The 72,089-nt window shown below is 40.5% G+C and overlaps 2 protein-coding genes and 1 pseudogene across 3 annotated transcripts in view; 2 read left to right on the top strand and 1 right to left on the bottom strand.

Moving 5' to 3' along the window:
* FH (fumarate hydratase) overlaps positions 1–11,201 on the top strand; it is a 25,930-nt gene extending 14,729 nt beyond the window's left edge. The window contains exons 6-10 of the mRNA XM_035010935.1: positions 2,102–2,267; positions 3,360–3,563; positions 5,061–5,188; positions 7,281–7,434; positions 10,442–11,201. Coding sequence (XP_034866826.1) covers positions 2,102–2,267; positions 3,360–3,563; positions 5,061–5,188; positions 7,281–7,434; positions 10,442–10,584 — 795 coding nt within the window. The 3' untranslated portion in view covers positions 10,585–11,201. The remainder of the gene's footprint in view (positions 1–2,101; positions 2,268–3,359; positions 3,564–5,060; positions 5,189–7,280; positions 7,435–10,441) is intronic.
* A 31,730-nt stretch (positions 11,202–42,931) lies between these two features.
* LOC118013737 lies at positions 42,932–46,015 on the top strand (annotated as a pseudogene). The gene has a single exon (XR_004680109.1). The product of XR_004680109.1 is annotated as an SWI/SNF-related matrix-associated actin-dependent regulator of chromatin subfamily D member 1-like (transcript).
* Positions 46,016–60,831: 14,816 nt separating this feature from the next.
* LOC118013736 (ubiquitin-conjugating enzyme E2 D3-like) lies at positions 60,832–61,667 on the bottom strand. The gene has a single exon (XM_035009563.1). The coding sequence runs from the start codon at positions 61,431–61,433 to the stop codon at positions 60,990–60,992; it is 444 nt and encodes a 147-aa protein (XP_034865454.1). The 5' UTR covers positions 61,434–61,667; the 3' UTR covers positions 60,832–60,989.
* Positions 61,668–72,089: the final 10,422 nt, after the last annotated feature.

Raw genomic sequence — 72,089 nt, 5'->3', positions numbered from 1 at the left:
AAATGGCCAACATATTACCCTCTAAATCGCACTAGTTTAGAAGGCCAGGTTGTAACAGTTCGGTTCAGTGGCAGAGATTATTCTGCATTAACCCGTCAGGAGTTTTATTGACACCTTCTGAGGGGAAGAGCACAGCATGCGGACCGTGAGCCAGTCTCGGGGCAGTTGGCTCGGGTTGAGAGGTTAGCTTTGCTGCATACAAGCTTCGGGACCTTGGGAAAATTAGTGAGCTTTTCTGTGCCTCAGTTTTCTGAGCTTTCAAATGAGGAAAATAGCATCTGTATCCTAACCCAGTTGGGAGGTTAGAATTGGTTCATGTAAAGGGCTTAGAACTCTGTCAACACGTAGTAATGAACACATACTGGCGTTAGCTGTCGTCATTGTCTCGTCATCATCAAGATCATTATCCTGCCTCCCTTTTTCTCTTACTCTGGATTAGTAGGCTCTATAAAAATTACTTTTAAGTTGATTAAGCAAGGCATATCTGCCTCTAAGATTGTATTGGGCCACATGGGAGAGAGGTATTACTCTCTTCCCCAAAATACCAGAAAGTATTTATGTTTCTTGATCAGTGCCTCAAAGAATGTCTAATAGCATGCACCACGAAGGACATGAAAGGAGTCAACATCAGGCAATAGTTTTTGATAGTAAAACTCTCCTGTAGTTTGGGAGGTAGGACTTGCACAAATTAGGGGTATCAGGTGATGGCGAGGTGAGCGAGTGCTGCTTCCTTGAAAAGATTCTCATTTGTAGTTTTGTTCAGATGAACGCTGCAAGAAGCTTGATTGCTTAGCTTAATTTCATTATGGAAGAATGAGGAAAACAAAATGATTCATTGGAATACAGGTGCTGGGAGTGAAGTGAGCTCCCTAAATTCAGTTGTCTCTGAAGGCTCTTCTCTTTGCATCATGTTCTTAGCGCCTGGCATGGTTTCTACAGAGGAGCAGTGTGTGTCTGAAACCTTTGAGTGTCCCTCTGGTTTCTAATGTTTTTCTTGTTGTGTGTGTCACCTGTTGGAAAACCACCCACCGTGCTAACGACTCTTTGGGCCATGACAGCCTCCTGTGTAGTCATCATTCTACCAATTACATCAGAAACCGTTTTCTGTTCAACTTCACCTTACCAGAGCACCTACACTTGCCTTTATTGGAATTGTCTTTTGAGTTTATGCAGGTTTTCCCCAATAAAAGGAAACTTTTTAAATGAATCCAGCTGGTGTATGTAGTAGTGACATTAGATTAGATGAATCAGGTCTGCCTGAAAGGAGTTCTATCTTCTAAAATGTTTTCTTTAAAACAGTAAGATATCCTAATACTAATTAAAAGTATTCATGATTTTTCAGTGTTTTTAGGCAGGAAAAAGATAGCTGTAGTGTAACCATATATTCTGGCTTGTTCAGTTGAGTTCTGGCTTACACCTTCTGTCCCTGCATAATTCTTAAAAGGGGCCCTGCTGTGTTCACACAAAAAATTATGTTTCTCCCTTTTGTAAAATGTGTCAAATTCTGGGAACCAGTGGGACATTAACAGCAGAATTAACTTGCATCTTGAAGCTGTAGTCTTGCTCTGGCCGGTTACCTTCTTGTGCTCTTCAGTGAGCTGTTGAGCTTCTTGAATACTTTAAAGCATCCCTTCTGTTCTCTGTTAGGTTTTTAAACTGAAATTGTGTGGAGAAAATATCTGTGTTTGCATTTGTCTTGGGAGAGGATTCTGGGTTTTTCTTCTTTCTCAAAGTTGTCTGGGATACACACACACACACACACACAAAAACCACCTTCGAGCAAACCAATAATTTAATGTACTAAAGTCATTCTTTTTTAAAGCTTATTTCCTGTGTTGTTTTTCTTTGCTTTCTATTAAGAGAGTATAAACAGTCTGCATGTTATCCTCTGTGGCATCGTCCCACCTTATAGGTTTATTAAATCCTACTTCTTCCTTATACTTCGTTCATCGTATGAATTAAAATGGTTCACATTCCGCTTGGTAGCTCACAGTTTAGTACCTGAAACATATTTAAAAGAACTTCTGTTTAACACAGTCAGAGTCACTTGTAAGCTGTTAGGAACTCACATGTTCTCACCTTAATTCCCTTCTCTTTCCAGGAATTTAGTGGTTATGTTCAACAAGTGAAGTATGCGATGACGAGAATAAGAGCCACCATGCCAAGGATCTATGAGCTTGCAGCCGGAGGCACCGCTGTCGGCACGGGCTTGAATACTAGAATTGGCTTTGCAGAGAAGGTTGCCGCCAAAGTGGCTGCACTCACAGGTCAGCGCTGGTATGAATTCAGACTCATTTTTGTTACACTGGTCTATATTTTCTAGATGTTTCTGCTTTGAATTCTTGTGAATTTAATGTTAAAAATAATGTTTTCCCATCAAACGTGTTTTATGTCTGTTTCAGAAGTTGCCGTATTAATCCTTTTACCTTTTAAGTTTCCCATCTATGAGTCATACAGTATGCAATTAAAATCTGTCAGTGCTGGCTTATTTACTATCATGGTGATATTCAGTTGTTTTCCCTTTAAAGCTGTTTTGAATGCCCATTTTCAAAGCAGGCAAAATCAGTGAATGGTTGAGACATATTCCTTTCAATGGTAGATATGTTGAGATACTGACAGGCTTAATTTCTTTTTTCCCTATATCATACTTCTCTGAGTTAATGACCTTTTTGAATCTTTAGTAGAGTGCTGTGTTCTCGATAATAACTATTATTACAGCCGAATTGTCATCTCCAGAAAACTCTTCTTAAGATACAGATGTAACTAGCAGAAAGGGCAGACATAATTAGATAATGCTCATTACCGCTCTCTAGCAGAGATTTGTTTTTCAGTCAAGTATTAATTGAGAAGTACTGGATATAGGGATTAGCATATGTGATCTTTAAAATTTTGAACATGGGCGACATTGAGTGAAAATGTCTAACTTCTTTTGGCCCCCTGCTCTCTCAGGGGATCTGTGGGGTCCTGACTAAAGGAGGGACTAGAACAGCCTAAGATGGGGAAAAATTGTACTGGAAAAGGAGTGTGGAATAAAGTGAACTTTAGCTACTTTTCCTCCTTACTCAAAAGTAGTCAGGCATCATACTCATGTTCGCAGAAGAATAGTGTTTTTTCTTTCAGTGCATTTATTGTCCTTGTTTCTTTATCTTTAAACACACTAGTATCACCAGGTTCTTCCTACTGGTTCAGGACTTAAACGTAGACAAAGCTTGAATCGGAAGATAAGCATTTTTTCTTGAAGTAAAATTTTTCTTCTGTTTTTGCTTTTCATATCCTGGAACGTTCTGTTTAACTTGCTGATATTAGAAAAAAACATTTAATTCTACCTGTTAGCTCATAGAGTTATTTTTTTTCTTCAGGCTTGCCTTTTGTCACAGCTCCAAATAAATTTGAAGCTCTGGCTGCGCACGATGCTCTGGTTGAACTCAGCGGCGCCATGAACACCACCGCCTGCAGTCTGATGAAGATCGCAAACGACATTCGCTTTCTGGGGTCTGGTCCCCGCTCAGGTCTGGGAGAGCTGATCTTGCCTGAAAATGAACCAGGAAGCAGTATCATGCCAGGTAAGGACAGAGCTGGGAAATATTAGCTCTGGAATTTGACAAGAACCCGGGCACTCTCATGAACAGAGCGTGTCTCCTTGTGTTCAGCATGATCCCAAACGTGGCCAGGGACGTGTGTGGTGTGCTCATTTCAGGAGGTCTGCGGGCCACCTGTGATCAGAATTGGGAACGTCACCCAACAGTATAGGAAAAGAGAATTAGTTGGCACGTGTGTTTTGATTCCTACATGAGAGAATGTGTGAGTTCCATCTTTCATTATCCCAAGCCAGAAGAATTCTGAAATGAGCTGTTAAAGTGATCAGCCTGGGTTGAATAGAAACGAATTCTTCCAGCTGCCTGTTATTTCATTTTTTGCTTTGGGTTTTGTGTTGTCAGATAAGGGAAGTGACACAGATAGTGGCTGGATTCTAGCGAGTCATTTGACAGACTCCTGTGACATTCACTGAATCCCGCGGGGACGGGTGGGTAGCCCTGTTAGACGAATGTAGTGGGTGAACAGTGACACTTAAGTGACACTAAAGAGTTGACTTCAGACTGGAGGCATGTCTCGGTAGCAGGCTGAAGGGCTCTGCCCCTTCACCACTTCACTGGTGACTGAGGGTGAAGGCAGGGAGTACTTGCGGATCACATCAGTGGATAAGGACACAGCAGTACGCCAGGTGACAGGATCAAGACTCATAAAGAAAGGCCTCTCTAGGTTCGACTGAAACTGACAAGGGGACTTTTAATAGTGAAAAAGAAAGAGCTGACTATAGATTCTTTTAAATCTGAGCATGTGTATAGAATGAGAAGGGACCTGATTTTAAAATAGTTCACGTTGAAAAATGATGTGAGTTCAGTTGACTGCAAATTCAAGGGGATTGCCGAGGAAAGAGGAACCTAGATTCACAGGTACGGAAATAACCTTTCCAGTGTGTTGCCTTGTACTGGTCAGAGGAATCTGGGGTGTCTGGTTCAAACTTGAGCTCGTCAGAGGGGTGCTCCCAGGGTTGGTGGACTTAGGACGAGGAGAATTCCAGCTTAATGTGCGCTTCCTCTGAGAACTCTCCTAAGTGTCAGCGAGGCGCCCTTTTTACGAGTGTTCCCGTGGCAGCTGGCTTCTCTGGATTTACACCCCCCACCCCCACCCCGTGTGCTGTAATTACCAGCTCTCTCCCCAGAGCCTGGAGGCCAGGGGCTGCATCACCCACCATGGCGTGCTTAGTGCCTGGCTTCACACCTACGTCCACGATGAACGGAAGCCGTGGCGATGGGGAGGGCCGTATTTCATGTGGCGGGAGCCGCTGAATGAGTGGTTCGCAGTTTGTGGTCACCCGGCCCTCGCTCTTTGTTTGGTTTGCTTCATTGTATCAGCCCTGACAGTTGGGGACTTGCTTTACTGAAGGAAGTCGGACTCCTTTCTTTTCTTCGTTAATTAACGTACTACCTAATCTTGACTGACACCTGAGGCCACCAGCATGTTTGACGTGGACTCTTTCCTCGGCGGCTCTCTTGAAGGCAAGGTGAACCCGACCCAGTGTGAGGCGCTGAGCATGGTCGCCGCCCAGGTCATGGGCAACCACGTCGCCGTCACCGTTGGGGGCAGCAACGGCCATTTCGAGCTGAATGTGTTCAAGCCAATGATGGTAAGCTGGAGGCCCAGTCTTCCACGTTGTTTGACTTGAAGCTAATTGTCTCGTGTTTTCCTTCAGGAAGGTTCTTAGAGATTTTATGTTAGGTACTGGGATGATGTGAGTAGCAATTGGAAGTCAAGCATATGTTAATGTTAGAAGATTAAGCCTGAATATTTAATTAGGTGACTTTTAGCTCAAGTAAGTTGATGGTTTGCTTTATTTAATAGGAAGAAAAAGTCTGGAAACAGGGTGTGGGTTACCTCCTTGTCCCTCACCCAGTGAGGGGGACGCCGGTGCCTCGAAATAAGTCCAGTCTCCGCGAGCCTTCCCTCAACCCTGTCTCCTGCTCACATTGCTTCTCTCTTCTTCCTTCAAATTCTGCCGTCTTAGAAGGATAACCTGCGTTCACTTTCAGGCAAATTCACCACTGCCGGCTTCCGCCCCCGACTTGTCCTTGGATTATTCTCCTGGTCATTTGGAACCCCTGCAGGCCCGTACACTTGCTAACATCTGACCTTGGCCTTGAAACACTTCTCCTTGGCTTCTTCAGCACCCTCCTCCCATGCTCTTCCCTGTCCCTCTCTGGCTCTCCTTCATCTGGTTTCCCTTTTCCACATACCTGGAAAACATTCGTGTCTAAAATCTGTTCTTTACCCTCATCTTCATGAAGATGGATCAAGGTGGCATCATCTTGATCTTTCGTCCAGTTTTCTCAGCTTCAGAAAATAGAGCTGTCATCCTTTGGAGTCCTTTATTTGTGTAAATTGTTACATCTAAAATATATTAGAGGTTTATTACCTCTAAGAAGCCTCTGTGTAAAGTCTGGTTTTAATTTGATAAGGACATGCACATGACAAATATTAAGAATATTTATTCAGTGTATTTGTCAAACCTATATCAGGCACTGTACTGGGTACTAGTGATAGAACAATAAGCAAGACATAATTTTTTGCCCTCACGGAATGTACAGTCTCATGAAAAATAAAAGACGGGCCAAAGCAGAACTCAGACATCTAAGCTTTTGCTTGCATGTCAGATTCCAAACAGTTAATACCAGCTGCCTGGCAAATGTAGGTGTGCAACACATGTCTTGCTAATCTTTTTATTTTAAAAACAAAAATCTATTTTTTGTCTTTTATAGAAAATACATCATGGTAATCAACATTTGCCTTATATTTTTTTTAAGATTTTATTTATTTGAGATAGCGAGATCGAGAGCGAGAGCACAAGCAGGGGGTAGGGCAGAGGGAGAGGGAGAAGCAGGCTCCCTGCTGAGCAGGGAGCCCGATTCGGGACTTGATCCCAGGACCCTGGGATCATGACCTGAGCCGAAGGCAGACGCTTAACCAACTGAGCCACCCAGGTGCCCCAACATTTCCTTATATTAAAGTAATTAGTACAAATCAAACCTTGAAGTTCTGAGCCTTCTACTGGAGTCCATTGTTGGGACTGTAGTTTTCAGACCCTGAGGTTTTAGACCAAAAGAGAGTAGGATGCGGATATATCTTTACACATATTGGAAATGTTACCAAAAAGGAAAAAAAATGCTAAAGCAAACTGATTTTATGTTCGTTTTAAATACTGTGTGAAAGATTATTTTAAAGGGTCTGAGGAATATTTGTTTTAAGCATTAAAAACGTGGTGACCATTAAGACCTGGAAAGCCCTCACTGCACTGACTGCCTCAGACAAGCTGAACTTTCTAACTGCCACATCTTTACTTCTCTTCCAGAAGATTCTTTTTCCAACTCTGGTTATCTAAGTCCCCTCCATCAAATAGGACTTCACCGATAGTCCTGCAACTGAATTAATTTCTCTCTGTGCTAACATTTCATACCTGTGTTCTTCACAGTACAGGGTCTCTTGGGTTCCAGTTGTTTGTATTTATGGCTTTTATGTCTTTTAGATTTCAGTGTCCTCAGATGTTCATAATTTCTTTCTGTGGGTATAGTGCTTTACAAGTCGTAGGAGAGCTACATGTTTATCAAATTACGTATTCATTTATAAACCAGCACATAATATCTATTATTGGGCAGAAAAGTTAGGCTCAATAAGCCCTTCTCTTTCTCTCTCTCCCCCTTTCCCCTTCACCCCTCCTGTCACAGATCAAAAATGTGTTACACTCAGCCCGGCTGCTGGGGGACGCGGCCGTTTCCTTCACAGAAAACTGCGTCGTGGGAATCCAGGCCAACACAGAGAGGATCAACAAGCTGATGAATGAATCCCTAATGTTGGTGACAGCTCTTAATCCTCATATAGGTAAGGTTTAAGGAGTAATAATGTCATTTTGACTACAGAATTAAAAAGCAAAAATATTTTTAAGAGATTGTTGGATCGAGGTGGACAGCAAATTCCTTTTGGGCATTGTTTGGTAAAATCTCATAAAATACTCGAAATTGTGTTGAAAGACACTGTTTCTATATTAATATGCTGTCAGTGATGCTTCATTTTATTTGAAATGTGGTAAATTTAAAAGTTCAAACTTAAATAAATCATAATGGTATTGAGATGCTCAACATTCTGTGCAGACTACTTGGGAAGGGTCCCCTCAGTTGGCAGCGTCACTAGGTGGCACTGCCCGATTAGCAGTGTGGGATGAATTCATTTTTCTGCCTTCTCTAGATGCTCTAATACACTTTGATTTTGTTGTTTTATTCAATTCAGAAATGGGAAGTTACCAATAAGAACAAAAGAGGAAGGGTAGTATTCATTGCTTATAGGGAAAGTGGGGGAAATGTAAATATTTTATCTAAAACCATGACTCTTATATTGCAAGCCTTTTTCAGAATTATAAATATTGTGTAAATTCAAACATCTGGACTTGGATTGTGGACTGATCATAGTGATCCTCACTAAAGATACAGTTTCAGCTTGCAGGTTTTGAGGCCTTCACTGCATTATGTTATGGTGCCTTGAAAGCCGTTTCCCACCTTCTTACTGCCGAGCTGAGGTTGTTAACATATTCTTTGATTTTCTATTTTATAACAAGTTATGATACAGTCATTAGCATGATATGGTTGCTGTTTAAAATATTCTTCTATAATCCTGGATTTTCAAAGCAGATCTTCTGTTGGCTTCACATCAAGCGGTAATTTCAGTTTTATAAAGTTAGAGCTCATTTGACTGCTTCAGGTAGCTCTGAGAGAGAGGTAGCTATGGTTATAGCCTATTCTGTGCTGTAGTATGGAGATTGGTAATAATATTTTGATCCTTTAAAAACTATTGTACTTTAGCATTCAGCGAGGGAGTTACTCAGGGGAACCCAAAGGCTTATGTGAGAAATGTTCCCTCACATCTGTATGTCAGAACACTTAAGTTAGAAGTGCTCCTAACGCTGAATGATTGGCTAGTCTTTCTTGGAATCCGTTTTCTGTGAGGTGAAGGCCATGCAAGGATAAGTGGGCAAACCAGACCTTGCTTCTGTAGTGTGAGCTTGTAGCCGCTTGTCATGGGTTCTCTGCCAGCTTGTTGTGGAGCAGGCTGGCTGGTGACAGGTATCTGTGGGACCCAGAGAGTAGAGCTGAATGGTTAGCGTAAGGGTTAGACTCTAACGTCCTCAGTGTAAGAGTACACAGTACCTAATACTGACCCTGATCATTTGACGAAAATTCTTTCTCAAAGTTACTCTGATCAGTAAATGCCCTTTTCAACATGCTTCGCATTCACGAGTTCGGGTGAGTACTAAAATTGCCCATAATGTGTTTCATAGATGGTTAATGGTTACATGCTGACACGTAACATCTTGCCTGGTTGACGGTCCTGTTGCCTCAAGGCTTTTGTCCCTTTGACCACAGTCCTCTGATCTGGGGGCATTTGGGGTTTTTTCCTCCTTTGTTGGTTTCATTTTTCTTTGTTCTTTTTTCTTTAAGATTTTATTTACTTGAGAGAGAGAGAGAGAGAGAGAACAAGCAGGGAGGAGGGGCAAAGGGAGATGGAGAAGCAGGGAATCATGACCTGAGCCAAAGGCAGACGCTTAACTGACTGAGCCACATAGATGTCCTTTTATGTACTTTATTGCTTTTGCCTTCTGACCTTTTTTTTGGTTATGTTAAGACAACTTGCAAAGCTGTCCCTGCCCTTACCTCTGTTAATTCCAGAGGCAAATAACTGAGGCAAACAGCATACCTGTGGCCTTTGGTACAAGAACAGATCTGTGCTAAAACTTCCCCTGTATCCTTGCGACCTCTGGGAAGAGGTCAGGGTACTGTGAAGTGACGCAGTTGGCAGGTGCGGCCCTCCCCGGGGCCCCCTCCCTCACCTTGCCTCAGAGCCAGGCCCCACAGCTCCTGCACAGGGGTGCTGTTTGCTGGGGCACTGCAGCACTTAGCTGCTTATGCTTTCGTAGAATGATTGCTTCCAGTTAAACATGTTTCGAGAAACAACACATGTGTCTGCTACTCAGAAGTATGTTTTCATGTCTTGGTGCTATATTGTTTTCTTGTTCTTCCCCCTGTGAAAATAGGAGTTATTCTGCGGTGTAGTATTGAGATGGGGTAATAATGCTTTTGATCTTTTAAAAACTATTGTACAGGGGCACCTGGGTGGCTCAGTCGTTAAGCATCTGCCTTCGGCTCAGGTCATGATCTCAGGATCCTGGGATCGAGCCCCACATCGGGCTCCCTGCTCAGCGGGAAGCCTGCTTCTCCCTCTCCCACTCCCCCTGCTTGTGTTCCCTCTCATGCTGTCTCTCTCTCTCTCTCTCTCTCTGTCAAATAAATAAATAAATTCTTAAAAAATAAATAAATAAATAAATAAATAAAAACTATTGTGCGTTAGCATTTAGCCAGAGAGCTACACAGGGGAACCCAAAGACAATTGAAGTGGCCAACTGCCCATAGGAACAAATCTGTTGTAGAAAGTGAGGTATGTTTAAGTCTGTATCATTTAAGAAAAGTAAAGGTCTTATTCTGTATCAGAAATGACAGCTCTCAAGATAATCACTGCTAATTTTTTTCTTTAAAGATTTTATTTATTTAGTGCAAATGGGGATGGGGCAGAGGGAGAGAGAGAATCTTAAGCAGACTCTGCACTGAATGTAGAGCCGACACGGGGCTCAGTCTCACAACCCTGAGATCATGATCTGAGCTGAAATCAAGATTTGAAGGCTTAACTGACTGAGCCACCCAGGTGCCCCTGTTAAATGTTTTTAAGATTAAAAATGTTACTTAAGAGATCAGTAGCCTCAGTTGAGTAAAAGATTACCTTTTGCTTTAGAAAACCAGATTTCACTACAAACTCCTGCACTGCGTTTTTATTTTTTCTTCAGGGTATGACAAGGCGGCAAAGATTGCTAAGACAGCACATAAAAATGGATCAACCTTAAAGGCGACTGCTATTGAACTTGGCTATCTCACCGCAGAGCAGTTTGATGAGTGGGTGAAACCTAAGGACATGCTGGGTCCAAAGTGATATAAATAAATTTGTAATAAAAATAATTATGTTCTATAAAAGAAATGAAAAAGACTCCTTATTGTTCTTAAACAGAAATGAATGAGTGTGCAAGGAATCTGCTCCTGAACTTGAATGTCTCTAGCAGAGCAACTTGGTCGATATATAAAACCCCAGGATGTGCTGGGTCCAAGGTGAATTTGGAAAGTGTGAAATGAAGTGATTAAATTGTATAAAGTCAAAGAAAACGGACTCATTTTTCTTTTATGTTAATTGACTTTATTATAGTCAAATCTCATTTCTGTGTATGTGTGTTTATTACTTCATCTGTTTTATAAAAGAGCCATATCAATTTTTAAAGAGTTTTAATTTTGTTGGCTGGTGCTGTTTTCAGTTCCCCTGTAATGAAAAAGTAGTTATCTTGTTCCTAAGTCATATACTTAGACATCTTTTCTTTTCCTGTGATTTGGGGGCATGAGCTAACTGAGCACTTGCCCTGCAGCTTGGGGGTGTGAGTATGTGTGCGCATGTGTGCGTGTGCATACATTGTCTGTTAGGAAGTAGGGCAGGTTTAAAAATTGGGCAGACATACTCCATGTGCCGATAACACACACACCTCCTGACCTTAGATCAGTTATCACTGAAGGGCTGCAGCCTGTGGGTTAGGAATTCTAGGATGTGGATTCGGAAGGATCGGGGCGCAGGCCCGAACTTGGGAAGAGAGGAGGGTGTCGTGAAAGTGAGTCCTGTTCATCACCTCTGCACCAGTGCCAGGAGTTTTCAGCAGGGATGCACTTGAAACAACCACAGGGGATTTTGAATAAGCAGTTCTAGGGAGACCCAGGCCAGATTGATCTAAACCTGAAGCTAAAGGCACGATTTAACACAACCAACCCCCATTATGGAGGAAGTAGGACTGTTTGGGGTGTTTTGCCATCTCTCACGTGGTAAATCACAGGATCGTGGAGAGACAGTCCCACTAGTTCAGCTCATCTGTAAGCAGTGCTCTATCAAGACTGTTCTTAAGAAATGGGAGACTTACCCCGATACTTATTCTTGGAAATTGTCCAGCAACACCCATCCCCTGTGGTATTTAGAAGGCAGCGTGTGTAGCACGTAAGATTGTAATGAAGAGTTCTAGAACCTTTGTGATGAAAGATGAAATTACGTTCTTCTCACTAATCTCTTAAGCCTGACTGAGCACTCTTTTTTCCCCCCCCTTAAAAAGGGTTTCCAAGCTTTTTTACCGAACTGTGGAACCTATAGGATCTACTTTCCAACCTTCCAGTAATTGTTTTGCCAGGTGTTCTTCACATGGCGATGATGTGATGCTGGCACAGTTTGCTTTAAAACAAAGCATGCATTCTCTTAGTCTGTTTTGTTTCTAAAAAGATTTTTACTGGAAGAAGTCCTAAAATCACTTAAATTGCTTAGCAGTGCTGGTAGTCGACATCCCAGCCGGCAACTGTTGTGTTGCTGGGGGACTTAGTGATGTGGACGTTGTGCCTCAGCAGGTGTCCTCCGTCTAAATAGGCCATCGTGTGAGGGCTCAGCCGGAGACGGAAGCGGTTATGTAACAAAGATAACAGCAGATTGAGTTCCTAGCCTCAGACAGTCTGCGCAGCCGCTAGGTCCTAGTGTGTTAGGAGCTGTCAGTGAGTCTTGAGAGCTGACAGTCGTCTCTGCTGTTCGTGAAGGACAACTCTGCTCTATGTGATGTAATCCTATAGAAGGGTCTTAGAATTCCCTGGTGAAGCGTTGTACTGAAAGTTAACCTCAGTGTTGTTTTTTGTTTTTTAAAGATTTTGTTTATTTATTAGAGAGGGAGAAGCAGACTCCCCCACTGAGCAGGGAGCCCAACGCAGGGCTCGATCCCAGGACCCTGGGATCATGACCCGAGCCATAGGCAGACGCTCAACCGACTGAGCCACCCAGGCACCCCAACCTCAGTGTTTTTACACAGGGGCGATTTTGTCTCCATGGGACACTTGGCAATATCTAGAGACATTTTTGGTTAAAATGTTGGGTGAATATGTTTAAAATGGACACAAAAACAATCCATTGATTGGGAACGTGTCATGAGTATGAACAAACATGTAGAATGACAAGGGGTTTTCTTGATCAAACTAATTTCAGAGGAGGAAAGTCATGGGGTTTATGAACTGATCAGTCTCGAACTACCACCAGCTTGACACGCAGAAGCATCAGGGAAATTCATAGTCATGGGCGAAATATGCTCCTTTACCTGTTCAATTTGGTTGACAGGAAAAAAAATGTATTCACAAAAACTTATGAGACTATTTCATACCCAAACATTTTAAAGGACCATGTTCTTGAATATAGCTACGTTAATGCCTCTTTCATTTCCTCTTCAGTTGTCCTTTTGATTTATAACTGTGGCAGTGAGAAATCTGGGAGAGACAAATCTAATATATTTTTTAAAAGAAAGATAAGCTTAAAACTGGTAACCTAGAATGAATTTGTTGGTGGGGATTAACAGGTACAAACTCCCAGTTATAAATAAGTCATGGGAATACAGCATAGGGAATATTTTATTTTTTACTATCATGTTATGTTAATCACCATACATTACATCATTAGTTTTTGATGTAGTGTTCCATGATTCACTGTTTACATATAACACCCAGTGCTCCATGCAGTACGTGCCCTCTTTAATACCCATCACCAGGCTAACCCATCCTCCCACCCCCTTCCCCTCTAGAACCCTCAGTTCGTTTCTCAGAGTCCATCGTCTCTCATGGTTCATCTCCCCCTCCGATTTCCCCCCCTTCATTCTTCCCCTCCTGCTATCTTTTTTTTTTTTAACATATAATGTATTATTTGTTTCAGAGGTACAGATCTGTGATTCAACAGTCTTACACAATTCACAGCACTCACCATAGCACATACCCTCCCCAATGTCTATCACCCACCCCCCCATCCCTCCCATCCCCCACTTCTCCAGCAACCCTCAGTTTATTTCCTGAGATTAAGAATTCCTCATATCAGTGAGATCATATGATACATGTCTTTCTCTGATTGACTTATTTCACTCAGCATAACACTCCAGTTCTATCCATGTCGTTGCAAATGGCTAGATTTCATTGCTTTTGATGGCTGTATAATATTCCATTGTGTGTGTGTGTGTGTGTATTTATATATATATATATATATCACATCTTCTTTATCCATTCATCTGTCGAAGGACATCTTGGCTCTTTCCATAGTTTGGCTATTGTGGACATTGCTGCTATAAACATTGGGGTGCACGTACAAGCATAGGGAACATTTTAATACAGCAATAAAATACAGCAATATTTTAATCACTTTGCATGGAGACAGCCAGCAACTAGGCTTGTGTGGAGCACTTGTAATGTATAAAAATATCTAATCATTCTGTACACCTGAAACTAACAGGATATTGCATGTCAATTATACTTCGATAGTTTTTTAAAAAGTTTGGAAGAAAAGCTCTTAACCACATGGTGCATCATAGAAAGGGGTTTCTTACAGCAAATTTATTAAATTTGCATTCAGTAACTGGCTTTTGAGCAACTGATCTAGAGCAGCTTCTACCTGAAATTTGTGTGAGGAGAAAGAAGCTGCTGATTATTGTCCACCATGTGTGACATCACCAGGTAGAACACTGAGATCATGCAACACTGTGTCACGCCAGACGGGTGAGGCTGCCGTGTGGGTATCTTTTGATCATCCTGGAGACCCCTACTGACATTGTACCCTTCAGTCCAGGGTTCTCCCGCAAGGACTGACTACGGGTACCCAGCTACAGACCAGGATGCTAAGATGAGCACCAAAAGAGCTCATTCCATCTGCTGGTTTACTATCAAGCGTATCCGCTCATAAGTCTCTGGAGAGAACGAAGGTTTCATCTACCAAACATTACACTCTAACAGATGAGCCTCCTCTTTAAGAATCTGTGGTCAAGACTGTTCATTTTGCCTCCGTCCGGTGAGGAAGGAATGTACAGTTCTTGATGAGCACGGCATGTTTTCATCAGTAACTCAGGGCTAGTCCTCACGTCAGATGTTTAAGCAGAGGTGAAAGGCGAGGCTGTACAGAGAATGGCCCAGCAAGACGCAGAAGGCAAATGAGAGGTAACCACCGAAAAAGAGAGATGTGGTCGTGGAGGTTAATTGGAGTGGCTCATACTCTAGATACTTGGAGGACGAGGAAGCACATTGATCCAGTGGAGTCCGGTTCCATCTCTGCTGCCTCCTGATTAGCTTTCTGGCCACTACTTGATGCCTATAAACCCATTTCCTTATCCTTAAAATGGAACTCTTGATACATATTTGTACTTAGATCCCTAAACTCATGTGTGTATATATGAAGTACCCAGCACAATGCCCGCCCCAGTTAGCATCTCCATTTCATTCCCTGAAGACAATGAGCAAAATTGCCAAACACTGAACAGATTTTTAAAAGGATGAGACTGAGGTGAAATCAGATTTGGCCACTCTTTCCTTTGAGACTGTTCAGCTGTGTAATTTATCATCTAAGCGGGAGCACTTTGTAGAACTGAAGGAGGCAATAAAATACTTAAAATTGTACAATTTTTGAAATGTTTATGCACCAAACAATTGTTTTTATCATATTGGTGGGCCTATTAGTAGTGCTACTCAAAAACTAATTTCAAAACTAGAATTCTCTCCAAAACAATAAAAAACACATACGTATGTGTGTGTACATCAAAAAGCAAAATTTTTAAAAATTCTGATTGAACATTAAACATGGCAGAAGCAATAATACTTGGTTGGTACCTATTCATATAATTTGGCCAGTTCCTTATTGTCCTTCTCTAATAAAGTGTCACTTATGATTTTTTAAAGAATGTATTTTTTTCCAATAGGGTTTTTATTTTCAATTTTTATATAAAATAGTCTGTAATCTTTACAAATTGCATTAACGGTTAATAAGTGTGAAATTTTGACATTTTCAATTTGCTCTTCTTTGTACACTATACTATTTTTTTTTTACACTATACTATTTTTAATTGAACAATTAGTCTCTCTGTAGCTGCTGTTAACCCTGATAAGCTCAAAGCAAATTCTATTAAATGGAGGATACTTATAATACTATTTTTTTGTCTTGACGTGTGTAAATATTAACTCAATATTCTCTTTTTGCTAACATTCAGACTAACTGCAATAAGATTTGTTGTTGTTTTTTTTTTAATTTTTAAATTTGAGTGTAGCTGACACACAATGTTACACTGGTTTCAGACGTCTAACAGTGATTCCACATCTCTGTCTGTTAGTTCCACTGTGCTCACTACAAGGGTGGCTGCCATCTGTCACCATCGGCTTTTTTCCCTGGGCTGTGCCTCTGTCCTCGTGACTTATTCCTTCTATAACTGGAAGCCTGTCCCTCCCTCTCCCCTTCACCCATTTTGCCCATCCCCCATCCCCCTCCCCACTGGCAACCGCCAGTTTGTTCTCTGTATTTATAAGTCTGATTTTGCTTTTTGTTTGTTTGTTCCTTTGTTTTGTTTTTTGGATTCCACATAAGAGTGAAATCATATGGTCTTTGTCTTTTTTCAGTCTGACTTTTACACTTAGCATCTAACCTATTATGCTGAGAAAGACAAGTTCTTATTGATGATTTTTTTTTTTGCCATACTTAGATGCTGTGAAATTGTAGGATGTCTCTATTAATCCTATTCCAAAACAAAATACTAATTTGCACAATTCTAAGTGGGAATTCCATACAAAGAGTTTTCTCAAAAGTTGAGACACTCCAAGTGAAATCATACATGGTTGGAGCTCTCATCATGGAACTTGTTTAGTTCTCTTGTTTTTGTTGGAACAAATTTCGATGTCTTACTGTTTGTGAGCTTTGTTTTCAATCATTGCAATTCAAATAAAAAGCTATAATAAAAAGCTGCTGGTGCTCCATTCATCAAATATCTTGATCAAAAATCTTCAACTTTATTAGTTTCCCGTGGCTACCGTGATGAATTACTGTGCATTTGGTGTCCTATGACATAGAAATTTAGTTCTGGTTGCCCAGAGTCTGAAATCTATCTCACTGGCCAAAATCAGTGTCTCCATGGCCTCACCCCTCCTGGGACTCCCAGGGAGAATCTTTCCTTGCCTCTCAGCCTCTGGTGGGTGCCAGCAATCCTTGGCCTGTGCCTGCATCACCCCATTCTCCGATCCCACACTTACATGGCTTCCTCTTCTGCCTGTGTCAAATTTCCCTGTTCCTCTAAGAATCAAGGTACATGCGGCTGCCTTTAGGGTCCACCTGGAAAATCCAGGACAAGCTGACCATCTGAAGATCCATTACTTAATAACATCTGCAAAGTCCTGTTTTACCATATGAAGTAATGTTCACAAGATCTAGAAATTTAGGACCTAGACCTCCTTGGCAGCCATTATTTATCACACTACACCAAATAACGAACAAAATGCAATTACAATTTAGAAGGTACATTTACAGAAAATTCAGTTCTACTGTAGGGCACTTAGGATGATTTATGAAGTCATTCCTTAAAAGCTTGAGGAAGTGTGTGCACACCACCAGTTTAAATTATTTTCAACATCAGCTTCATCGCAAAATTTTTTGATGAAGTAAATATGTAACGTTTATATATTTTGACATCTTCTGTTTCAGTTAGGAGAATATCACGGTTTGTTTGAATTGTGTTTAGACCACAAGTAGTTCTAAGTATACTTTTGCTCCACAGGTTTCTCAATTTAGTGAAATCATTGTTTTTAACCACCACACTGTGTTCTACCAAAATAAGTATCTATATTGCTACAAGATCAAAGAACTTTATTCTCAATGTTGAACTTTTTTATAAAAGACTTTATTTATTTATTTGAGAGAAAGAGAGTGGGGGCAGGGACAGGGGGAGAGGGAGAGAATTTCAAGCAGACTGTGTGCTGAGTGAGGAGCTTTGGAATCAAGACCCTGAGATCATGACCTGAGCCAAAACCAAGAGTCAGAAGCTCAACCCACTGAGCCACCCAGGCGCCCCTCAATGTTGAATTTTTTTAATAGAATTTACAATAATATTCATGATACTGTTTCACCTCTAACACCCCAACAAAAAATAGCTTTCAATCATTATTGGAGATAATGGATTTCCTGTTTGGAACACTTGGTGACTGATATAAAGATGGCACCATGTAACTCTGGTTAATGAACCCAATTTTGTGGCTTCACATTTTTTTAAAGACTTGATTGAGTAGTTTTAGGTTCACAGCAGCATGAGAAGAAAGTACAGAGATTTTCTATTTACCCCCGCTCCTACCCATGCACAGCTTTCCCCAGTATCGCTCTCCCACACCAGATGGTACATCTGTGCAAAGATGACCCTACACTGGCACATCATTGTCACCCAGAGTCCATGATTGACATTAGGGCTCCCTCCTGGTACTGCGCACACCGTGGGTTTGGACAAATGCACAGTGTTATGGCTTCACTTCTGCTGTGCACACAAGAAAACCTGCAAGCCAAAACAAATGAAATTCACTTCGTAGGATGGTCACTGAAGGTAAATGAAAAAGTCACGCTTCACAAAGGGAGCTATAAAGGCACTTTCTGCAGCTGCGTATTTTAAGTTGTCATCTTCGAGCACTGTCTCGAGTAATTATTAACTTCTGAAAGAGGTGCTCAAGCTTCTTCAGTAGATTTGTGCCTTCTGGTTTTCACATGGTCAGTGATATCCTGAAGGTGGATATAAATGTGGACAAATACTTTTATCAAGTGGCATGTTTTATCCATAACTTCCTTGATAAATGAAGGGCAGTACATAATTTTCTTTTATTAAAAATGAGCTTCTTGGGGCACCTGGGTGGCTCACTCGGTGAAGTGTCCAACTCTTGATTTCAGCTCAAGGCTTGATCTCAGGGTAGTGAGTTCAAACCCCATAACTGGGCTCCACGCTGGGCATGGAGCCTACTTAAAAAAAGCAAAAAAAGAAATGAAAAGAAAAAGAGCTTCTTTTGAGTTTATTACTTCTGATGAGGCTTATTAAAATCTTTTAAAAAACACTTACCTAATAATAAAATAAATAAATAATTGTAGACTTATGGTATACAATAAATATCAAAACTGCTGGGGCAAGAGTGCTCCAACCATTCCCCAAATATGCTCTATGGCAAGACTGCCTGGTCCTTATTACCTAACCCTATACGGGCTTCCTGTCGCTGCAGTAACAGCCACAAAATTAGTGATTTAAAACCACACAAAGTTATTCTCCTATAGTTTTGGAAGTCAGAAGTCCAAAAACAGTCTCGCTCATGGGCAGGACTGGTTCTTTCTGGAGGTTCCAGGGAAGACTCCATCTGTTACCTGCCTTTTCCAGCTTCTAGAGACCACTTGCGTTTGCTTTCGCCTCACATTCCCCACTGCTCATTCTGGAAGGGACCGCTGTGTCAAATACACCTTCCCACCACCACCGAGTCTTTTTAATTTTTATTATTTTGACACTGCCATGAACTCCTGGCCACTCTTCTAATTATTTTTCTAGATACAGCAGTGAGGGGAGGTTTGGGGGATCAAGAGCATGGACTTGTACAAGTACTCTTGATATATTCAGTCGTTTCTCATTTTTCCTGGTAGTTATACTTTATAAAGTCACGGCGAAGACTGAGTTAGCAAATACTGACCTGTTGCTCCTGCAGGAAATACAAGGTCAGGATCCTGCAGGACTCTGCTCGACACATTTCATTGACTGATCAATGCCTTGTTTTTTTGTTTTGTTTTGTTTTTTTAAAGATTTTTTATTTTATTTATTTGACAGAGAGAGAGACAGCTAGAGAGGGAACACAAGCAGGGGGATTGGGAGAGGGAGAAGCAGGCTCCCGGCCGAGCAGAGAGCCCGATGTGGGGCTCGATCCCAGGACCCTGGGATCATGACCTGAGCCGAAGGCAGACGCTTAACGACTGAGCCACCCAGGCGCCCCGATCAATGCCTTGTTTTATGTGTTTAGGCTTTAAAATCTTTTATTTAATATATGTTGCTGATTCATCAACATGGAACTCATGACCCACAGCATTTTATAACTCATGCCTGAACTAAGCCTACCTCACAGATGGACTTTCTCCGTGAAGCACATCACAGCCCCTTGTGCTGGGGGGGCACCAGACAACACCACATTTGGGGGCCATTTTAAACAGTGAAGTCACCAACAAAAAGCACAAAAGTGAGAAAAACATAGTGCTAAGTAGACCATGAAAAGAACACTCTCGGGGAGAGGGAATTTTCTCTCCACTCTCAAGGTCTTCCAGCTGGACTAAGAACTAAGTTGACATGGGGCAGATTAACAGGAGAAAAAAAAACACAAAGTTTTATTACGTGCACATAGAGGACCAATAATGAAATTAAGGAATTCGAAGAGGAAGTGGAAGCTGCTGAGGTAGTAGAATGTAAAAAATTGACAAGGTTTATTTCTGAAGCTTTTTTGATGTTGAAGTCACTATCTCTGGTGATGAAGTCTTTTTTACTTCTTAGTATAGGGAAAATATTTTTCATATGGGAGATTTGTTTCCCGCTTTCAGGGGGACAGAGTAGGGTCTGAGTGTCTTGCACCAGTTGTTTCTTTTTTTTTTTTAAGATTTTATTTATTTATTTGAGATACAGCATGTGCAGGGGGAGGGGCAGAGGGAGAAGGAGAGAAGCAGACTCTCTGCTGAGCAGGGAGCCCGACGTGGGGCTTGATCCCAGGACCCCAGGATCATGACCTGAGCCAAAGGCAGACGCTCAAATGACTGAGCCACCCAGGCGCCCTGCACCAACTGTTTCTTAACTTTTATTTAAGATAATCAATATGCTAAAGTGGCACATTTGGGGAGCCTGCCCTTGGCTCCTACCATGCTGTTTGCAGAATAAGAGCTGAAATGAGAAGGCAGAGATTGCCTTGTGCAAACGCACTGGGACTCAAAATTTGCATCATCCTGTTCATGTCCACAAATGACCTCAAACGGGCTGGCAGTACTGACTTGGGGGTTACAAATACATTTTAGCCACAAGGTGAATTAGCAAAGATGGAATCCATAAATAATACAGACTGGCTACATTCCCAAACTCTTTTCCAGAAAAGTTGTACAAATGCATGCTGCGGGTAGCTGTTGTGTGAGGAGACTAGTACAGCTGACAATAAGCATTACCATTTCGAAAATTAATGAATGGATTTTTTCTTTAAGGTACCTCATTGTTTTAGTTTGAATTTGTTCTATTACAACCGAGGTCAAGTTTTCCAACGCATTTGCTAGTCAATTATTTTTCTATAAATTTTTTGTTCTTTGACTTTGTTCATTTTCCTATTGGGGTTTTTGTGTCTTTGCATCAATTAGAGTGAGCTTTGTACATATCAAGTTGATTGACTCTTTGACATATTTCACATAGATATTTTCTTCCAGTTTTTTGTTTGCCTTGTAGCTGAGTTTCTGAATGATTGGCATACAGGAAATCGATCAACTTTACGCTTGAGCTCTTTTGAGATACTTGGAAACAACAAAAAAAAGACAAGCTGTAGTTTGAGAGACAAAGAGTTTGAGAGACAAAAGAGACAAAGTTAACAGTCTTTCCAGTCAGACACTCGCCTGCAGGATTTTAATTCCGTACTGCATGCTGAATTGCTGAGAAAACCATATCCAGAATTCTGTGGACCAAACCAGAATGATTTATCGCATAAGCCAGGTGCTATACACTGGACAGGGAAGATGGTAAAGGCTTCTTTAAATAAAACCTGTATGTTCTTCCAAGTGTCAGACCAACAGCAAGGATGATGGAAATAGTCACCCTCTCACAACAGTAGCTTAAAATGTGTTAATTTTAATTAAATCTATTCCAAATACATTTCATGGTTTTTACAAGGTGAGAAGTGCTTTGCTAGCAAATAACTCAGTAGAGGATTGTTTCCTTGTGTGTGTGTGTGTGTTTGTGTGTGTGTGTTTAATTATTGATGCATTAGTTAAGAAAATTACCATGATAAGTTCTGAATTCTTGATTTGGGATTATGTAACCACATATGATTCTATTTGATATATAGATAGACACACAAAAATACAGGTTTAGAGTCACACACTGTAGCCATTTTTGGGAGGGGAATGCTGCTCATTTAAACTGACCACATATTTTATACTAAAAAAATCTTAAATGAAATAGGGTGAATTTGCATTTTACTGGGATAAGGTGATGATAAACAATTCTGATTGCCATCATCTTCGGTCATGTTTATACTTATAATTATTTAGATTCAATTTATTTAGCATATTTTCTGGCTTGTATTTTTATTCAAGTCCAAAATACTGCTTCAAGGGTGGAATTATGATATATCTTGCCAAAATGTAAATTTTTTTGCCAAAAATGTAATTATAATATTTATCTTGTATATCTCAACACAGATATATTTGAACAAAATGCACCTGTAGCAGTCATTCTCACCCCAGCTGGTGGGGGAAGGGCAGCACATTAGAGTCTCTGGAAAATCCTTAAAAATATCAATGCCTTACTCCATCCCTCATGAATTAAATCAGAATTTCTGAGGCAGGACATCAGGCATTGGCATTTTTATGAAAAGCTTCCCAGGTAATTTTTATGGGTACCACCGATATGTATAATACAATGATAATTTTTCTATATGTAAATAAGTGATTCATTATATTCCAGATAAAATGATAATCATTTTGAGTGTGTATAAAAAATGTACATTGTGCCATTCTTGTTATGAAGCTGTTTAAGTCATCCAGCAAGATTTCACACTATCAATCACTGTTCTAGATTCTCTAGTTACTTCTCCTTTATTTCCTCAAATCTTAAAGTACTCTGTTTTTTAATTTTAATTAATTAATTAATTAATTAATTAATTAATTTAGAGAGCACAGCATGGGGAGGGGCAGAAGGAGAAGGAAAGAGGGACTCCCAAGCCTACTTCACGCTGAGCACAGAGCCTGGTGCAGGGCTCGCTTCCATGACCCTGAGATCATGATCTGAGCTGAAATCAAGAGTGGGACGTTCAACTGACTGAGCTACCCAGGTGCCCCAACTAAAGGACTCTGATTATTAAGGGAGAAATTTTCATGGCCATTTTCTTAATGATTAAACATTTTCAAAAGCAGTTTTTCTATATTATTAACAGTCTTGTGATGAGAATAGTGAGATCATAGTTTCTTGGAATTTTGTGATATTTTTTCAAAATAAAAAGCACCCCTCATGCCCCCAAATTTAGTACATACTGTATACGGTTATTCTGATTTTAACTTAAACAATATTTGATTTCACACTTTCATAATTGTTAGATGTAATTTTATTGACATTCCTCACCATCCCTTTCAACATTCCCCAATCATAAGGGAACATGTATTCCAGAAAATCATCCTAACTTTACAGGCACAAAAGCTAAAGCACAGTAAATATAGCACATAATATTTCCCCATTCTGTATAATTCTCCTTGTCACAAGGAAACTGAAGGACTCCATAAAAATCTGCTTTTTGCTCCCTTTTATGCTTCTATTCTTGCTAGGACCTGCACCCCCACCTTACACATGTCTGTAAGAGTCAAGGAGTTAATGATTTCATTAAGGGCTTCCAGCACAGTAGATAATATCTAAGGAAGGGCTGGGCGAGAATGACGGAATGGAGCCACCATGTGCGTATTCCAGACCATCGGCACTAGACATGGTGCTAGCTGGATGACTCTAGCCAGAATATTTTATGCAATAAGAATGACATGTTATTAGATGGGACCATTGAATAATAGTTTAAAACTGCCTTGCAGTCTTCTCTCTCCGGTGGGAGAGAATGGTATGCATACATTGGGAACCTGAAGATGGCATGTGATCCGGATTATGGGCTAAGTACCTATCCAAGGGCCCTTGGGAAGGATCTGAAGTGACACCTATGGTGGAATGGACAATGATGGACTTGGGTTCCAAAGTATTCTCAAGATCCTGACACTGCTACTTGCTTGTCCTGTGACCCTAAGTAGAAAGGATTTAACTCTGTGAAGCCAGTTTCCTTTTCAAAGTGGGAGTAGAAATTTCTAACTCACATAACTGTTGTTTGTGCTGGTATATGTCCCAGAATGTAAATGCTACCAAGAACGACCAAAAAATTGTCTGCAGTTCATGTGGTGACTATCTGGTTGGTCCTACAGGACCACCTAGACCTACCTGATGTGACTCAAATGGTATGAGAACAATCACTCTACAGTATTGACTTGAAGACCCACTACACTGTAAGACTCCATGAAGATAGGGACTAGGGGCCATGTGCATTTTGTCTGCCTCTGAATATCCAACATCATAGATAGTACCTGGAACCTAAGAAGTACTTCATAAATATTTGTTGATCAAATAAAGACTTTATTTGAATCACTTCTTTGAGAAAACCTTGATTCTAGGTGACAATCCCTGAAAAAGGCAGACATTATCTATTAAATTATTAATGGGTTGGCTTGTAGTAATCAACCAAGTTAGCTTCAGTCACATAGCAGTATCCTAGAGGAATGAGACATAATTTTGATGAAAGGAGGTCAAGAGTGTAGGATCTTGTTGAGTAAGGGAGGCATGGCTGTGGGGTTGGGGCAGGCCATTGCTGAGCGGCCAGTAGGCATCTAGAGGAAGATAAATGCTTTGGAAGAGGGACACTCAAAACAAGGTGTAGGTTCATGAAAACAGCCCCTTAAAGCAGGTATGGACAACTTTCCAGGGATGCACTCTGTGCCTATACAACTTTTAATGTGTTTGAGTAGCTTACTAAAAACTAGATACTGTGGAATTAATCATATCTTGAGCATGTTTAGAGTTTCCCAGAGGTGCAATCAGAAAGGCAAAGACACCCATTTTTGTAGGTCCCACACCCAGTTGTCTCCGAGGTGTAAACCTCAGAAGGTCAATATGCACAGAGAGAAGCACAGGGAAAGGAAACAGAGGAGGGAAAGAAGGGATGGACACGCGGATTGAGTGAAGGAAGGGAGAAGCCAGGGGAAACAAGGGAAAGAAAGACAACAGGATGCTAGCCATGCTGAGAACTGCATGCCATTAGCTAAGTGAGCTGCATTTCAGAGTTTCTGCTCTACTCAATGATTTCTTGGCATAAGCCAGAGTCCTCAAATAATGTTTTCTCCATCTTTCTCACCCACAACCTCAACTACAATTGCCTTTGAAAGGTATTCATCTGCTTCTCAAATGTTGTTCCTACAGAAAAAAGCCTTTAGAAGCTAAATATCACTGTGTGGCTCAGCCACCAGAAAGAACATTTGTGGAGAGTAATTGGGCAAATTGAGGGTCTGAGCCCCAGAAGAAACAATGTATTTTGACAAGAAAAGTTGGTTGGCAAATGTTAAGGTATTTATGAGTAATCATAATGATTCTTTAAGTAATTATAATTTGTTCTGTACTCTGTCACAGTTGTTTCGATTTGTGCTTTTATCACTGAATCAAGTTATTTAGTTGTCTTTATTTTTAGGAAGAGATTCACAGTATTGAAATATTTCAAATGCCAATGATGTTAAGTCTCGAATATTTTCCCTTTCTAGTGCCTGATGAGTCATTGGACTATCATTCTGTCCCAAGAACATTATGGTGACACCAGTCTTAGTCACAAAACCATTACTGGGGCAGGGCTTGGGGGTGTAGAGTATGGGAAGAAATCTACACAATGAGAAGACTCTAGTTTAATCTGAAAGTTGGAATTATTACCCACATTTTTAAAGCAAATTCATTTTTTTAAAAAGATTTTATTTATTGAGAGGGAGAGAATGAGAGAGAAAGAGAGCAAGCACATGGCGGGGGGAGGGTCAGAGGGAGAAGCAGACTCCCCACTGAGCAGGGAGCCCGATGTGGGACTTGATCCCGGGACTCCAGGATCATGACCTGAGCCGAAGGCAGTTGCTTAACCAACTGAGCCACCCAGGCGCCCAAAAGCAAATTCATTTTAAAATAGATTTCCAAATACACAATTGTTCAGCTGCCCTGTTACAATTCTATCCCCAGATGTAGGAAGTCTTGTTTCAGGGATATGCAGTTTGAACGCTGCAAGTTTCATAATTCAATTTTCTTTTCAACAGTGTGATAAATAGGGTTTGGAAGGATTATCTCACAGAGAGACCAAGTACAGTCATTGAACGTCAGCCCTGATATGCTCTGTTATACACTGCAGCACAAAGTTGGGACACATCTCAAGGTTATCTGGTTCAGTCTCTTGTTGAAATATGAAACTCATCGGAACAAGGCTCTCGGACGCTGTCATACAGAGAAAACAGACACCAAGTGCTGGTTGATTGATAAAGCATTTGCATTAGAAAAGCACTGCATCTTATTGAAAAATCTAAACAGAAGAGCTGTTTTCAAGCATGGTAAGTAGATCAAATAGTTCTGTGAGAATTAAAATCAACAGCCTCCCTAGTTACAACACATCAAAATAGAACCCAATATTGTGACTTTCATTCTTCAATGGGAAAATGAATTACAAATGGAACAGCTAGTCGTGCTGACTTTGTTTCTCACTATACCTCAGAGCTGGGGTGATCAACGATTTGATACTGGCTGAGGAAGATGACCTGAATGGCGAAGGCTGGAAACTTGTCTTCCTTATTAATACACAAATTCAAACTCAAAGAAACCGGTGAGGAATATATATGCTGTGTAACAGACATTCTTTCAACAATAAGTGTTTAACACTTACTGTGTCTTTGGCTCTTCATCAGCCCTAAAGTTTAAAAGATAAACAAGACAGTCTTTTTTTTTTTTAAAGATTTATTTATTTATTTATCAGAGAGAGAGATAGAGAGAGAACACAAGCAGGGGGAGTCGGAGAGAGAGAAGCGGGCTCCCCATGGAGCAGGGAGCCCGATGCAGGGCTCAATCCCAGGACCCCAAGATCATGACCTGAGCCGAAGGCAGACACTTAATGACTGAGCCACCCAGACACCCCTAAACAAGACCGTCTTAACCTAAAGGATAGAGGGCTGCTCCAGGAATCATGGAAGACACATGGTGATGGGAAAATATCTCTAGCAAATAGCTTGGCACATAGGGAGCTGAGGGCCAGTGACTGTCATCGTATTTTTGAACTTTATTTTTTAAAAAGCTCAGTGAACCCTAATGTAAGCTATGCACTTTCAAGGATTATGATGTGCTAATGTAGATTCCTCAGTTATAACAAATGTACCACTCTGGGAGTGGGTGTGTGTGTTAATAATGGGAAAGGCTGTGCATGTGGGGCAGGGGGAATGTGGGAAATCTCTGTAACCTCAAACATCTCAAGTTTGCTGTGAACCCAAAACTACTCTAAAAATTAGGTCTATTTAAAAAAAGAATATTAAGTAGTTAAATATCTACTATAATTTCTGTTCCTTTACTTCTCCTCATATATCTAATTCGCTTTTAATTAATTAAAAACTACTATGATTATCTCAAACAGACTTACTGACATAGACATATATTTGACACATAACATTTTGATTCATGGACACGAAGCAGCCCAAGAAATAAATCATAGGCCTTTAGTTTTATTTTATAACCAAGAAATATGTGTAAAACTAAATCGCACCTCATCCCTGACCTCGGTCTGCAACCACAGGTATAATCAATTAATATTAATCCAAGCTGAAAAGAGGAAAATTATTTACCTGACTGGTTAGTGATTTCACATTATAAGAAGTTTTCTGGTGCTTGAAAAAAAAAATCTTATCTAAGGCAGTTTACAGTGGAGAAAACTGAAATTCATTTTCCTACTTAAAGGTTACTTTTATTTTATTTTTATTTTATTGTTAATGCAAATTTCTGATTCTGATGAAAATTATTTATACTTTATTCGTCAATTATTTAAATTATTTTATTTGTGAATTATTTAAACTGTTTTATTTGGAGAAATTAAAAAAGCAAAAATATACAAAGAATTTTTTAAAATTTAACAATAAACCAAAAAAAAAAAAAAAAAACCGAGGAGTAGGTAAAAGATCTGAGCAGATACCTCAACAAAGAAGATGCAGAGATGACAGATAAGTATATGAAAAGATGCTCAACATTATACATCGTCATCATAAGGAAACTACACTAAAAATGACAATGACATACCATTATCCCCTAGTGGAATGGTGAACATCTAAAACCCTGACACCCTTAAGTGCTGGTGAGGATGTGGAAGAACAGAAACTCTCATTGCTGATGGGAATGCAAAATGGCACTGCCACCCGGGAAGACAATTGCGGCAGTTTCTTACAAAACTGAACATACTCTTACCACAAGATCCAGCAATTTCACTCTTTGGTACTTGCACAAATGCGTTGAAAACTTATATCCACACAAAAACCTACACATGAAGTTTATAACAGGTTTTTGAAGTTTTTATTTAAATTTCACTCAGTTAACATACAGTGTAGTAATCGTTTCAAGTGTATGATAGAGTGATTCAGTACTTCCCTACATCATCTGGTGCTCATCACAACAGGTGCATTCCTTAATCCCCATCACCTAGTTCCCCCATCCCCCACTTCCCCTCTGGTAACCAGCAGTGTGTTCTCTAGAGTTAAGCGTCCATTTCTTGTTTTGCCTCCCTCTCGTTTTTTTTTTTTTCCCCTTTGCTCATTTATTTTGTTTCTTAAATTACGCATGTAAGTGAAATCATACAGTGTCCATCTTTGACTTATTTTGCTTAGCATAATACTGTCTAGCTCCATCCATATCATTACAGATGGCAAGATTTCTCTCTTTTTATGCCTGAGTAATATTCCGGTGTGTGTGTGTGTATATATATGTGTGTATATATATATATATATATATATATATATATATATATATATATGCCACAGCTTCTTTATACATTCATCAGTCAGTGGACACTTGTGTTGTCTCCATAATTTGGCTTTTGTAGATAATGTTGCTATAAACATTGGGGGTGCAGGTAGCCTGTTGAATTAGTGTTTTTGTATTCTTTGGGTAGATATCTAGTAGTGCAATTGCTGGGTTCTATTTTTAATTTTTTGAGGAACCTCTATGCTGTTTTCCAGAGTGGCTGCACAGTTTGCATTCCCACCAACAGTGTAAGAGAATTCCCCTTTCTTCATCCACATCCTTGCCTACACCCATTGTTTCTTGTGTTGTTGATTTTAGCCATTCTGACTAGTGTGAGGTGATATCTCATTGTGGTTCTGATTTGAGTTTCCCTGATGATGTTGAGCATTTTTCATGTGTCTGTTGGCCATCTGTATATCTTCTTTGGAAAAATATCTGTTCATATCTCCTGCCCATTGTTTAACTAGATTATTCACTCTTTAGGTGTTGAGTTTTATAAGTTCTTTATATATTTTGGATACTAATCCTTTATCAGACATATCATTTGCAAATATCTTTTCCCATCCACAGGTTGCCTTGTTGTTCTGTTGACTGTTTTATTTGCTGTACAAAGTTTTTATTTTGATGTAGTCCCATTCATTTATTTTTTATTTTGTCTCTCTTGCCTTGGGAGACATATCTAGAAAGAAGTTGCTATGACTGATATCAAAGAAGTTACTATTTGTGTCCTCTTCTAGGATATTTATGGTTTCAGGTCTCACATTTAGTTCTTTAATCCATTTTGAGTTTATTTTTGTGTTTGGTATAAGAAAGCGGTTCAGTTTCCTTCTTTTGCATGTTGCTGTCCAGTTTTCCCAATACCATTTATTGAAGAGACTGTCTTTTTCCCATTGGATAGTCTTTCCTGCTTTGTTGAAGATTAACTGAGCATATACTTGTTTCTCGGTTTTCTATTCTCTTCCATTGATCTATGTGTCTATTTTTGTGCCAGTACCATACCGTTCTGATTACTACAGCTTTGTAATATAATTTGAAGTCCAGAATTGTGATACCTCCAGCTTTTTTTTTTTTTTTCAAGGTTGCTTTGGCTATTCAGGGTCTTTTATGGTTTCATAACAGTTTTACTCATAATTTCCAAAAATTAAAAACAATCAAGATGTCCTTCATTAAGTAAGTGGATAAACTGTGGTACATCCAGACAGTGGAATATTATTCAGTGATAAAAATAAATAAGCTACCAGGTCATACATACAAAGACATGGAAGAACTTTAAATGCACATTTAGTGAAAGATGCTAAGTGAAAATGAAAAAATCCAGCCAAAAATATGAATATGAATTCAACTATATGACATTGTGGAAAAGACAAAACTATGGGGGCATGGTAGTAATCCTATGGTTACCAGGGATTTGGGGAGAGGGAGGGATGAGTAGGTCAAGCATTTTTAGAGCAGTGCAACTATTCTATATGATTCTGTAATAGTGCATACATAACATCATGCATTTGCAAAACCCACAACTATATAATGCAAAGAATGAACCCTATTGCAAACTGTAGACTTCGGTTAATTAATAATGTATTAATATTGATTTATCAATTGTAAGAAATGTGCTACAACAATGCATAATGTTAATAATAGGGAAAACTGGGAGCGGGGAGAGAGGGTATATGGGAACTCTACTTTCTGCTCGATCTTTTCATAAATCTAAAATGTCTCTAAAAGTCTATTAACTAAAAATTTTTTTTAAATATGCAGAAGTGTACAGAAGATAAATAGATTATATTAATGGATTTTCACAGAGCAAATACTATAGAATCACCAACTGAAGAATAAGCTTACTATAGAAGATTTAGTATAGCATAAGCGACTAATTAAAGCCCATGGCTGAAACTATTGGGTGTGGCACTCTGTTTGGTTTGCACCTGAAATAATGGAGTATCCTGCCTAGATGAGCTTCCACTTTAGTTGGGAACACCGGGGATTTCTATAACCATATTTTTTCAGTTCTAAGATGCTTTTCTAAGATAGATATAGCATCTCTAATATATAAATAATGTATTATGTGTATATATATCATAGACTAACATCTCTAAAAATATAATGTATACTATATATCTCTAATATATATATAGTAGCATCTGTAAAATTAGGATACATATCACCATTAATGGAATTTTATAATTGACAATCTTTCTTTTTCTTAGTGGTCCATAAAATTTATGATATCTTGAAATTCAACAAAATGTGGTAGGTGCTTTCTTATAGTCTCTTTAGAGGGACTTTCTCTCCCAACTTAAAGAGAGCTGTTTAAAGGTCTAGGAGATGAGGGGCTTGGTTCTGTTATTAACTGGCTGTTGATTTTGGCCATGTCCATAATTTTTCTGATCCCTGGTTTCAACACCACTAGTTAAAAGAGTGCTAGCTCAACATTTGATTCTAGGCTACTTGGTAGAATAAGGCAGGGAAGGTGCCAGGGTAATACAAATGAAATTGAATTGCTCTCTCTTCTCTCACTGTGAAGCACCTGGGCTGTTTCCAACTAGATAATGCAGCTTAGTAATTGTACGCAAGAAAGGTCCTCGCCAAGCTTGGTGAGGAAATAGCAGAATCACAGGACTCAGGGGGATGCGATCACACATTTTATATATTTGGCACCACCTTGGACTTTCACATGAATAGAAATAAAAGACTTTTTGGTTTTCAAAAATAAAATGTTTCAGATTTGATCTGCCTCTGAATTATACTTAGAAATAAGGGGGAACCAGCTCAGTCTCCAAGGCACCCTCCAACTCCCCATCTGCCTTCTCACCCCCGTGCCTTCCCAGCACCCCCTGAGCTCCCGCGCTACCCCCAGTCCCACGGGGTATTGTTCCTATGTGCCCCCTTCTCCAGGCGTCTTCCCGGGGTTCCAGTCTCTACATACAAGTCTATACTCTGCAAACTGTGCCACCTAAAGCCACTTGGAGGGAGGACTCCATCCCTCCAAACGCTCCCCAGCAAGCCTGGGAATAATGCTCTAAATATCTTCGCTAATAGCACAAGCCAGTAAGCCTCCTCTAGGGCTGATTATGTAACTCCGGATTTTGTTTCCTATAGTTGTGATTTTTGAGCAAATTAACAAACCCAGAAAGGCTGCTAATCTTTGCTACTTGCCTGTATAATGCTGTTAACAAACGAAGGGCATTGTATGATTTGTTAATGATAATCATGTGTTTTGATGTGGTAATGATTCCTTCAAATTAACTCCTCAAGGCATTTGTCTAGCCTTTAGTCATGCCTAAATCATTCAATTAAATGGCCGGAGGTATCTGTGAAAGTCAACCAGTTCACCCACCACTGAAACCTACCAGCTGTCTCCATGACACAGAACTGTTGATTACTTCATTGAGAATCTGTCTCCTGACGGTTCCAGCCAGAAATGAAGATGAGTAAGATAATGAATAAGCATCAGAAGGGGAAATTTAGGGCAATTTTTAAATTAAATAATTTCTGGTTTGCTGAATTGCCCACATATCGTGTGATAGAGAAATTAATACATGATTTTAAATACTGGAGATGTGAAAGCCTACTGTTTGCTTTCTGATCAAGCCTGGAGACTAGATACACAGATCTGCCTTCTTCTTCAGTTTACTGTTATTTATTACTTTATAAATCCTATGCTATTGGGAAGATAATAGATACTGAGGAAAGTCAATTACTTCTGCTTTCAGATCTCCTGCCCTTTGGTCCTTGACAGTTTCAGCTGAATAAAAAAATGATTACTCATTTCTCCCTAATTCCCTTCATTTTTCTGCATTACCTATCCATAAATACTCCTTTAGATTTAGATGATTACACGGATTGAGATACGCATGTCATGGTATTTATGAGTTCACAACCAAAATTGATTTGATAACAGCATCGAATAACCAAGCAGAGCACTGACTCCCAGGACTGGTTCTCAGAATTTTTTCTAGCATGCTTGCTACCGAGTAGAAAACAAAGAAATTACCTTTGAGCAAGATGGTGGTGTGAGGAAAAGGCGTTTTTATTTTTCTTCTCAAATTTCAATTTAAATGACCAGTAAAATGTATTTAAAGATTTATTTATTTATTTAAAGATTTTATTTATTTATTTGAGAGAGAGAATGAGTTAGAGAGAGCATGAAAGGGAGGAGGGTCAGAGGGAGAAGCAGACTCCCTGCTGAGCAGGGAGCCCGACGCAGGACTCGATCCCGGGACTCCAGGATCATGACCTGAGCTGAAGGCAGTTGCTTAACCAACTGAGCCACCCAGGTGCCCCAAGATTTATTTATTTTAGAGAGAGACACAGAGAGAGCACAAGTGGGAGGGGCAGAGGGACAGAGAGAATCCCAAGCAGACTCTGAGTTGAGCATGGAGCCCCACTTGGGGCTCCATCCCACAACCCTTAGACCATGACCTGAGCGGAAACCAAAAGTCCGAAGCTTAACTAACTGTGCCACCCAGGCGGCCCAGAAATATATTTTTAAAATAGCTGAAAACTAGAGACGAAAATCACACTTCCCGGTTGCAGGAATGCTGTCATGATGGTTTCTTTTTGAGAAAACAGAGCTGGAAGTGGGTGCGGAACTCAGGAAGAGCCCCTTGGACAAGCGATTAGCTCAAGAACTGAAAGCAGCAACAGGCTCCCTCCTGCCTTTTCCCACAGGGAGGGTTTGGGTTCCACCAGTAAACCCTTCGTGTTCATTCTCGTTCCATGGGGACAGGAAAGCAACAATCTGAAGCTCAACTTGGCTCCCACCCTGTGAGTCTAGGAGGAAAACAGGGGCAAAGGACTTCTCTCCAGCGAGCTGATGTTGCTGGTGAAACCAGTGAAGGTTCATCAAGTGACAATCTACAATTTATGCTCCCTGTCCTCACCCCAGACCCTTAGACCATGAGAATGGTTTGTATCTGTGGACTTTTCCTTAAAGGGTGTGGACCTGGACCACAAATATCCGTCCTACTTCTTGCCCGAGTCAAAACTTCACCGTGAGATGAGTGAACTGAAATATTATAGGATCTATGACAACATATTGCAGTTCACATGAAATGGATGGCTCAAAAATAATTAGATCCTATTGGCTTCTTCTGAAATAGATTTTCTGCCTGATTGAGGAGGAAATTCTAACTCCTAATGAAACCGTGAGTCCATCACATGTGACTTTATGATAAGTCTTTCTGACATGAAGGTTTGGAACAGGAAGGGTTACATGGAGATGCTGAAATAAATATTGAAAACCCAAAGATGGTTAGGTGAGGACACAGGGAAGAAGTTACTAATCAGTAATTGTAAATAATGGGGGGGATCAAGTTAGTCTTTCATCCCTGATGTGAGAATCCGAGAAACTACAGAACGATGAGGGGAGAACAGTTTCCCAAACTCAGTCCAAATAGCAGAATATGAAAAAGCAAGAAGAGTACAGCTATCTTAAAAAAAAAAAAAAGAAAAAGAAAAAAAAAAGAAAAACATATGATAATGAATGCAAGTTAAACATATTGGTCTGACAAGGTAAATGGATTAAATTTAACGTGAAAAACTTTCAGGTTGGTTTAAAACAGAAACAAAACGCAAATATACCTGAATTGAGGAAAATGAGTTGTTAAAAATAAAGAAGTGCAAAGATTTATTGGATGGACACAAATTAAAGGGGAGCAGGGGCCCTGATATGAATAAGCGTGCATTCAGTCATTATATTTCTCTTCGTCCACTTTCACCTTGGCTGAGCCTGGTAGTTTTCCTAGGCCCTGATGCTGTAACTCCATAAGACAAAGTTCATGCCCTAATTGAACACGCTTTGTTCACTTGAACTAGATAAATAATTACCTAACCTAAAGTCACGTAATGGTCACGGCTACAGACGAAAGGAAAGCAAGGTAAAGGAGGCTGACGCAGACAGCTGCATGGGAGGGAATGTTCTTGGAGGAGGGGACACCTGTTCAGGGACCTGTGTGAGATGAAGAAGAGCCGTGTAGTTATCTGTGAACGAGCTGGTGGTCTCAAACAGTGTTCCGCAAAGGGTGGTCTGTGAAATGTTTGCTTCCAGGAAGGGTTAAGGCGAAGAGACCATTCCAGAAGGCAAACCAGCCGCCTCGCAAAGCTCAATTTTCAGGCCAGCTGGCATTTTCTTTCTTATTGCAAGATGGTCCCATGGAAGAAAGCAGTGTGTCAGTCTGCAGTCTGGCTCGTTGTCTCTGGCTTTTACTGTGGTGCACTTTGAGTGACACTGGGAGACAGAAGGGACAAAGGCCTGAGGCAAAAGCACAATTAGCATATCAGGCAAAGTAGACCTGTGGTAGTAGGCAAAGCTAAATATGCGTACTTGGCTTAAGTACACAAAGCAATTAAATAGTTATTTGACTTAAATAATTACATTTTAATTATTTAGATAATCAATAATATTCCCTTCATAGATATTAACATCCAAAATCTGTGAAGATCTCTGTCTCAAACTCACGACTTGTATGAATAGATACAATTTTCACCTAGCGTCTAATAAGCATATAAAGCATGACATCCTCCAAACTCCAGCTCCTCGGGTCCTGCCCTCTTGTTCTACAATCTGTCACCACATCAGGGCAAACCACCCTCTTTTTATTGCAGGGATTGTTGTGCTGGATCCCTAGATGTTCTCTCTGCTTCTCCCATTCTTCTCTCCCAGTCTGATCTCCACTTGGACTCCAGAGTATTATTCCGTTAAGACGTTCTATGAAGTGTTAGTCAGATCGCTGCAGTACTGCTCAAACTCCTTGTTGGTCTTCTTTCTCATTCAGAGTACAAACCAAAGTCCTTACTCTGGCTTATAAAGCCTGCATGGTCTAGAACACGCCACTCCTCTAACTTTATCTCTTGCCCCTTGCTTACTGGGTCCTAGCCACACCGGCCTTTTGGCTATTCTTTGAACATTCCAAACACACCCCAGAAACACATCTCAGGGACTTCACACTGTTAGCTCTCTCCATTATTTCTATCTGTGAAATCTTATCTGACTACCATGCATAAAATCTCAACTCATTCCCAAGCCAGGGTACCCTTTCTCACTTACCTTGCTGTATTTATCTCCGAAGCACTTGATATTGTTGTATGTTTATTTTTTTTCTTCTCTCTCTTTCAGCTTCTTCCCCAATAGCCTAACACCATGAGAGAGTTTGCTGCTTTTATTTTATCAGTAGCACCAACATTGAGCTCTCTCTATATATGTTGATATGTACAGATTTGTTTAATAGGCGAATACATGAAAAAAACACATTTGAGAGAAAATGCTAAGGGTAGAATATAAAGTGTAGCTTTCCTTTCAAAAAACAAATCTGGACCTGGGTAAGGAGAAACTCTATTCATAAGGACTATTGCAATAGGAAGAAGGCATCTGAAAGTCAGGCAGAAAGAGCTTTTCTTTACGGGGGGAGTAGTGACAGCTCGAGAGAAGTGGGCGTTCAGGGGTGGCAAGCAGGGGGTGTGAATAGACAGCTTGGGCAGGAGAGGGCCACTGAGGGGACAATGTTCTGCATTTCAGTACTCACGAAAGCTTGCTGAAGCTTAGGGTCAGCCGAAGTCCTGGGGCCTGGGGGAAGGTGGGAAGCCTGATAAAGTTTAATCAAGTTAAGTTAGTGCGCAGTTTTCCTGATTGGTCAGTGGGGACCACCAGTTCAGCTAATCATTTGTGGGAATTGGGAGGCTCTGTATCTGGTCTGGTCACAGGTCCTTAGAGAGGTCATCCTGAGCCCTGTCTAATCGTATCACATAGGGCTCGGTGGTTCTCTGCAGACGGCCATTTCCCGGAACACAAAGGGTGGGGGGATATTCTTGCCCTTCACTGTTTTCCAGAAGCCCAGAGTCAGGTGAAGTTCCGTTTTGTTAGCCCATGGGAGTTTGGTCCCAGGGAGGCTATACCCCAACTTCAGGACTGGAGAATGACAGCTATAGGACCATCCCTGAGTTAGCTGCATCCTCTACAACATGGAGCCCCAAAGGAACTGGAGGTGAGGGCATTCCCTAACATTCTGCTCCCAGATCTCAGTCAATGGTAAGTGGGTAAGTACCAGCCTGCCTTCTCTACCATCTTGACTCTCACTCTGCCACCTTTTCCCTGAGTCACCGAAAGAAACAGATTAAAGGTGATTCAACAGCGGGAGTCAGAATATGGACTATTGTATTCATTGCTCTGTCAGCTGGTGTCATACTGTATTACTAGAGCTAAAACAGTGATGATTTGAGTTATAAATCATTTACTATGCCAAAAGAAAGCTGCAATTAAGTTGGTTATGTTTTCTTCCATTTAAATAGCTCGCTCAGGGAGCCAGCCCTGTTTTTGAAATGTAGTTTGGCACCAACTCACAGGATTCTGTAGATCTTATTAAACACATAAATCTTGTGTTTTCGAAAGTGCTGCTTTATGTGAACAAACCACCTCACGTGCGGACCCTATATTTTAAAGGAGAAGAATTTTGGGAAATACTAGGAATATATTGGTCTTAGCTAGAAAACGTTTTTGAAGCGTGGAGGTAGCAGAGGAACCTTATCGAGGCCACACCCAGCCGTCCAGGTAATGTTCAAGTTGTGTTTGTAGAGAAACATCTCAGGGCACCAGTGCTAATGAGCATGCTCTCCCGGGCCCCCCCGTGATAACTCTGAAATGTGAGGGAAAGTCGGGTGGTCCCAGAGAGGAAGGGTTGAGCTGAACTGGTCTAACACTCTGGAACTTGGAAATGTTTTTCAACAAGCAGTAAAAATAGTGCCTTACACTTGTCTGGAATTTATACTTTACGAAGTGCTTTTAAATATAGCATGTCATTAAATTTCACAACAATTTGGTAAGAAAGAAATTATCGTCTCCATTTTGTTGATGAGTAATAAGAGCTATTACCTATTTCACACTTATTTCTTGCCAGGCACCATGCTAAGCGCTCCTTTAATCCTCACAACGATCATACGACGTGTGTGCTATTATTATCCTGCTAATACACAGATTGAAAGTTAGGCTCGGAAAAATTAAGGGATTTGCCTACAGTCAAGAGACTCATAAGTGGCAAAGTAGAGATGTGAACCCATGTTTTCCTAACTCGCAGTCTCTAAGCCGGTGGCCTTCACACCGTTTTGGCCACATAATTTTAAATTGTCTATGTACCACTGTACTACCATATGCATTCAAAACATACACAAAAATAGAAACTTAAAGACAGAAGACCGTAAAAGTAAAATGCAAATAGAAGTCCCGATAGTTTCTCCTCACACGCTAATGGAGTACCTTGTACTTCACCTTGATCAGTGCACTCTCCTAGGCTAAGTGCGGGGCCTGGACCTGAGGATGAGGAAACAAGGCTCACTGTGTACTATGGGTCTGGCCCACGATCACACAGTCTGTACAAGATTGGGCAGCCTCCCGAATTCTGCCTTGTAACTCAGGGCCTTTGTTGTCATCATATCCCTCTGCCTCTCAGTCTGCCTCTGGCTATGGGGCTCAGTCCCAGTCTCACGCTTGGCCAGACGCCTACGCCCCCAGCCCGGGCACAAAGACCTACCACTGTCAGAGTAGCTCCCTCCTCAGACCCTGGGAGGGCTAAGAGATGTTAGCACTCCAGCTGTGGTCATTATTTGCATGAATCAGGCCAAAGTTCTCCTCAAGGCCAATTTCTCTGGGCAGAGGACCTTTCCTGCTTTCACTGGATAGTTGCTCACCTCTCCCCAGATGGATGGCATGGAGGGCTGCCTGTTGATCATAGTTCAACGTAGATTTATGTATTTGTTTTGGGGGGTAAAGTTTGCATTTGACCGTACTCTTTTGGGGGGCTGAGCACCCCCCAAATTTCATGTCCATCACTTCATTCGAGTGCTTTGGCAAAGTTCCAGTGATTCTGTGAGTTTGTTTTCGTGTGAGCAATACAGACTGTGGCTCTATGCATTCATACATTCAAGAGAAAACGTGATTGTGCTTAAAGGGCAGGTGTCCTCAGCACATAGGGTCTTTTTGTGGAGTCGTCGGGGCAAGGCGGCGGAGTGGAGAAGCCCCTGGGCTGGGGACAAGGCGCCTGGCATCGTGTCTTTCCCAGAAGCATGTCTGAGCATGAACATGCCGTGTCGCGTCGCCAAGTGTCCTCGGCCAGGAGCCCACCAGAGACAACGCAGCCCGAGACGGTAGTCCTCAAGGTTAGGACCCTGGAAGGCCACCGAGGGGAGCTATTGCTTTATCCAGCTTCTCATTCCGCGGACTCCAAACCTTCCCCTTCAAGGGTCATTTAAAAACCTCCCAGCTCTAGCCCATTTATTTTCTCCAAGCAGTTCACTCTCCCCACACAGAATACAAAGCAGTTGATAACGGAAATAGTATCCTCAGTCCTTACATTTCATTTGCTTCAAAGAGTAGCTTACTGAGAAGAGGAGTGGGTACGCCCGCAAAGCCCTTGACTCGATCTGGTCTCACTTGTTCAACAGCTGCGTGAAGTTCCCTCCACAGGCCAAGCGCAACGGCGTGCTGGACAGTTGGCTGAGGAACAGACCAGGTCCCTGTCCCCGGGAGCTGCGGACGGTCTGGGAGAGAAGGCACGCACACTCAGCTGCACTGCAAGGCAGTCTGGGACGTAGTGTGAGATGTGCAGAGGCAGAGGGTCGGGTCATAACCCTGTGCAAGTTCATACCAAGCAGGGCGTTTGTTAACTCCCTTTATGTCGGCCACTACTATGACCCTGAGATGTCAGGTGGGCCAGACGCTTCCCGCTGCAGTAAAAGTAAATTCCTGGGGTGCTCTGGGATAACACGGGGTCTCGGGGTAACTAGGCCCGTGTCCTCCCTCTGCCCTCCCCAGGGCTTTATGCCTGCATAGCTGTTGGAAGATGTGTCAGGACTCCTTTGGCAATGGGCTCCTTAACTGAATAGCAATGACAATGATTAATCCCTCACTTGGCTTCTTCACGCGCTCTCTGAGGGAAGCTGAGTGGAGGCCCAGGAGCTGGCCCACCTCCATGGCGCAGAGAGGGAGTTTTTGTATTTATTCCTTTCGAGCATCCAGCTCCAGCCATCTGCTTTCTTTTTCACTGACCCTTGGGAAATGTGATTTGTCATGCTTTAGTTCATCCTGTGGGCCTAACCCACAGCAGAGTGATAATAAACACAAAATATATGTGGTCCCTCTGACCACCTATCTACACCAGCACCCACCATTCTGTGCTTTATTCCCCCCTCCCACTGTGCCCTGATGTATGATATCTTTATATGTTTCTGGGCTTCTGGTCTGCCTCCCCGGCCAAGGCGTACCTGCCCGACAGCAGGGGACTGGGTCTGGCCGGTCCATGGTTGGGCCCCCAGTTCACAGAACCTCACCTGGCCCCATAACTGTTGGTTGGTTGAATGAATGAGCAAAGAAACAAACAGATGACTATCTTGCTCTGTGATTATCTTGCACAGAGGCTAATTCTTACCATAGAGGAGCTGTGATATTTAAGGAAACCAAAGATCGCCTCCTGTCGTCATGATCCTTCATCCGCTTCATTAAGTTGCATGTCCACAACTTATTCGAGTTGTCTGAGGGACTCTGACTTCATAGAATGACCTACCGATGTTCCAGATGTCAAAGCTCCTCCAGAGGAGGCAATTTTATCTGGGTGACAGGGTGTTCACAATACAAGGGTCCCTAACAACCTCTCAGGGAGAGGTCTTTCCATCATGTTTTAAGCAATCGTTTTTTTAAAACAAGAAACAAAGACTCCTCGTGCCGCTTCAGAGGTGTGCGTGTGGAGGAGGGCGTGTGGTTGTAATCACACGTACATACAGAGGAATGTGGCGAAATCTGGACAGCCAGGGCTTAAATGAATGCGTCTGGATGGAAGGCAGTTGTAACAGGGGAAAATGGTGGATCTGCTCAGCTAGTTGCTACATGGACATGCCTGTTTCTCTATCATTTCTCCTAACTCTCAATTCTAGATTTCGGTATAAATATGAATATTGGGATAGATGTCTCTACCTTATAGCCTGTGCTGACTCTTTTGTCCTATTACCATGTCACTTCAGCTCACACAGTTCCATCATGAGTGCCACACCCTCTCAGCCTCTCTCTACCTCAGGATCGTTGTAAAGACACACAAATTAGAAGTCTTCATTGTCCCATTGAAATTAGGAAAGAGATTTCCCTCCCTTACTTTTCTTTGGGCACTTACTTCAGAAAACTTCTAATTATAAGTACTTAATCTTCTCTGAAATGTATGTAAATCCTTTTGAAGATGAGATAGGGCTTGTGTCAGTTTCAGGACTAGGAATATCTTTCTCAAGGACCAGGAAGCCATCTCTTTGGAATGTGAACATTGGAGGAGCGAGGGCCTCCATCTCCTAGTTTCTGTGGCAGGTTAGAAGCCTAACTTCCGTGGGTTCCTTGCTCCAGGTTTCCAATCTCCCTCCCGCCATGACGATGTGAGAAGCTTGTTTTTCCTTTGGAGAAAGACAATTACCCCAATACCAGTACGGTTCGGATAAACTCTGGATGACAAATGGTGCTGGCAAGTTGTCATACTTGAGGACTAGTTATTGTTTATCTTGAGAACATGTATGTAACAGGTTGTATCTGCTTAGCTGCAGACACGGGTACAATTTCTTTCTGTCTCTGCAATCTCTGAGCGGGTTGCCTGTGGTTCTCCTCACATTCTGGCTTAAGGCTTATTCAATAACAAAGGTGCTTTCTTTCTCTACTGTCTTTGTAAAGAGGTCTTCTGCATTGGGCAAAGGTTTTGTTTTTATTTATATTTTCCCAGCACCTTTCACTTTTATCTCTCTTGTGCCTGATTTTCCTTTTCCTCATTCAAATTCCTTTGAGAAAGACTATTATTGGTCAGCTCTCCTTTTGGAGCAAGGTGGCCGATGTACCAACTGGCTGCCAAAGAGTAAAGTGCCCTCCCTTACTCCAACTGGGGGGCCAGGGTGAAGCTGGGTGTTCTGTCCTACTCGTTGTACGAGATCTACGCCCTAGTGGGGATTGTGTTCTGGACAGATTCTGTTAGTGGTTGTGTGCCAGCCAGTATTTCTAACATGAACACATGCCGACTGGCCCATCACCTGAGACTCAAGTTGGCAATTAGAATTTAAACCTCAGACAAGCTTACCTAGTTTCTCACAAAGAAAGAAATCTAACTCAGCTCTGGAACCCAGGCTCTACTCACAGCCTTGGGGAGCCATCTTGTAACCTAAGACACTAGCGACAAAGAAGACCAGGAGGAACAGGGAGGTGAATATGACCCCATTTGGGAAAATCATTCAGGGAGCCCATTGTTCTGGTTGGTGACAACAGCACCATTTTCACAGGAAAGGGGACACTGAGTATGATATTCACAAGGAAAGAAAAGATATAGATTACAGCAGACAAAAGAATGGAAAGTGGGAGAAAACACCGAGTGCAATATGGAGACAAAAGAGGAGAACATGAGACCCAGAAGAGGAATGAGCAAAAGCAGCAGAAAATGAGGTCCTAAAGTTCAGATGATGGGATGGCAGGAGGGAGCCATTGCCTGGGTCAAATCACCTGCAGTGATTTTAAGTACTATGGATAAGAGTTTAAGTAAAATCATGTTTCTTTTGCAAAGAATTCTGTGATTCCCCCCTTTGATGGCGCAGGTTTGGGGTTCCGGCTGCACTGCCCAGCTATGACCACCGTGCTCTGCAAAACCTCCTTCTCTGGAGGAACCTCGTGCAGGTTCAGAAAATTACTTTTGTCTTTGGGGTGGAGGTTTATTGGTTCTGTGCACGGCCGGGAAATCATCCCGTTTGGACTATGAAGAGTCTTGATTATCCCTTCCAAATTAGTTTGTTCTTCCTCTATTGGAACTTTTAATCAGTACAGTTCGCCAGGCGTAAGTCTGTTTATCCAGAAAGTGGAACGCCTCCAGGCTCTGCAGACAGCCATCTCCCAAAGGGCATATCATCCTTACTTAGTCCTCACAAAGGAAATGGTGGAGAAAGGAAACAAACACATATTGAGACTTACTATGTTCAGGCCCTTATGTGATGTGCTTTGTGTGAAATGTTTCATTGTATATGATGTAGATACCATTTTATTTATTTATTGTCTATTTTTTTATTGAAGTATAGTTGCCATGCAATGTTATATTAGTTTCTGGTCTACAACATAGTGATTTGCCATTTCTTTCTTTCTTTCTTTCTTTCTTTCTTTCTTTCTTTCTTTCTTTCTTTCTTTCTTTCTTTCTTTCCTTTCTTTCTTTCTTTCCTTTCTTTTCTGTTTATTTGAGAGAGTGAGAGAGAGAGAGCATGAGCGGGGGAGGGGGGATGGGTAGGGCAGAGGGAGAAGCAGGCTCCCCGATGTGCAGGGAGCCAGATGACATGGGGCTGCAGGGAGCCAGATGACATGGGGCTGGATCCCAGGACCTGAGCTGAAGGCAGGACGCTTAACCGAATGAGCCACCCAGACGCCCCATAGTGATTTGCCAATTCTGTGCATTACTCAGTGCTCACCACCGTAAGTGTAGTCACGATCTACCACTGTACAACTTTGTTACAATATTTGTAGGTGCCGTTTTTAAAAGGGTACCTGACACCCAAAAAGACACCCAAAAATTTCCGGTTCCGGTTCTTTGTGCATCTGCGGCAGCGGCTCGATGCGAGATGGAGGCCCGGGTGGGCTTCCAGTCTGCGGCTGAGCGGCGGCACCGGAGCCTCAGGAGGGGCTGCCCTGGGTCCGGGCGGGACTCCGGGGCCTCCCATGCGAACGGGCCCGGCGCCGGTTCAAGGGCTGTACCGCTCCCGATGCCCGGAGCGGCCCATCCGAGACCAGGTATGCTGCCAGGCAGCCGAATGACACCCCCGGGACCCTCCATGGGACCCCCTGGCTATGGGGGGAGCCCTTCAGTCTGACCTGGCCTGGCCCATTCAGGGATGGCCCAGTCAGGGATGGACCAGTCCCGCAAGAGACCTGCACCTCAGCAGGTCCAGCAGGTCCAGCAGCAGGCGGTCCAAAATCAAAACCACAATGCAAAGAAAAAGAAGATGGCTGACCAAATTCTTCTCTCAAAGGATTCGTGACCTGGTACCAGAAGCCCAGGCCTATACGGATCTCTTGGCTTTTGAAAGGAAGCTGGACCAGACTCTCATGAGGAAACGGCTAGATATCCAGGAGGCCTTGAAACGTCCCATCAAGCAAAAACGGAAGCTGCGAATTTTTATTTCTAACACTTTCAATTAGGCTAAATCAGATGCCAAGGATGGGGAGGGGACCGTGGCTTCCAGGAGGTTCGGGTAGAAGGACGGAGCCTGGAGGACTGGCACAGGCCCGCCCCTGCCCAGGAAATGGAGGGCTTCCAGGTGAAGCGGCCAGGAGACGGGCATGTACGGTGTACTGTCCCCCTGCTGCTGGACCTCCAACCTCCCCAGTTTAAACTAGACCTTCGCCTGGCTCGGCTCCTGGGCATCCACACCCGGACCTGTCCAGTGATCATCCAAGCACTGCGGCAATATATTAAGACACATAAGCTCCAGGACCCTCACGAGCGGGAGTTTGTCATCTGTGACAAGTATCTCCAGCAGATTTTTGACTCTCAACATACGAAGTTTACAGAGATCCCTCAACGGCTCCATGCCTTGCTTATGCTACCAGAGCCCATCATCATTAATCCTGTCATCAGTGTTGACCCAAATGATCAGAAAAAGTCCGCTGGTTATGACATCGATGTGGAAGTGGATGATACTTTGAAGACCCAGATGAATTCTTTCCTGCTGTCTACTACCAGCCAGCAGGAGATGCTACTCTAGACAACAAGATCCATGAGACAATAGAAACTATCAGTTAGCTGAAGACCCAGCGGGAGTTCATGCTGAGCTTCGCCAGAGACCCTCAGGGTTTCATCAATGATTGGCTACAGTCCCAGTGCCGGGACCTCAAGACCATGACCGATGTGGTGGGTAACCCAGAGGAAGCGCGCCGAGCCGAGTTTTACTTCCAGCCTTGGGCTCAGGAGGCTGAGTGCCGGTACGTCTACTCCAAGGTGCAGCAGAGATGACAAGAATTAGGGCAAGGCTTGGGAATCCAAAATACATAGGGCCTCTCCCACAGCCCTGATTTGGCTGCACCGATTCATATTTGGGCCCTGTGCTGCCTGCCTCATAGCACCTGCCTTGGTCTTGCCTGGGGCCTTCCAGGGGATGCTGTTGGTTCAAGGACAACACCAGAATGAAGAGGGTCTCTCATTTCTGTCTCACAAGACACCTGTCACCCTCTTCTCCCACCCCATCCCTTCCTGTCCCCCAGTTTTGCCCCACAAAGTTCCCATGTGCCTCTACCCTCCCCTGGTCTACATAGGACCTCTAGATAGTATTGGAGAGAGAACCTGTAGTGGTAATCAGTGCATTGAATGGATTGGGCCTAAGGCCAGGTGGTCTTCAAGGGGACTGGCTACACTGATCCTGCCCTTCAGAGACCCAGGAGTTGGGAGCTGTAGCCCCTTCTCTGAGACTCAGGCCTGGGGGCACTCCATAAGCTAGTTGATCTTGGCTCTCCAGATAACGAATCCAATTTCCTTCCTTCCCTCCACAGGTTTGGCGCACACGCTCCCTTTACTTGCTGCCCTCTAGCACTAAAGGAACCCTGGTTCTTGGGCCCCACTGAGCCCCAGGTCAGTCCGCAGCCCTCTGGATTGGCCTGCTGTCTCAGGGCTTCTCTTACTCCCTTGTAGGGGGTCCACATCAGTATTGGAGTTTGTCAGCTAGTGCTCCCTCCCAGCACACTCCCTGCAGCTGCTCTCTTTAGGATCCCCTGCTCTCGAGCTGTCCTAACACAGGGCATTTGGGTGGGGGAATCTTGCCTTTCTCTGTCAGAGCCCCAGGGATCTAACCTGGGGTATCGTCATTGCCAGCAGAGGCGGTTCCTTCCTGCGGTTGCTTGGAGGTGTGACTCATTTATTCACTCCACCCTGCCTCCCCTATCCCTTTGTGGAGAAACAGGCCTAAAATCAAATGGGTAAAAGCCCTGGGCCATCCCTGTCTTCCTGTCCCTTGTCTGCCCAGTTGACACCCGCTGGTGACTTCTAGGGCACTGAGGAGTGAAAGCGCCTAGGGCTGGCGAATAGCTCTGAGTTGGGTCTGTGACTCTTCCCTCTCCCTGCCTCACAGGATTGTGACTCCCCAGCCCCTGCCCTCAAAGCTTCAGACCCCTCAGGTAGCCCCAGGACCTTGTGATCTTGGCCCCTTGGAACTGAGATGGTTTTGCATCTTTCCAGGAGAGCCTCAGATTCTTCTTCCAAGTTGTATCACCCCAAGTTAGCATGTCCCAGGCTCACAGATTCAACATAGCAGGGTGGGAGACAGCTGGGTACAGAGGGGGAATTCCTTTCAGCCTGGGCTCTAAACCCACAGAACTGACAAAGCCCCTGCTTCCCCACCCCCTCCTCAGGCTCCTGTGAGCACATCCTCCAGCCCCATATCCCTGCCTCTTCCACACCAGGGACAGAATTTTCTCCCTGTCTTCCCCTTCTTCCCATTATCCCATCCCTCCCTTAAAAGGTTCTCCCCACAGACACTGGACAGCCTCTCTCCTTGGGGCTGGAACCATGAGAAGGAAGTTCAACATTCCTACACAGTGTCCCTGTTGAAGATAACTTTTTATTAACTGAATTATTATGTTTTTTTCATGGACCAAAATTTTTTTTGTACTGTCCCTTTACTGATGTCACCCAGTTTTAATAAAAGAATCTTCTGGGGAAAAAAAAAAAAAAAGACTGAGTAATTTGCCCAAGGGCTACACTGTGTGAAGTGCTGGGACTTGGATTTGAATCCAGCTCTGACTACCAGTGTTTGCAGTTTGCATGACAGCTGATTAATACTCATTAGCTTCCAATTAGGCCTGTGCTAAAGACAACATACATCTCTTCTATCAGTTGCTGCCGTGCATACCACGGCCTGACCATGGGGACAAGGATTTTGTTTTGTTAACTGCTGTGTTCCCCACACCAGTAGCGGTCTCTAACACACACTAAGTGCACAAGAAATACTTGGACTTATTTGTGATGGAATGAATCTTTGTACTGTTAGCACAGGATCCAGCACACAGCACCGTTCGATAAGTGTTTGTAGAAATAAAATGTAGTTTCCCCTCCTACACCGTGAGCACTTCAACAGAGATTTTCTATTTTCCAACTAATGACCCCACCATCTCTACACTCTATTTTTCCAAATGAGTTCTACTTTTTATGATTTTATCTTATTAACCATGTGAGCCCAATTATTGGTGTCAATCATGAGAAATCATCTAAATGGAATTTATTTTCTTTGATGTTTATAAGGAAACAAAATAGTACTCTAGATGGAAAGAAATGTATCTAGTTCCCTGAAAACTGATGCCTAATAGCCAAAAATGGTCGGTTTGGAGATAATGGGTAAACTGCAATCATTCTGTCGAGAAAGCCAACCTGCCTTCTACAGACCATTAGGGCAAAAGCAGTAAGATCTATTCATTCCTTGAATCTGACTGCCAGTTACTCTTATTCTTCTTTGAATTTGTTTTTCAGTCCTAATCAAATCCAAAATTCAGTTGAGGGGTACTGAAAGGTCCTTCATGAACAGTGTAAAAAGTATATATTTCAGGGGTGCCTGGGTGACTCAATCAGCTAAGCATTTGCCTTAAGCTCAGGTCGTAATCCCAGGGTCCGCACTCACTGGGGAGTCTGCTTCTCCCTCTGCCCCTTCCTCTTGCTTGCACACGCATGCATGCTCTCTCTTTCTCTCAAATAAGTAAATAAAATCTTTTAAAAAATGTATATATTTCTTTAGGATTAGAAAGTAAAACCATGTTTTAGGAACCAGTGTGAATAATGACAAACATTTGAATCATACTGTGCATTTATTAGAATAACAACTTCAAAGTTATGTGATGATTCAGAGACCTGAATCTGGACTTCCATCCTGTCACTTTCTAGCTGTTTGACCTTGAGTATTTTGCTTAGCTGTACTGCGTTTAATTCAGTTGTCGTTCCTTAAAATGAAGAAATTAATGCTTTCTCTTCTGACTTAAAAGATTTTCTTTTCTTTTTTTTAAAGTAGGCTCCATGCCCAGTGTGGAGCCCAACACAGGGCTTGATCTCACTACCCCGAGATCAAGACCTGAGCTGAGATCAAGAGTCAAATGTCAAACCAACTGAGCCACCCAGGCGCCCCCAAAGATTTTCTTGACAGGAAATAAGAATGTAAGAACACCACTTAAGCTATAGAAAGTATACTCCAACAAACAGGCCTTGTGTATTATTGTTTACGTGTGTATCTGTGTGGTGATAAGTCCTATGTGCTCCAAATTAAAAAAAAAAATACTTATGATCAGATAAAATGAACCAAAATACCCTCTTGTTCCTACTATTTTTAGCTCCAGAGGTGTGTCAGGATGGAAGAAAGCCACCTGGAAGCTAATTAGGTTTCAACGCTTGCTGTGTTAAACAGGCTTGGGATAAAACTTGAGTTAATGATACCACTAGACACTGGGTTTTTTTTTAGATTCCACACACAAGTATTTGTGTTTCTTTGTCTGGTTTATTTTACTTGGCATAATGATTTCCAGATTCATACATGTTGATGCAAATGGCAAGATCTTCTTTTTTGTGGCTGGATAATATTCCATTCTATATATCCCATCATCTTTACCCACTCATCCATGGAAGGACATTTAGGTTCTTTCCGTATCTTGGTTATTATGAATGATGCTCCAATGAACATGGATGTGCAGATACTTCTTTGAGATATTGATTTCAGTTCCTTTGGATATATACCCAGAAGTGGGATTGCCAGGTTACATGGTAGTTCAATTTTTAATTTTTTGAGGAATCTCTATACTGTTTTTCATAATGGTACAAATTATGAATTTGAATTATTTCAAATTCTCAGTTATAAGAAGGATAAGTGCTGAGGATCTAATGTACAGCATGGTGACTATAGTTAATAATGTGGTATTGCATACTTAAGAGGTGTTGAGAGTAGATCTTAAGCATTCTTACCGCAAGAAAAAAGAGTTAACTATGTGAGGTAGTGGATGTGCCAATTATCTCGACCTTGCTAAACATTCTACAATGTGTGTGTATATCAAATCATCACATTGTACACTTTAAATATATACAATTATATTTGTCAATTATTCCTCAATAAAGCTATTTAAAATGCTACTAGACACATGGAGTGGAAATCCTCAGAGACTAGAGATTTAGAGAACATGTCCTGCCTCTTCATTAAGAACTTGACAAAATTTTCATAGACTTATAGGGTCAGGGAATACAGATCATTGGCTCTACATAGCTCTCAAGGTAAAGGAGAGCAAATGAGTGTCTTTCACTAAAAAAGGTCCTTAGTGTCCTCAGTAAATTAAGAGAGTATCTTAATTTCTAGATTCCCTACATGAGACCAACACAACTGACTTTTTAAAAAGCGAGGAGAGTAGACTTTGGTGTACAGTATTCTAAATGATGGATTTCACTAACTTTTAGTCACTGAGGTGAGTGGTTTTGGGGTATCAGATATCTGGCTTCAATCAGGATATGAATTTTGTCGATCAAAGATCAAGCTCTTGATAAAATAGGAGAAAAGATAGAAGCCCTTTAAAAGAAAATGTTTGATCCCAATGCAATTCTACAATTGCACATTTCCTCTGCTCTGAAAGTAAGAGGTGAGAGACTATAGAAACAAATGCTAAAATGGGAAGAATCTTTGGTATATTTTAAGTTTGGGTTAGTATTGAGTTATATTTTGACACTTTGGGGAGGAAGTGAGCATCTCCAGTGGCTTTTCTCGTTCTGGAGCCAAGCATCTCATCAGTAACCATTAATGTATACATGACAGTTGATGATTCATTTTCTATATAGTAGAAAGATCTTGACTGATACTGGAAGAAAATATTCTCTAAACATTTTGGGAACTAGTTGATGCATTGTATTTGGTTTTAACCTATGTGAAATCATCAATAAGCAATAGTGTAATGCCATGGAACAGACATTTACATGACAGCTTTTATTGTTAAGTAACAAAAACTTCTATTAGAACATTGAAATATTTCATTTAATCCTTGCAAAAATTCTATCAGATTGGTACTTTTATTAGTTCTCAATTCATTAAAATATGAGAAAATCGAGGCACAGAAATTACAAGAGAACAGTCAAAGCATTTATTGCATGTTTGTGACAGGAAGTTAACACAGATACCCAAATACATGCAGTGAGCTAGCCCTGTCTGGATGCTGACTTCAAAAGTCAGCTTGGGAACTGTAGTGGGTTGAATGATGTATCTTCAAAATTTATGACTACCCAGAGCCTCAAAATATGACCTTACATGGAAATAAAGTCTTTGAGATATAATTAGTTAAGGAGCTTGAGATGAAATCATCCTGGATTTAGGTTGTTCCCTAATCTAATGACTGCTGTCCTTAAAAGGAGAGGAAAAGGCACAGAGTGAGACATATAGATAAGAAGTCCATGTGAAGACAGAGGCAGAGATTAGAGTCATGATGCCAGAGCTAAGGAGCACTTGCAGCCACCAGAAGCTGGAGGAGGCCAGTAACAATTTTTCTCAAGCTTTTAGAGAGAGTAAACCCTGCTGCCACCTTGATTTAAAATTTCTAGCCTCCAGAAGTATGCAAGAATAAATTTCTGTGATTTTAAGCCACAAAGTTTATGTTAATTTGTTATGGCATACCTAGGAGACTAATCCAGGAACATAAAGGTGGGACTTACAGTATAGTAGAATGAGGAATTAGGCAAATCTTTTTCCAAAAAGCAATAACAGAAAAAAAAAACTCATTTTATAGCTCTAAAAATTGATAGAGTCATAAACTTTGAGAAGCAGTTACTCATGAAAAATGAGCAAACTTTAGGTAAGAATAATTTGAGACATGCCTCTCTCCAACTTGGGCTTAACAGTCAATTTGAGGTATTAGAAGAAAGAATCAATGAAATTGAAGATGAGTGAATAGAAATTGCCAATCTGAAAAATCACAGGAAAAAAAGAACGAAATACCTGAATAGATCTTCAGAGGCTTATGGGAGTTTCAGGAAACAGTGAAAGAGACTAAGGGGCATATAAAAAAACATTTGAAGGAATAACAGCTAAAAAAATTCCTGAATTTGATGAAAAAAAAAATGTACAGATACAAGAAGTTTGACAGACTCCAAGTAAAATAAACACAAAGAGAGCCACATCTAGAAAATCATAATCAAACTGTTGAAAACGAAAGACAAGGAGAAAATCTTGAATACAGCAAGACAAAATTGATTCATCATACACAGGGGAGTAACAATGTGACTAGTAGCTACTTGCCTTGTCATTTAAAAAGAGAAGCCCTGAAGGCAATAAAATAAAATATTCAATGTGCTGAAAGAGAAAAAAAATGTCAGTCAAGAATTCTCTAACCAACAAAACTATCCTTCAGAAAGAAAGGTGGAATAAAGAGATCTGAAGGTAGGGGCGCTTATGTGGCTCAGTAGGTTAAGCGTCTGCCTTCGGCTCAGGTCATGATCCCAGGGTCCTGGGATGGAGCACCGCATTGGGCTCCCTGTTTGGCGGGAAGCCTGCTACTCCCTCTCCTACTCCCCCTGCTTGTGTTTCCTCTCTTGCTGTCTCTCTCTCTGTCAAATAAATAAATAAAATCTTAAAAAAAAAGAGAGATCTGAAGGTAAAGACCGAGAAAATTTGTTGCTTGTAGACAATACTTACAAACAATACTAAAGGAAATCATCTTGGAAAAAGTAAAAATGTGGGTAAATATAAAACACTGTGTGAATATGTTTTCTTTTTTTCTCTTCATTTCTTTAAAAGACACAGGATTGCATAAAGCACTAATTATAATTGTATTGTTGGACTTGTAATATACATAGATATAATATGTATGACAATAATAGTACAAAGGAGAGAAGGAATAGAGCTATATTGGAGAAAATTTCTTATATTTTATCAGAATTGTTAGTATTAATCTGAAATAGCCTACTAATTTAAGATGCATATTGTAATAGTGAAATAACTAAAAGAGGATTTAAATGATATAATAAAAATATTTGTTTAGGGGCGCCTGGGTGGCTCAGTCGTTAAGCATCTGCCTTCAGCTCAGGTCATGATCTCAGGGTCCTGGGATCGAGCCCCGCATCGGGCTCCCTGCTCCACGGGAGGCCTGCTTCTCTCTCTCCTACTCCCCCTGCTTGTGTTCCCTCTCTCGCTGTGTCTCTCTGTCAAATAAGTAAATAAATAAAATCTTAAAAAAAATAAGAAAGAAATAAATAAATAAAAATAAAAATATTTGTTTAACCAAAAAAGAAGGCAGTAAAAAAGGAACAGAGGAACAACAGCAAAAACATGAGCCATACAGAAAGCAAGTAGTAAAATGGCAGTTACAAATCCTGCTTTATTATATTACATTAAATGTTATTATATTCAATGTATGATTACATGAAATGTGAATTGACTAAACACTCCAGATAAAAGGTATTAAATGCCTTACATTAAAATGCACTAAATGTGAATGAACCAAACACATCACTAAGAGACTGCATATAAAAAATAAAAACAAGATCCAACTGTATGTTGTCTACATAAATTCAAAGACATAAACAAGTTGAAAGGAAAAAATATAATATGGAAATAGTAATCATAGCAAAGGTGAAGTGTCTATATTAATATACTCTAGAATAACAGACACATCACTGACTTCAAGAGAAGAAATATTACTAGAGACGGGCTCCTGGGAAGCTCATTTGGATTAAGCATCCAACTCATGATTTCAGCTCAGGTCATGACCTCAGAGTTGTGAGATTGAGCCTCATGTTGGGTTCCACACTAGGTGTGGAGTCCGCTTAAGACTCTCTCCTTCTCCTCTGCCATTCCCACCCTCATTCTCCCTCTCTTACCAAAAAAAAAAAATATATATATGTATATATATACATATATATATATTTCTAGAGACAAAGAGGGACATTTCATAATGATAAATGATAATGATAAAAAGGGCCAATTCATCAAGAATACATAATAACTAAAAATATATATGCAACTAACAATGGAGTTCCAAAATCCATGAAGCAAAAATTTACAGGATTAAAAAGGGAAGTATACCATTCAATTATAATAATTGGAGACTTCAATAATCCACTCTTGGTAATTGATAGAACAATACAGAAAAATAGCAAAGATTTACAAGAGTTCAACAAAACTGTCGGCCAACTTGTACTAGTCAATATTTATAGAATGTTCCACCCAACAATAGCAGAAAACACAATCTTTTCAGGAGCACATGGAACATTTTTCAGAATAGATAATATGCCAGATCTTAAAACAAGTTTCCATAGACTTAAAAGGATTGGAATGATATAAAGTATGAGTAAATTAGAAATTAACAATAGAATGCAATTTGGGAAATCCTCAAATATTTGGTTATTTAAAAAACACACTGTTAAATAATCCATTGCTCAAAGGAAAATTCAGAAGACAAATTAGAAAATACTTAAACTGAATGTAAACAAAAACACTGTATATGAAATTTTATGAGTGGCTTTAAAATGGTACAGCTACTTTGGAAAATGGCCATTTCTTAAAAAGGTAAATGTAATCTCACCATCTGACCCAGTAATCTAGAAGAGAAATAATGACATATGCCCACAAAAAGGCTTGCATATGAATTTTTATAGCAGCCACTACTCATTATAGCCCCCAAACCAGGAAAAAAAAAATCAAATGTACGTTACAGTGTGAATGGATGAACAAAATGTAATACATCCCTTCAATGGAAGGCCATGTGATAATGAAAAGAATAAACCTGTGATACATGTTATAAAATAGATGAACCTCTAAAACATTATTCTACATATTATATGATTCTATTTATATAAAATGTCCAGAAAAGGTAAATCTATACGGACAGAAACCCGATCAGTGGTTACCTAGGTATGAGGATGGAAGTGGGATTGACTCCAAATGAACACATAGGAACTTTTGGGAGGTGATAGAAATATTCTAAAGCTAGATTTGTGTAATGGTGTGCAACCTTATAAATTTAGTAAAAATAATTATATTGTGCAATAGATGGCTACATTTTATGTTTTATAAATTATACCCCAATAAGGCTGTAAAAAATAATTAGCAGCAAGGGGTAGTGGGTGGGAAGTTAGACGAACAATGTATTTACAATTGTTGAAGCTGGTTGATTCATATGAGAATTTATTATACAAACTCTTCTGCTTTTATGTATGTTTTAATATTTTTATAATAAAAATATTTTAAAAGTCAATGTTAAAACAAAATTAATAAAATATAAGCTTGGTTTTCTACACTTCTGATGTCTAAAGTACATCTACCTCTTTAAAAAGACAGGGCATAGTCCTCAAGTGTCTCATCAGAAAATTCAACCACGAATTAAATCAATTCGATTTAACAAATTTTGAATCAACATCAACTATATGCAGGGTTTTGTCTTGATGCTTAAAACATTCTTTTTTTACTCCTCCAGTTCTTGATTGGTTTAAGCAGATAGTCATGTCTTTGTCTTAAAATTCGGTGTTTATTATTTTTCACTGAACTTCTATTATTGTCAATCATATAAAAGTCACATTCTATTCTATATCTCTCTCTAGATCATCTTCCTTTCCCATGTTTTATCTCTATATAGTAGAGGTTTCTTATAGATAATGGGAATTTTTACACCCACAATTCAAAATATCCAATTGCGAAAGTAAAATACTTTGCAATCTGGTAAGAGAATTGGGTTTTGGAAAAAGTAATTAGCCCCCTCAGGTGATGTCCAGCAGAGACAGTAATTCAATGCTATGCTCTGAGTGGCAACAAGGTCTTACTCTCTAAAACTGATTTACTTTATCTAGAGATGACATGGGTGAATTCCTTCCATCCAAGGGTAATGTACTCAAGTGAAGTAGCCAGTCATAATTCTCGAGTGACTTACTTGAACATCTAAAAAGGAATAGAGAAAAGGAAGAATAGTTTCAGAATGTTTTGCATTACCTGCTGCCCATAAAAATAGACTCACCCTTAATTGGATATTGGAAATACTGCATTCACAGACCTTATTAAAACATATATTGGGGGGCAATGGTTAGAGCCAAATGAAGGCTGATTTCTTTCTCTTGACTGTCCCTAGGTATCATCAGGCCAGAGTAGTATTTTTTTTAATATTTTTTAATAAAGATTTTATTTATTTATTTGACAGAGAGAGGCAGCTAGAGAGGGAACACAGCAGGGGGAGTAGGAGAGGGAGAAGCAGGCTGATGTCTAAAGTACATCTACCTCTTTAAAAAGATAGGGCATAGTCCTCAAGTGTCTCATCAGATAATTCAACCACGAATTAAATCAATTCAATTTGACAAATTTTGATTCAACATCAACTATATGCAGGGTTTTGTCTTGATGCTTAAAACATTCTTTTTTGGGCGCCTGGGTGGCTCAGTTGGTTAAACGACTGCCTTCGGCTCAGGTCATGATCTTGGGGTCCTGGGATCGAGTCCCGCATCGGGCTCCCTGCTCAGCGGGGAGTCTGCTTCTCCCTCTGACCCTCCCCCCCTCATGCTCTCTCTATCTCATTCTCTCTCTCAAATAAATAAATAAAATCTTAAAAAAAAAAAAAAATTCTTTTTTACTCCTCCAGTTCTTGATTGAGCAAGGAGCCCAATGTGGGGCTGGATCCCAGGATCCCGGGATCGTGACCTGAGCCAAAGGCAGACGCGTAATGACTGAGCCACCCAGGTGCCCCAGGCCACAGTAGTCTTAACTTCTAGAATTTAGGTACAATGTCAGAAAAGTCAACATAAATGAAACAAATTAAATCTCTGTAATAGTAACTAAACATAAGAGATAAGATTTTAAAACCTTTCAAAAGCTTAGCAGAGATATAGGAAAATCTCTGAAACTTTTATCAACAAAACAAAACAAATAAAAAAACACTTGGGTGTTTCTGAAATCTCCACCCTTCTTAGGACTCATAAAAGAGCTCCAAGACTCAAAGAGATCAGTAAAAATGCATTGAAATGAATGTTGAATTTACCAGCATTAACAGTGACTAATGTAAGATAAATTGCATACCTCTTAATGTTACACCTCAAGTAATAATACCTAAGTATTATGGTGTATAATCAAGAAAAAAGAAAATTAAAGAATATATATATTATATATGTATACAATTTTTTTTTAAGATTTATTTATTTATTTATTTATCTGATGCTGATGAGGATGCTGAGCAATAGCCCATTCATTGCTGGTGGGAATGCAAAATGGAGCAGCCACTTCGGAAAACAGTCTGACAGCTTCTTACAAAAATATGATCCAACAATTTCTCCCCTAGGTATTTATGCAAATGGATTAAAAACTTATGTCCACATAAAAACCTGCATATAATGTTTATAGCAGCCTTATTCAAAGTCGCCAAAACTTGGAAGCAACCAAGATGTCCTTCAGTAGAGGATGGATAAACAAACCGTGGTGCATCCCTACAATGGACTATTATTCAGTGATAAAAGGGAATGAGCTGTGAAACCATGAGAGACCTAAATGAAACTTAAACACATATTACTAAGTAAAAGAAGCCAATCTGGAAAAGAACATCCTGCATGATTCCAACTGTGTGATATTCTGGAAAAGACAAAACTATGGAGGTAAAGCTATGCAGTAAAAAGATCAGTAGTTGTTAGGGGCTTGGGGAGAGGGAGGGAGGGATGAATCGGTAGAGCACAGGAGATTTCTAAGGCAATGAAACTCTTCTATATGATACTGCAATGGTGGATACAGGTCATCGTACATTTGTCAAAACTCAGTATGTAAAACTCAAAGACTGAAACAGGCAAACTATAGACTTCAGCTAAAAATAATGTGTCAATATGGGTTCATCAATTTTAACAAATGTACAACACCAATGCATGGTGTTAATAATAGGAGAAACCAAGACAGGGGGAAGGTTAAGAGGGTATATGGGAACTTCATACTATTTGAGATTCTCTTTGTGATTCATATAGAATTTTAGATATGAAAGACTGGGAAGTCCTATGATAAAGAAACATCTTTAACATTATTTATCCTAGAATTTCCTAAACTTATTTGACCCTGAATTTTTCCCCCAAGGAAATTATTAACACCCTGAGGAACTAAAGTTTCACAGAACATTCTTTGGGGATTGTTTACTGCAATGATCATTAAGATTCTTCCTAAATCCAAAAGGAATATGTAAAGGTATTATAGATTGTTTGCTATTAAATTTATATGGTTAATGTAAAAAAAAAGATTCTTCATAAATCTGAAAATCTTAATTTGCCTGTTTGGTGAATTTCTTTAGTAGAAATCAATCATCACCAGATGACTCTGTAAAGTCAAGTTTCTGACCCTGCTGAGTCATAGCCAGACTCTAGACCCAGTAGCCTCAGGAGAGGATGTTGGTGCTTTGTGAGCTCACTTCAGCTCTCTGACTGGCACCTGGTTTTACTACCACTAGTTGTAGTGAGTTCCTTATTTTGTTAATGAAGTCTATAGAATTTAACAGGTTAGCTACTTATTAAGTACAAAAGATATCATATTCATATCTAAGGTTACAAAACCCAGTAACAATCCACACGTTGCACTGATTCTATTGAGAGGATTTCTCAATCAAAATCACTCCTAATGTGAGAGTTAACATGAGAGGTCAAAGCTGGAAGTGGTGTTTGCATGAGAGGTGTGGAGCATGACTGTACATCTTGGGGACATTTACTCAATAAATACTCATTCACTGATGTGCCATTGAGTGTTCATTATGTCCATGAGGATGATTATAATTTATTGTATTTTTTAAAACATATCTTCAGGGGCACCTGGGTGGGCTCAGTCGTTAAGCATCTGCCTTCAGCTCAGGTCCTGATCCCAGGATCCTGGGATCGAGCCCCGCATCGGGCTCCCTGCTCGTCCGGGAGCCTGCTTCTCCCTCTCCCACTCCCCCTGCTTGTGTTCCCTCTCTCACTGTCTCTCTCTCTGTCAAATAAGTAAAATCTTTTAAAAAAATAAAAAATAAAACATATTTTCACTTTAATTTTCTTTCTGACTTCAGAGTATTAAGTAATATTCTCTCTGATTTGAGGAAGAAAATTACTATTCCTCTATCCCGCCATTTTTCTAATTTCTCCAGGCTGAAAGCCTTCTTTAGAAATGTCGGAAGAGTCTCAGTAAAGAAAAAAAAATCCCCAGCCTGTCAGGGAAGGGCTTGGCATGGCCGTGGGAGATGCTGTGCTTTATGTACAGGACTTCCTAACAGACTTGGGCCACTCCCCTTCCAGAAGCACCTTATCCATTTGTCCCTCTCAATGCAGCTGCAGGATATGACCACTTTCAATGACTTTCACTGAGTCCATTTCCTTCCAGCCACTTTCAACCTTCTTATTCTTGACCCCTTTTCCTCTTTAATCCTTTGACCTAGCCTTTGGTCTCTGACTCTGGATTCAGGCTGTTTTTGCTTTGATGATGTTTGGTCAGGTTTTTATGGCTCTGAGTGGCCAGCATTTTCCACCACCATCTTGCTCATGCTTGGTCTGGAACTTCTTCCACCACAGTCATGGATAAGGTGTGCTCCTCTTTTCTGTCCTCATTCTCCATCCCACTGGCCAGTGAAGAAGGGCTAGGAGAGGTTTGATACCTGCCTCTTCACCTTATTCCCAATCTTCTGCACAACTTCCTGTGTAGAGAAGTTTGGGGACCCACTATGGATCTCTGCAAGTGCCTTTGACTTTCCTTTTTGCCTCCTACTATGTAGGAACTGCTGAGGGATTAGAGGAAGAGAAAATAAAGAGACTCATATTTATCATTTGCCAATTGCACCAGGAACTGTGCTCCTTGCTCATTGAATATCTACATCACTGCCATTTCACAAAAGGGATGACTGAAACATTTACTTAACTTTTCCCTATGGAGGAGCACCAGGGTGGCTCAGTCAGGTAAAGGTCCATTTCTTGATCTCAGCTCAGGTCTTGATCTCAGGGTCATGAGTTTGAGCCCCATGTTCGGGTACATGCCCAGCAAAACAAACAAACAAAAACAAAAACTTTTCCTTATGGAAAAAAGTAGAAAGGGGCAGAACTGTGATTTGAACATAGTTCTAGGTGATTCCCAAGCCTCTTTCCTCTCCATCTTAGTGGAACATCTATTTATGGACATATGACCCAAAGGCTAGAGAATCATATATAATTAAATTTGAGTTTCATATTATTATGACACTACTTAATAAATGTTAATGAATGCTAAACATATTCCTCCCTTTGTTTATCAATAAATATTTATTGAATAACTTCTAATTATAAGTCAGACGCTGTCCTAAGCATTTGGGATACATTATTTTTTAAAATGACAAAAATCCCTGCTCTTGTATCACTCACATTCTAATGGGTAAAGAATAGAAAATAAGCAATAAACACAATAACAAATAAATAAATTGTAAAGTATATTCAAAAGTGTAAATAAATGGGGAAAAGAAATAGAGCAAGATAAGGGGGATCCGCACAGGGTGTGGTTCAGGTGGTTACATTAGAATTCTAATAAGGATGACACATTGCATTTGGTATTTTGTCCTAAAATTATTTTATTCTTAAGAATCCCTTACTACAGTCCCCTTTTTATCATGCCCATGAATATTTGGGAGAGAAAATAGGTCTTTTGTCTTTTAAAACAATTCCATGGGGCGCCTGGGTGGCTCAGTCGTTATGCATCTGCTTTCGGCTCAGGTCATGATCCCGGGGTCCTGGGATCGAGCCCCGCATCGGGCTCCCTGCTCAGTGGGAAGCCTGCTTCTCCTTCTGCCACTCCCCCTGCTTGTGTTCCCTCTCTCCCTGTGTCTCTCTCTGTCAAATAAATAAATTAAATTTAAAAAAAAAATTCCATGTTGAGGGCACCTGGGTGGCTCAGTCCATTGGGAGGCTGCCTTCTGCTCGGGTCATGATCCGGGGTCCTGGGAGAGCCCCACATCAGGCTCCCTGCTCGGAGGGGAGCCTGCTCCTCCCTCTCCCTTTGCCTGCCACTCCCCCTGCTTGTGCTCTCCCTGTCTCTATCAAATAAATAAATAAAATCTTAAAAAAAAAATCCATGTTCTGCATTATGCTGATTATTTTGTTCTGTCTTTTATCTTACTACTCTGTATTTTATGTAAACTGGTAGTTAAGTCTAAAAAAATTTAAAAAAAAATCAAATGGGGTGGTCATTGAGAAGATGATATTTGAACAAAGATTCCAAGAGAGCAGCTGGCCGGTGGAAGACTGTCTAAGGATTCTCGCGGGACTAGAGCAGAGCAAACAGTGTGGAGAGGGAGGAAAGGGGTGGGAATAGAGAGACAGAGGCACATGAAGGCCACCAGAAAGGCTTTCCAATTTCCTTTTCTGCAGTAGGGAGCCATCGAGGGTGTTTGAACAAAAGAATCACTAAGTTTAACAGAGTGCCATGTTGAGAATAGATTAAGATTGTTTAATATCTAATTTTTTCATTGTGCATTCACAATATGCAGATAAGGTCACATCTGGCCTAACAAGATCAAAATCTTGGCAAAAGTTCATTATCCTCAGAATGGGCCACTGAGAAGAACTGGCTGTGTGCGAACTTGAGAGGCAGTATAGGGATGGGATGTAGGAGACGCAAGGCAGAGTAACAATTAAAGAAGGAGAGTGTGACTCTGATTTAGGCATCTGAGCCTGTAAGCTCGGCCTTATTCCCAAGTTTGTCTCCTTTGATGTGCAACATACTTTTCTCCATTTTGCAGAATGAGTTCAGTTTAAGAAATATTGAATTTGCCCTGAAAGATTCCATCTTCAGTTTCACATAAAAGTTTAAATTTTAGTGTGAATGACAAAAGAAAAACCACTTTGGGCCTAATTCAGATTTTTATTTTTTTTATTTGGTTTATGCAACTTTATTGAAGAAAAATAAATCAATTACTAGCAGAGCTATTAGTTGATCACTCATCCATTGACAACTTGCATCATTTATTCAGTGCTATATTAAACAGTGTATTGGAAGATAGATCAACTAATAGCTCCAAGCCTCCTAACAATTTAAATGAGAATTAGAAAATGTTTGAGACCCTATTTTGGAATACAAAGGGTGTTTGAGTTCCAATTTCCATTCTCTGTAGAACAAGAACATGTCATTCCTTTATTGACATGCATAAAATACATCACATTTTCTGTTCTGCTGATGCTATAAATTCAATACCAATTCTCCAGGCACATCAGTTATGAGCATAAAGCATATCATGTAACCTCAAATCTCTAACAGTGGAAGGTTTTAAAAAAGACTGGATGCTAGAATAATGCTGCTTCCTTTGATGTGACAACTGAGCATCCATCTCCCTCCCCCTCAGATGATTTCTTCAGCATGTTAGAGCAGTGAGGAATAGTTTTAGTCTCATAACCAAGTTAGAGTGAAGACATTGGCCACATAATACACATGCTCCATTTTTTAAAAAATACTGAATCTTGGGCAACTTTTCTCTTGTAACTACTTTACAGTTTCTAAAAGCAGTTATTGTCCAAAGCTGGAAGAATCTGAGTCTTCTCAGATGAGCATGTGAATGAATGGAGGGAGGTAAACAAAAAATAAAATAAAAAAAGATGAGGTCTGATAGGGGAGCAGCCGGATAAGAACATCAAAAAAGGAACAGTAATTTAAAGTTTATTCCAGCTATAATGCAGGTCATTCTGACTTTAAGGTAGCATCACATGGCATACTTCTGAGTCCATTCCGGAGATATTCTGTTGTACTTATCTCTGTCTGTTTTATAGATCCGTGCAATCTCTGGCACTAGAGGGTCATCTGGGTTTGGACCACATAGCAGTGAACAAATGGATAAAAGAACTTTAGAAATAGTTAAAGCAGGAGACCACTGTGATCTTGGAATATCGAGACAAATGCTGCCATTACTGTTAATATTTGGATGATGAATTCTTGTTGTAAATGCAACCTTAGGTGGTTTGAAGGGGTAGTCTGTAGGAAAACGAATTGTCAAAAAGAATACAGCGCCTTGATGTGGGCTGTCATTAGGTCCCATAATCGTGGCTTGCCAATGAAACATATCATCCCCAACTGGATCTGCAGAACATTGTGCTGGAGGGTCACGGGCCAAATCACTAAATTCCTTATTAATCCGTTTCAGCGCCATAGTCTGTGCTTTTCGTCTGGCTCCTCACTCTCTCGGTGTGTGCTCAAAGGTCCGGCCAAAACTCTTGATTATCCGGATGGGCGGCAGGGAAGGATTGTCTCTTCGTCTCCCACCGGCTCTGCCAGACACAGGCGCAGAGGGGCCGGGGCCTCCCTCAAGCTGCGGCCTCGGCTTCCTCCCTACGCGGCAGCTGCTGCCTCCCCGGCCCCACGGAGCTCACGCGCACGACACAGCCACGAGATGTCCGCTCTCCAGATTTTTAAAAATATTTTTTGAGCATATGCCAGCAGCTACATGAAATTCTCTTGCTGCCTTTTGGTTAATTCTCTTCTGTGTACTGTATCCCTTCCCTTTTGGCTTTCTAGCTTCACTTGAAGTCAAGACAAGGTATTCAAATTCCAAATATACAGACTATTTCAAGTAAAAGTAAAAATCTTCTCCTCTTTGGTTTGTACCAGCTCTTTCTCACCAAGTTTGAATTTAGGATGTGGAATGAGAGATGTTTCTACTCTCAAAGACCCACGTGCATTGCTCTGATAGACCTTTCCCACTTGTCTAAAACATGAATCATATTTATGTGTATTAAAATAAGTTACCCTTTAAATACCCAAGAACCCTTTAAATTCAAAGCACCAGGCTGAGAAATGAAGTATGAACATGGGCAGGCATACCCTCTGAGCTCAAGGAGTTCAAAAGCTAGCAGCTGTCATTCCAGTGGGAATTTTATTATAGGACCATTGTTAAATGGTCTAAAACTTTAATTCTGCATGGCCATTGATTCTGACTGGGGCATTGAACAACTCCCCTACCTGCCCTGGTATTAGGGAATACGTCAGACAAGATGTTAGAAATCCTTGCTAACCACATTATAGCCCAGAGTCACCTTACACTCTCTGTGACTTCCTCTGCTCATTCTGATCTTGAAAAATCACTACTGGGATTCAGACTTGCTGGAATACCTTTTACATTGGAAAGATTTATAAATTAAGCCAGTATATACATATATAGATTTAAACAATAGTAAGTCAACTATTGATTATACGTTTTACCAGAAGATTCATAATTGATTACCTTAAGAGGCAAGGTCCTCTTATACATTTAAAAATATGATCCAATTCATTAAATATTCACAATTGACATGCTACTCTTTAGGGATACAAATATTACATAGAAAGAGGTATATTGTATTGGGCTGTAGTAATAACTCCCATTAGCTCTGTGAATGAAAAGATAACATTATTGGAATGGAGGATTTCACAAAGATAAAAATCTGTGTCACAGAAACTGAAGGCAGTTCATTATACCACAGGGCGGCGGCAGGGGTAGGAATTCATTGCCATTCCCTCAAGGGCACACCAAGGAGAAGAAAAAAAGAGCTGTTCTTTTCCATTTCCCTTCTAGATGATATTATATTTTTTAAATACCTTTTCTATTTCCTGTGATTGTGTTCATGTTGTGCATGTATGTATGTACATAAAAAAACATACCTTTGGTAAATATTACTGTCTAATGTATAATACTATCTATATTCTATCATATCTGTCATTTTTCTCGTATGTATCTATTCATCTATCTATATGGCCACTTATCATCTAAAAAACATACCTTTGGTAAATATTACTGTCTAATGTATAATACTATCTATATTCTATCTCTCTATCATATCTGTCATTTTTCTTGTATTTATCTATTCATCTATCTATATGGCCACTTATCATCTATCTATCCATAAAAACTCTGTTTAAGAGAATGACATTTTTCATGAAAATCTCTCCATTACTAATTCTAGCCCACTCTGGAATCTAGAGTTATAATACATAAAAATTACTTCCAAAGGGAAAGATTATTATGAGTCTTTTCCTCTTTTCAATATATCAGATTTCAGGGTATCTAGTAAATCAAATAGCAAAGCAGCCATGGCTACCTTAGAGGCCATGGGGAAAAGCCACACACGTGCACTCACGCACCGTGACCTGTCTTAGGTTTATGGTCTACGGAAGAGACAGAAACACAAGAAGTGATCCAATCACTTAGCAGGGCTAGATTTGGGGAAATCAGTTTCTGCTGTAGGTATGAGAGGACCAAGAGCAGGCAAGTCAGTGTGTACCTGCTGACACCCCACCCTGCATCCTTCACTGCAGGCTGAGCAGAACATCCCAAACTAATTTGATCAGCAGTGTCCAGATGTGGATATTCCTCTCCTTTTTTCATGCTTGCACTTTGTTTGGAACAAAACAATCCTGCCTTGGTCTGCTCTGAAAGAGCTGTGGGTGAGCCCAGGGATTTGGGGGCCACTGCCCCTTGGGTCTAGCTCCTCAGGACACTGGGTTCTAGGCCACCAGTGACCAGCATGGCTCATGGCCAAGTGTCCTTCCCCATGTAACACTAATCCCACTGCCAGGATGCCAACGTTGTGGGAGGCTATGAAATGTCCACAGTACATTAATGTGATTTATCCCTTTTGATCAAAAGGAGTTGTAGGGGAGAAGCTGTGCCCATTCAAACCAAGAGAGTGCAGCCTATTTCCAAAGGGAGCTGGTGTCACAGTGTGAGAGCAACCGGACTTCCAGGCCCCACAGGGGCATAGTGGGGCAGCCCCAACGGTGAGAAGAGTGCGAAAACCCTCGGCTTATTCCTGTTGACTGCCTCAGATGGGCATCTCACTTGGGTGCCCAGGTACTGTGCCCCAAAGCCATGCTCTTACTGCGGCAATTTGCTTGGCTTAGGAATGAAGCATATGCTTGGGAGAGCCTGACTCATTATTTTCTGATGTTTACATCCTGAGCAGTCTATTCAGATAGAAAATACTGTGCATTTGGTGGTGGTGTTTGCATGAGGCTGTGGCTCAGTGCTTGAGTGCTGGCTCTGCTCTGTGCACATGAACAACTCACCTGGTCTCTATGATATAACCATTTCTCATGCCGTGATGTGGCATGCTGACTTGCAATGTAGTTCTTTTTGCCCTCAGTGACACTGTTTTACCCTAAACACAGATTAAATGATTTAAATGATTCAGTGATAAAAGGCACTGGCTTTTACAGCGCTCTGATCGGGATTCAAGTACCTGCTCCACTACACAGCAATTGGGTGTAACCGAGCCAGTCGCCTAGATGCTGAGCCTCAATTTACTCATCTGCAAAAGGAGGATACTAACATACCACTGTTGCAGAGGATTACTGTGAGAAATAGGTTAGATTATGTACCTCAGCTGCTCTTCAAGGAAATTGGCATGGCCAGAGTGTAAGAAATCCTAGTCATTACTATTGGCAAATCAGTCTCCAAAGCTCCTTTCTGTGAACTGGGTAGTAGGTGACTGTGTTCCTACAGTAATTTTTTCAGTAGCTGCAGCTGAATCCATTCTACCTGACAAAATTTTTTACCTGGAAGGGGGTGCTGCCAGTAAGTCTCTAAAATGTGGACTTGGCTGAGTGGGGCTTTGAACAGTAGGAACTCAGTTCAGGTGACAAATCTGGTCACCATTATTAGTTGGTGGCAACACATTTGGTCGATTGTCACCTGCTGTTCTTTGGGATACAGATCATGTACTATGACAGCTTTGCTGTTAAAATAAGTAGTAGGAAAATTCAGAACCTTGTCATGTGGTTATAGACTTTTTTCCCCCTCTGGAACTCAGACTAGAGTTAGCCAGTCTGTAAGTAGAGACAGGAGTGGTATTCTTTACAATTCAAAATTGACTGAGAGTCCTATTTTTTGGATCCACGCAGAATTTTAAAAATAAATGTATTTTTACCAAAGACAGACAGGCAAAAAGAGTGGCAGTGAGGCACAGACTTAGTATCTTAAAATTTTTGCATACACAATCTCTTCTTCACAAAGACATCTTCAGACAAAGGTCAATCAACCAAGATCATATTACACTTGATATCCCCCTACTAATGCCTATTATTTTAAATGACTTCAAGGTATTGGCCATTAAGCTATACAATAGAGGACTGGGAAAAGCCTAGAGATTTCTATGTAAGGGAAAGGAATCTTGCTAAATACCATGCCTAGATGAAATATTTGCCTGTGGTTATTCACACATGGAATTAACTGACCAAGAGCATTGGAAGTCTACATTTTTGAGGGAACTATATTGCCAAAGGCTAATAAGAGGCTGCAATTATTAAATCTTCTAAGTCCCCAGTTTCTGGAAAGATGGCAGAAGAATAGGAGACCCTCGTTTCATCTGGTCCCTTGAATTCAGCTAGATATCTATCAGATTATTCTGAACACCTGTGAATTCAACCTAAGATCTAAGAAAAGAATTGCTGCAATTCCACAAATAGAAAATCAACTACTTTTTGCAAGGGAGGAGGTGCAGAGAAGTGAATCTGAGGGGATATATTGGAAGAAAAACCATGGAGGGAGGGGGCCTCTGGAAGCTGATATAGCAGCAGAGCACAAAATCAGACCTTTTAGAAGTCTGCTCTGGTGAGGGACCTCCCTGTCTGAAAAGTGCTCAGGGAGCACTTTTGCTGGTGGTGAAGTGGGGCAGAATATTAGGTGGGAGAGCATGGTCTCAGGATCTCTGGGGTCACAGAAAGAACAGGGGTGTGTGAGTGTGGCTGAGTTCCCAACCACTGGAGCAGGGAAGCAGGCTACAATCAGTGAGCCCAGGAGTGGGCTCTCAGCTCAGTGTTGCCATAAACCATGAACTGAGTCACAATCAGGCAACCACTCTCCAAGCAGGGGCCCAGAGAACAGCAGAACTGCAGGGACCTTCTTCCTCCCCCTGGGAGTGGGAGTGTGCACCACAGGAGTCTGCAGAGTTTTGCACACACAAAAGTGATTGACTGCTTTTCCCTGAGGGTGCACTGAAGAGTCAGGGGGTCTCGATCGTTCAGCTCTGGGACTGGAGATTGGGGTGCTGCCATTCTTATTGTTTTCTTCATCCTCTAAAGCAGCTAGGAAATCCTTCAGGAAACAAAAGCCACATAGAGCAACCAGAAGCAGCTTACACTGAGCAACCTGGCAAGGGGCTGTGCAACTCTGCCCAGGCAAAGACATCTGAGAATCAGTGCAACAGTCCCCTCCCCCAGGAGACCAGCAAGAACATCAGGCTAATACCAAGTTTACAGATCACACAGAACTGAAAAGCTCCTGTGCCAGGGGAAAGTAGTATGTAGAATTTTTTTTTTCTCATGATTCTTTAATCTTTCAGTTTAAAATTTTCTTTTTCTTTTTTCCTTTTTTCCTTTTCAACTAGTTTCTTATTTTATCAACTTTTTTAAAGTCTTTTTAAGTGTTCATTTTTTTTACATTTACATTTTATAGATATATTCTTAATTTTTGGCTTCCTTTCACTGTATTCAATTTTATTTTTGTATATGTATGTAAGTTTTCTTTCTTTACAATTTTGGGATTTAGTGTCCAAAATACACCCAGGGCCAAGGGTATCACCCTGTTTTGTCCACCTGTGAGATTATATTCTCTTTTTTCCATTTTTTATTCTTTTCTTTTTTGGTTTCTGATCTCTGGATTTGTCTAGTGTGTATTTCGCTGTGGTTGTGATTGATATTTTTTATTTTGTTCTCTTGTTCATCTATTCTTCTCTGGACAAAATGACTAGAAGGAGAAATTCACAACAAAAGAAAGAACCAGAGGTAATACTCTGCCATAGATTTAATCAATATGGATATAAGTAACATGTCAGACCTAGAATTCAGAAAAATGATTATAAAGATACTAGCTGGGCTTGAAAAAAGCATAAAAGACATTAGAAAATCCCATAGTGAAGCAATACAAGAACTAAAATCTAATCAGGCCAAAATTAAAAATGCTTTAACAGATGCAGTCTAAAATGGACACTTTAATGGCTAGGGTAAATGAGGCAGAAGAAAGTGAGTGACATAGAAGACAAAATGGTGGAAACTAAGGAAGATGAGAAAAAGAGAGAAAAACAGCTAATGGATCATGAGGGGAGGCTTTGAGAAATCTGAAATACCATAAAGTGAAACAATATTAGAATAACTGGGGTACCAGAGGAAGAAGGAAGAGAGAGACACAGAATGTATTTTTGAGCAAAGCATAGCTGAGAACTTTCCTCATCTGGTGAAGGAAAAGGCATTCAAGTCCAGGAGGCAGAGCAAACCCCCCTCAAACATTAATAAAAATAGATCAACACCCTGACATATAATAGTGAAGCTTGCAAATCTCAGAGATAAAGAGAAAATCCTGAAAGCAGCTCAAGAAAATCAGTCCTTAAACTACAAGGGTAGAAACATTAGACTGGCAGCAGACCTATCCACAGAGACGTGGCAGGCCAGAAAGGGCGGGCAGAGTATATTCAGGGTACTAAATGAGAAAAACATGCAGCCAAGAATACTTTATCCAGCTAGGGTATCATTCAGAATGGAAGTAGAGATAAAGAGTTTGCAGAACAAACAGAAACTAAAAGAATTTGTGATCACTAAACTAGCCCTGCAAGTAATATTAAAGGGGATCTTGTAAGTGAAGAGAGAGCCCAAAAGTAACATAGACCAGAAAGGAACAGAGACAATATACAAAAACTGACTTTACAGGTAATGGCACTAAATTCATATCTTTCAATAGTTACTCTCAATGTAAATGGGCTAAATGCTTCAATCAAAAGACACAGGGTATCGGATTATATTAAAAAGCAAGACCCATCCATATGCTGTCTACAAGAGACTCATTTTTGACCCAAAGTCACCTCCAGATTGAAAGTGAGGGGATGGAGAAGTATTTATCATGCTAATGGACATCAAAAGAAAGCTGGGTGGCAGTCCTTATGTCAGACAAGTTAGATTTTAAACTAAAGACTGTAGTAAGGGATGAAGATAGACACTATATCATACTTAAAGGGTCTATCCAAAAAGAAGATCTAACAATTATAAATACGTATGCTCCTAACTTGGGAGCAGCCAATTATATAAACCAATTAATAACCAAATTAAAGAAACACATTGATAATAATACAATAAATAGTAGGGGACTTCAACACCCCACTCACAACAATGGACAGATCATCTAAGCAGAAGATCAACAAAGAAACAAGGGCTTTGAATGACACACTGGACCAGATGGACTTCACAGATATATACAGAACATTCTATCCTAAAGCAACAGAATACACATTCTTCTCGAGCGAACATGGAACATTCTTCAGAATAGATCACGTACTGGGTCACAAATTAGGTCTCAACTGGTACCAAAAGATTGGGATTATTCCCTGCATATTTTCAATGTTTTGAAACTTGAACTCAATCTCAAGGGGAAATCTGGAAGGAACTCAGATACTTGGAGGTTAAAGAGCATCCTTTTAGAATGAATGGGTCAACCAGGAAATTAAAGAAGAATTAAAAAAAATTCATGGAAACAAATGAAAATGAAAACACAACTGTTCAAAATCTTTGGGATGAAGCAAAAGCGGCCCTAAGAGGGAAGTACATAGCAATATGAGCTTCTCAAGAAACTAGAAAATTCTCAAATACACAAGCTAACCGTACATGCTGGAGAAGAAACAGCAAATAAAGCTTAAACCAAGCTGGAGAAAAGAAATAATAAAAATTAGAGCAGAAATCAATGAAATAGAAACCAAAAGAACAGTAGAACAGATCAACAAAACTAGAAGCTGGTTCTTTGAAAGAATTAATAAGCTCAGTAAACACCTAGCCAGACTTATCAAAAAGGAAAGGACCCAAATTAATAAAATCATGAATGAAAGAGGAGAGATCACAATGAACACCAAAAAAATACAATTTTAAGAACATATTATAAGCAACTATATGCCAACAAATTAGGCAATCTGGAAGAAATGGATGAATTCCTAGAGACTATAAACTACCAAATGTGAAGCAGGAAGAAATAGAAAACCTGAACAGATCCATAACAAGCAAGGAAACTGAAGCAGTAATAAAAAATCTCCCAACAAAGAAGTTGGGAGATTAAATCAAATAATTTGATTAAGTCAAATAAATTTTAAAAAAATTAAAAACTAATACCTATTCTTCTGAAGCTGTTAAAAAAAAAAAAAAAAAAAAAAAACAGAAATGGAAGGAAAACTTCCAAACTTGTCATATGAGGCCAGCATTACCTTGATCCCAAATCCAAAGACCCCACCAAAAAGAAGAATTACAGACCAATATCCCTGATGAACACGGATGTCAAAATACTCACCAAGATACTAGCCAATAGGATCTCCAACAGTACATTAAAAGGATTATTCACCACAACTAAGTGGGATTTATTCCTGGGCTGCAAGAGTGGTTCAACATTTGCAAATCAATGTGATACATCACATTAATAAAAGAAGGGGCAAGAACATATGACCCTCTCAATTGATGCAGAGAAAGCATTTGAAAAAATACCACATCCTTTCTTGATTAAAACTCTCCACAGTATATTGATACAGGGAACATACCTCCCTCTCTGATTACTTCCCATTCAGTTTTCCCTCCCTTCCCCTATGATCCTCTGTGCTGTTTTTTATATTCCACATATGAGTGAAACCATATGATAATTGTCTTTCTCTGACAGACTTAGTTTGCTCAGCATAATACCCTCAAGTACCCAAAGCCCACAGCAAATATCACTTTCAATGGGGAAAAACTGCCCCTAAGGTCAGGAACACAACAGGGATGTCCACTCTCACCACTGTTGTTCAACATAGTACTAGAAGTCCTAGCCTCAGCAATCAGACAACAAAAAGAAAGAAAGAAAAAAAAGGCATCCAAATCAGCAAAGAAGAAGTCAAACTTTCAATATTCACACATGACATGATATTCCTTGGTGATAACCAAAAAGACTCCACCCCAAAATTGCTAGAACTCATACAGGAATTCGGCAACATGACAGAATATAAAATCAATGCACAGAAATCAGTTGCATTTCTATACACTAACAATGAGACAGAAGAAAGAGAAATTAAGGAATCAATCCCATATAAAATTGCACCAAAACCCATAGGATATCTAGGAAAAAAACCTAACCAAAGAGGCAAAGCATCTGTACTCTAAAAACTACAGAATACTTAAGAAATTGAGGAAGACACAAAGAGATGAAAGATATTTCATGCTCATGGATTAGAAAAATAAATATTGTTAAAATGTCTATATTACCTTGAGCAGTCTACTCATTCAATGCAATCCCAATGAAAATACCATCGACATTTTTCATAGAGCTGGAACAAATAATCTTAAAATTTATATGGAACCAGAAAATACCCTAAATAGAAGAATGTTGAAAAAGAAAACCAAAGGTGGTGGTATCCCAATGCCAGACTTAAATCTATATTACAAGGCTGTAATCATCAAGACAGCATGGTACTGGCACACACACAAAAAACAAAAACCAGACACATAGATCAATGGAACAGAATACAGAACCCAGAAATGGACCCTCAACTCTATGGTCAACTAATCTTGGACAAAGCAGGAAAGAATATCCAATGGAAAAAAGACAGTCTCTTCAACAAATGGTTTTGGGAAAATTGGACAACCACATGGAGAAGCATGAAACTGGACCATTCTCTTACACCATACACTAAGATAATCTCAAAATGGTTGAAAGACCTCTATGTGAGACAGGAATCCATTAAAATCCTAGAGAAGAACACAGGCAGCAACCTCTTCGACCTATGCCACACATCTTGCTAGACACGTCTCCAAAGGCAAGGGAAACAAAAGCAAAAAATGAACTATTGCAACTTCATCAAGACAAAAGGATTTTGCACAGCAAAGAAAATAGTCAACAAAACTAAAAGGCAACCTATGGAATGGGAGAAGATATTTGCAAATGACATATCAGATAAAGGGCTAGTATCCAAGATCTATAAAGAACTTATCAAACTCAACACCCAAAAAACAAATAATCTAGTCAAGAAATGGGCCAAAGACATGAACAGACATTTCTCCAAAGAAGACATTCAAATGGCCAACAGACACATGAAAAAGTGCTCAACATCCCTTGGCATCAGGGAAATACAAATCAAAACCACAATGAGATACCATCTCACACCAGTCAGAATGGCTAAAATTAACAAGTCAGGAAACAACAAATGTTGGTGAGGATGTGGAGAAAGGGGAACCCTCTTACACTGTTATTGGGAATGCAAGCTGGTACAGCCACTCTGGAAAACAGTATGGGGGTTCCTCAAGAAGTTAATAACAGAGCTACTCTACAACCCAGCAATTGCACTATTAGGTATTTACCCCAAAGATACAAATGCAATGATCTGATGAGGCACATATACCCTGATGTTTATAGCAGTAATGTCCATAATAGTCAAATTATGGAAAGGGCTGAGATGTCTATCAACAGATGAATGGATAGAGAAGATGTAATATATACATACATATATACATATATATATATAATGGAATATTATATAGATATAGATTTTTATGGAAGTATATATATGGAATATAGACTATATATATAATGGAATATTACTCAGCCATCAGAAAGGATGAATACTCACCATTTACATCAACGTGGATAGAACTTGAGGGTATTATGCTGAGCAAACTAAGTCTGTCAGAGAAAGACAATTATCATATGGTTTCACTCATATGTGGAATATAAAAAACAGCACAGAGGATCATAGGGGAAGGGAGGGAAAACTGAATGGGAAGTAATCAGAGAGGGAGACAAACCATCAGAGACTCAACTATAGGAAACAAATTGATAGTT

This window comes from Mirounga leonina, unplaced genomic scaffold (genome assembly GCF_011800145.1).
Source record: "Mirounga leonina isolate KUSES-001 unplaced genomic scaffold, KU_Mleo_1.0 Mir_154, whole genome shotgun sequence".
Taxonomy (NCBI): domain Eukaryota; kingdom Metazoa; phylum Chordata; class Mammalia; order Carnivora; family Phocidae; genus Mirounga; species Mirounga leonina.
This window is presented reverse-complemented; position numbering and strand designations above follow the sequence as displayed.

Bases quoted from the DNA above. Each gene is read 5' to 3' on its own strand.
- LOC118013736 (XM_035009563.1), bottom strand. From the start codon at position 61,433: ATGGCGCTGAAACGGATTAATAAGGAATTTAGTGATTTGGCCCGTGAC.